The following is a 72,089-nucleotide window of genomic DNA, read 5'->3' as shown; positions in this document are numbered from 1 at the left end:
CAGAAATTTCTCCACTGTGTTCCCAGAATGTGTTTTCCTTGCCTTTGTACGGTTGACACAAAATATGTCATTATTTCAGAAAGCAGTACATTCCCTTGTGAGACTTCTCAGATGCATATATAACCTCCCCTTCTTTAGCCTACACTCACTGGCCCTGACTCTTCTGGGACCACAGAGAACAAGTCTACATGCTTCTCACCTTGAACTTCTCCATGTAGCAGAAGCCACTTTCTATGCTCAACCCCCTACCACCTGCCTACATGCTCCCATGATCTTATTTCATCCAATGTGGACATTTCCTTCATTATTCACTTTATCAATGGATCTCATATAAAGGCGACCAGTGAACACCAAAGTCCCAGGGATTTATAAACATAAACAGCACATGCATCCTCCCAGCATAACAAATCTGGTTCTTTGTCTGCTGATTTACCTGTATTTAAAAAAAATCCTTTGTGATTCTGATGAGCACTTTATTTAGAATGAACCACTGATTTGTATAACATACATTAGAGACACAGATATGCTTATTTTCCTCTGACCTTATTTATTTGGGTTGATGTGCCTGCCTGTTGATTATTGATGCCCAGACAAGGTGATTTCTCTTTCTCCTTATCTGTACTAGTGACTGAATCGCAAAGCTGTTGTGCAGATTGAGCACTTAAGATGGCACCTGGCATATGAGAAGCTTTCAATTAACACACCCTCTTACTCTCTAGCACTGAGTGATCATTGGGGATTCTTTCTGAAAAGAGAGCGTGTGTAAGACAGCTTTACCCTTGTATTTCTACTGATCGTCAAAGGGACCACATCCAAGGGCTCTCTGTTCCTTCTTCGGATGCCACATTTTTAACTATTTGAAGAAAGAAATCAATCCCCTCCTTTCCCCAAGACACTGCTGTTGTTTCAAAAAGGAAGTCAATCTGTGGGAACAAGGAGGGTAGAAGCATACATTTATTGAGCTCCTGCCATGTGTCAGATACTGTACCATTTTAAAAATCTTTCTAGTGTATTTATTTTTTCATTTAGTTCTCACCACAACCAAATGAAGTAACTGCTGCAACAGCTCAGAAAAAAAAAAAAAAAAAAAAAAGACCCAAAGAGAAGTGAATGTGGAGGATATGGCTACAGGTCTGCCTGCCTCTACTGTCTCCGATCTTCCTTTCCCAAAGTGACAGCAATCTACAGGAGAGAAGCATCCTCATGGGCAGTGTCCCATTCATCACAGACACATGCACTGAGCGACAGCATGTGCGAGGCCATTTAAAAACTCATTTCAACCGAGGAGAAGCCTAATGGGTATGGAAGAGGTCAATTCAGGCGAACAGATGAGGCAAGCATTGCCTAGGATATTTTAAGATGATAATTAATCACCCTTAATATTGCAACCATCTAAATACTGCAGGCATTTGCTCTCAATCCTTATCTAATTCTGATTACTTCTCATAAAGAGATCCATTTTGAAAATGACCATTTTCTTAATGTAGTGGAAATACATTTTCAATTTTCTATCTGCGTAAAACATATCCCCAATGACTCTGAGATTTAACTTAGTAAGTTGCTGAATGGGGCAACAGTGATGAATGGGTTGAAAAACTAAAACGGTCCCCTTATCATCCCCTTCCTTTTGCTTTAATTACTAGAATTATTCATGAGATACCTGCACACATAAAAAAAAAATAAAATGTGCAAATTCACTCCAGGCCAGAAAGAAGTGAAGAAAGGTAAACATGGAATAGGACAGTGGCTTGAAAGCCTCTCCTATGCCCACAGATTCCACTGAGGCCCTAAAAGCAGCTCTGAGAGGCAGGAATGTGTGCTTCTAGTTGTCTGTCCTCAGAGCCTTTATCCACATCCTCTCCTGTCGAAACCCTACTAATCCTTCCATCCTCAGGTCCAACGCCGCCTCCTCCAAGAAGCTTGCTCAGATACTCAGCCTGATGTGGTCTCATGGCCTTCTAGAAGCACACACAGAATGCTTTGGACTGTGGTTGTCTGTGTTGCATTCTCTCCTTACTAGTTCTGCTCATAGGCATTATTGTTGTTCCTCTCCCTATGTTGTCCTTAGGATAATTCACTTTGGTCCCCCTCAGTCTAGGAAGGTAAAATTGCTCTTTCAGGCATAGTAGAATTGATTTATTTGTATCTGTCTTTCAAAGCCAGTCTGCAGATTGTTACATGATCAGTCCTCCTAAAACTCAAACCAAAGAGTCACCACACAAAACCCAGTAAGGTCAACAACAACAACAACCAATAAGCACATGTGATCAGAAATCTTCACTAGATGTCCAGGACAACAGAATCAAATGCCAATACAGGGGTCAGGAAGTAATTATTTGTGGCTCTGTGGGTCTTATGGTGTCAGTTACAAGGACTTGGTTCTGCTGCTGCAACATGACAGGGGCCAGCGGTCACCCATAATCAGTGGGTGTGGCTGGATTCCAACAAAACTTTCTTCACAAAAGCAGGGAGTGGATAGAATTTCACCCACAGACTGTAGTTTTAAAATACCTGCTTTTTGTTTAGTCCACTGAAGTTTAAGCATTTTGGAGCCATGGAGCTTTCTCTCCCAATAAAATCTTAAATGCTCTTCAGCACATCCACGGGATAAATGATGCATCCAATGAAGCATCCTTTTGTCAGTTTCAAGTTACCCATCTCCAAAATGCAGTCTTTCCTGTGCCTTCTCCTTGCAGAGCCAGCACCTTCCTCTTTACATGCAAAGAAGGCCATTTCTGAAAGTCTTTCCTGATTCTCTTCAATCCATTTAAGGGTGTTTTTTTCTTTCTCCTCTAGTGTCTCATTCTGACTTCTCCCAATTCTCAGCAAGCAGTTATGTGTACATTTCTCTCTATTCTGTTGCCTACCACCCAGTTTTAGCCTCCAGACGAGATGTCCATGACTACCTTTGGTAGACTATAGTATTTCTTAAATTCAAATTTAATTTCATTATTCCTCCTGTAAGCATAGCTGAAGAATCCCTGCCGCCCTTTCACAAAAACGTGTGTATATATTACTTGGAGGGAAGAGAGAGTGTCCAACATATAGGGGCTAACTTTGGTCACTGGGCAGCCTCAGGAAAGTTCTTGAAGTTCTCATTTCTTTATGATGTTCCACCATATAAACAAGCACACCTAGTACACTGCAGGCACGGAGTAATATGTGCTCTATGAACCATTAAATGCTGCTTTTATTATAAGACTGCCAGGCATATGAAATGGAACCACTTACATAAAGCACTAGGCCTACAGGAAAGCAAATAATACATTTTTTTTTAAAATTTTTATTTATTTATGATAGCCACAGAGAGAGAGAGAGGGGCAGAGACACAGACAGAGGGAGAAGCAGGCTCCATGCACCAGGGGCCCGACGTGGGACTCGATCCCGGGTCTCCAGGATTGCGCCCTGGGCCGAAGGCAGGCGCCAAACCGCTGCGCCACCCAGGGATCCCAAGCAAATAATACATTAAAAAAAAACTAGTAGTTGTTATTAATCATGTGATCTTCCCACCTGCAATACGTCTTGCTGTCCTCTAACTATCAGATCACTTTGTGTCTTGGTGCTTATCACTTCATATTTGGCATTACAATTTTTGAATGAATAACTTCATGATCCCTCAAAGCTTGAAGGCACTTGAAAGTAGAATCTCTATGTTGACATCACCCAGCACAACCCCGGGCACAGATGGAGAGGTCAATAAATGTGTTTTGTAGGAATAGATCAGCCAGTGAACCTGTGATCACTTAAATCCATCAGGCAAGAGACTGTTAGGACTCCTTACTTGAGTGACTGGGGAGGGGAGCTTTTCAGGGCCTGAATGGAGCCTCTGAGCACAAGTGTGTGATGTCATATGTGTGGTTACTCCGGGGTGTGCACGCTATGGGGATGGAAACTCTGCAACTGGACAATTAGGTGAAGTTAGGCACCTGCAAATGCAAGCAGTTCAAAGGTGATTTCACATGTACCATCACACCTGGACTTAGGCGTGTGAAGAATACTCTTAGATTGTTGAATTAAGTAATCCTTGAAATATTAACTAGCACACAGGAGACCTTGAGTATTAGATAGATCCCTGGAATAGGAATTCCAACAACTGGACCCCGGTCAAATACTAACCAATGGTGTATCAAATTAATTGGATGATGTTGGATTAACTAAATATCAATTCAGCTATATTACTCACTGGCTGTTTGACTATATAAAATTTGGTTACCACTCCAGCCTTAAGATTTATAACATGGGTCAAATATTACCTATTTTGTCCATTTGTTGAAACTGAAGAAAAAGGAAAGAACAAACACCAAACTCTAAAATCGCCTCAGTGTCTCACTAACACATCGATAATCTTGCTATTTCTCTCCCAACATTGCTTCTTTACCTGTTGGCACTCAGCTTAGCCCTCCTAAATTTAGAGGTCTGCAGATAGCTGTCATGGAGGGTTGATGATCCTGTACGATGGTCTACAATCATGTGGTGTATTAAAGACAAGTGTCATTATGAGAAATTTTCAGAAAAGAGCAAGGCCCCAGTTTAGCGGGCCAGAGATGGAAGATCATACGGGCTGGTGTGATATAGCCCCAGGTACCACAGCCCAGTAAGGAAGCAGAGGCCCAGAGAAATGACAAGCAACGTCATCTCAGTGCTGGGTGTGATGCCAGGTATGTAAGTTTTTTTTTTTTTTTTTTTTGTGTGTGTGTGTTTTAATGAATAGGAGAAAAATGGAAGAAATGAATAATTGAATCCCCCAAGAAATGAATAATTGAATCCCCCACACAAAGAGGAAATGCAAGAGCACAAGAATGAGTGTGGGCCTGCATTTTGCTGTAGACAGAATGTCAGTTTGGGAGTGAGGAGACTTGATAGGAATGTCCTTCTGCTACCATCAATCTGATCAAACTTGGCTGAGGAGAACCTCAGTGAATGTAACTAGAGAAATACACCAGGAAATATCTGCTACAGAGTTCGACCACAGTGAACCAAAACAAATTTTGACTAGATGCTGTGTAAAGCACAGTTTGTAAATTGTTAACTTCCTCAAATAGTAGGTTTTATTTGTAAATAACAGAGGAGAGAGTCCATTTCTACAACAGCATTCTCTAGATTCTTTTCTTCTTTTGACTATAACATTGAGTGTATCAGGAAGGAGACTTTGGATGAGGCTGAGTTGTGACAGCTGTCCTCAATGGCGAGAGTGTCCGGAGAGCTGGCCACTCTTGAGGGTTGGCACTGGGTTTATTTAACTATCATCTCAATGCTGGGCATGATGCCAGCACATACCAGGTGCTTTTTCTTCTTTTTTTAATGAATAAGGGAGAAAATGAATAATTAAATTCTCCTGCACGTAAAAGAAAATACAGGAGCAGAGGCATGAGTTTGGTCCTACACAAAGAAGTGCTCACTCTCTCTTACACCCTCAGACCTTCACATGTGCTGCGCTCAGATGGTCTGTGGAAGGAAGGGGCTTCAGACCACCTCAACCAGGCTGTCGGCATCCAAGGAAGACTTGGTTCCACATCCCAGATCAATGGGCCCTTCTCTGCTTTCCTCTCACAGAAAATGTCATGAGCCAAGCTCAGTCATTCAAAGCCCTCTGCTCTATTCACTCCTCACCTGCTCCATCTCTAGGCATTAGCCTTGAGCATCAGCTCTGAGAGCCACATCGAAGAGAGATTAATCTAATGAGACTGACAGGGAAAGAGAAGATAATATGCAGATCTTGGAATAAAATACAGTGAGAAGCCTGTTCCTAGAAGGAGTAATGTATCTGAACACTTGATAGGTAGGTGCCTTTCTCTTCTGACAGAAGCAACCAATAGCCTTGCCAAAGAGGAAACCTCCCTCCAATGGTCTTGATACCAGGCTGGAACATGAGATGAGAAAGGGAGGATGGTTATCTGCCTTTTCCTGCCTTCATTTGTGAGCCCCTCTTCATTCCCCTTGATTCCCATGCCCTGTCTCTTCACTCTCCTGTGTGCACCTAGCCCTAGCCCAACAGCCTAGACCTGCAACTGGCTCCTTTCTCTTCCTTCTACATCTCTTCTTCCTGGGCAATTCCATCCCTGAGATCCTCATATCTGTCACTGAGCCCAAATGACTCCTCCTCCTGAACTCCAGACATCTCCATGAAAGATAGGGGTGAAAGGAGAGGGTACCAAGTCCAGGAACTTAACAGTAACATACCCAAAAAGAGAAACCAGTGGAGCTTTAGCTGAAGATTGCTAACATTAAGTTGAAACCAGAGGGATGGGCAATAAGGTAAAGAGATGATATGCAGTGCAGGAAAGCAGAAGTGGTTTGGAATGTAGACCACAGACGTCAAGAGTGCACAGGGCCTTCCTCTTTCAAAAAATTCCCCTTCATGTCATGCATGCAAATTCTTCTGTTAATGAGCCTCTCAGTGCTTACTGCTTGGTAGATAGTGAGCTTCAGGAATCCGGGGACATTGTTAAGTAGTCATTTCTCATCTAAGTGGTCAGTACAATGCTAAACACATACAACGATTGATACACAGAATGTTTAAAACAAACATGCATTATCAAGCAATCACAAAGACAGTCATACAGCTTGGAAAATATCCCAGCTCTATTTTTTAGGTGCTCTGGTAGCACTTTGTATGAAAAAATCTTTTTGTCAAAAACACAGCAGTATTTTAGAGGAGGATCCGGTTAGCCTAGTTATTGTCAGCAACAAAACCTTCAGAATCTAGGGTTGACCCAGAACCTTTTGCCAAACCATGCCTCTGATGCCAAACCTAAAGGTGCTGATCAGAGAAGTGCTTCTAGATGCATATAACCTTTCTGTGGCATGTAGGGAATTGCTCTAGAATTTTTCAGCCAGTTCCTATATTTTGAATGTTATTAATGATACCAAGAGTCTATTTCTAGAATGTCTTATGTTATTTATAAAGTCTATAATTTCACCAATGACTACTTACATCTCCTTTTATTATGCTAATTGGCAAAACATCTGGTATTGACCAGAGTTAAAGATAACTGAAACCCCTAGCTGTCATCTATGGAGTGTATATTTTTTATTAAGACAAGTAATAGCTTCTACAGTTTAAACTATCACCTACTAATATCATAACACCCATGCCAAATGATTCTAAAGATGACTGATATATCAATACCTCTTATCCTATCCTTTCTTGGGGCTTTTGGAACTCTTTCTTTGGGCACTTTATTTTTCTGTGCAGCTGACTAAAGATATATACATATGGTAGTCATCATTTTCATCTGTAAAGATTTTAAAATATAGATGTTCTGGATTTCCTCCCTAAGATGAGAAATAACAATGTAGACATTTAGAAGTATAGTACTGAGTTTTCTTTCCTAGGGCAGTGATGGGGGGAAAAAGATGCTAAAGGTTCTAGACCCAATCCCAATGTGTAGGGGAGGTAGGGGTGGGGCTCCTACAATTCAACTCCATCCTGACTGTCTATCTGGAGACAGCATCAGATCCCATGGTTAAGGGTCTGTCCTAAAGGACTGCTTCCTAGCCTCTTCAGGTATCATCAAAAGTCTAGGTTGTCACCTGTGTTTCTGACCAACTGGCTTTAGATTGGGGATTCCAGTAACCCTTTCTTGGATTTCATTAATTTGCTGGACTGCCTTATAGACAAACATTTTACTTACTAGATATTTGTTATAAAAGGATGTAATTGAGGAACAGACAGACCAAAGAGAGGCACAAGGCCAGGCATGGGGGAAAAAACCTCTGTCCTGACAGATAGGTATAAAAGTGATTGGTGCTTTGGAGTGGAAGAGAAGGATTCAGTTTAGTGGAAAAACTAGAACTTTTAGGTGACACTTGTCAGTGGGCACAGTGATGTGGACAAGAAGGCAGAGGGAGAAGAAATGCATCAAGGTAGTTAAGGAAGTCAGAAGGGGGTGTTTGTAACCTCACCTCCATTTGTATTAAGATGCATTCTGATGGAAACGTCAATTTTTTAAAAAAATATTTACTTATGTATTTTAGAGAGAGAGAGTGAGAGAAAGAGAGAGAGACAGTTCTAGTGGGGGGAGGGGCAGAGGGAGAGAATCTTAAGCAGGCTCCACTCACAGCATGGAGCCTGACGTGGGGCTGGATCTCATGACCCTGAGATCATGACCTGAGCCAAAATCAAGTCAGATGCTTAACCACCTGAGTCACCCAGATACCCCAGAAATATCAATTTTTAAGAAAATAAAAGTGGAGTTGCCCTGCTTACAATAGCAGTGGAGGTCCCAAGCTGTGCTTGTTTGACCCCTACCCCATAATTCCTTCCTTCTGCCCTAGGGATGGCTGAGGAGCCTCCAAGGCATCCCACAGCTCTTGAGAATCTCATTGTAAAGCCTTCACTTTAGAGTTAGTTGTATCAACAAGACGGTGCAGTTCCTTGAAAGCAAGAGAAGCCCATGTCACTGCCCAGAAGTCCTCCAGCCCAATGACTGCCTTTCTAACAAGGACAGAGAGCAGCAATATTGATCACAGTCAGCTGTGCTAACGATGTTTGAGCACCTACTGTATGCTCCAAACTGGCTAGACCTTGACACGTATTGTTCCATTTAATCCTTTCCACAGGCTTATAATAAAGACTTTGTTAGCATTTCCAGCATAGACACCCGAAAACAAGCTCAGAAAGAATTAGTCACTTGTTGGAGTTTGTACCCATGATGTGCCTGGAGCCATGGAGATGGCCACCAGTGCCTCCCTTTCTGGACAGTCTGCCTCTTACTCTCATGTGCAAGACTTCATCACTTAACTCCTTGCCAACCCCCTACCCACCCCAGGTCCCTGAGCTGTTGCTCACAAAGGTGGCCTGCACTAGGGTAGACAGCTAAGATGGGAAAGGCTAAATGTGTTCTTAACCTTTGCTGTTTGACCCTGGGAAAAGTACATAAGCTCTCTGAGTTCCCAACTTCATCTCTTTCTCAGGGTGATAACCCCCTCCAACTGACTGCTGGGAGCATTAAATGGGTGGCTCCTGCAGCTCACTGCAGCCTATCTCAGCAGATAAGAGACCCCCACCCTCTGCTTCTCTGCCTGGGTGCCTCTCTCCAGGCTCAGCCCATTAAAATGTGCTCAGCAAGCAGCTCATTTGGAGGCCGCCACCTCAAATCAGATAATAAGCTGCACAACACTGTCTCCATCACCACCTGTGCTTCGCGGAAATCACATTCCGTTCAATTAAGTTAAGTGGACTCTGAAGTAGAGTCACATGGTTCTGCCATTTGCCTGATTTGGACAGAAAGACAGGAGGGGGTGGGAGGATTGGTATGTGCATCCTGCCCTGCCAGTGTCCTGATACGAGGACATCAACAGGATGCCGTTTCAGAGAGGAGACAGTGCGCCCTCCTGCAGCCTTCACGTCCAAGGCCTTGTGCTCCTTCTAGGCACCAGCCCTGATTACAAACATTTGGAAAACTGGGGTTATGACAAGAGCCACCCAAGGTGACCCTGCGGGGCCACAGCATTCTGCAGGAGTGTCACTGTGTAAGGTTTCTCCTGGAAGGCAGGTCTGCCTGGGAAATCCCCCTGCAGCATCCAGGGCGGTCTGTGTTAGACGTCTTTGTCACCGAACATGGATTATGTCCTTTTGGGGGGGCATGGAACTCAGCTGCCCTGTGGAGACATAAACTGCTCCCCAGGACCTCCTCCAGCATTTGCACTGGACGATCTGAGGTTGCCATGCTCCTCTGGATATCAGTATTCTGTCTCACAAAATGGGCACCACGGTTGTAAATCTTCACCTTGCAGTAGGTGATGGTCAACTTACATAGCATGTGTTAAACCAGTTTGCAAACTGGGAAGCAGTCATGCATTCTTTTCTAAAATATGAGGCTTGAATCAGTAAAGAGTATATTCATGTCCCATTGCTGCTGTAGCAGATTGTCATCAACTGAGTGGCTCAAGGCAACATAGACTTATTATCTTAGAAGTTGGAAGGTCAGGAGTCGAAAATTGGTGAAGGTCACATTGGGCTATAACCAAGGTCACATAGGGCTATAATCACTTGCATTCCTTTCTGGAGGTGCTGGGGAATAATCTGTTTTATCACCTCTGTCAGCTTTTAGAAGCTGCCTGCATTCCTTGACTTCTAGCCTGATTCTTTGTCTTCAAAACCAGCAACACGCAGCCAATCCTTCTCATGCTGTCATCTCTCTGGTTCCCTATTGCCTGCTTTCCTCTCCCACTTAGAAGGAGACTTGGGATTACATTTGGCTACCCAGATGATCTCAAAGTCAGCTGATTGGTGACCTTAACCCATCTGCAATCTTTGCTTTGTAAATTAACATATTCATATGCTTTGGGAAGGAAAACACGTATGTCTTTTTATTTTTTTTTATTTTTTTTAACACCTAGAACTTTATATTTTTTTCTATTTTCTATTCATTTTTTTTAATTTATTTTTTATTGGTGTTCAATTTACCAACATACAGAATAACCCCCAGTACCCGTCACTCCCACCCCCCGCCCTCCTCCCCTTCTATCACCCCTAGTTCGTTTCCCAGAGTTAGCAGTCTTTACGTTCTGTCTCCCTTTCTGATATTTCCCACACATTTCTTCTCCCTTCCCTTATATTCCCTTTCACTATTATTTATATTCCCCAAATGAATGAGAACATATAATGTTTGTCCTTCTCCGATTGACTTACTTCACTCAGCATAATACCCTCCAGTTCCATCCACGTTGAAGCAAATGGTGGGTATTTGTCATTTCTAATAGCTGAGGAATATTCCATTGTACATATGTCTTTATAGGGGGTCTTAGACTTCCCCTAACAAGGGGTTGCTGAGCTGGGGTGGATAAAAGAGGTGATAAACAATAGACAGAACTGCTTCAATTCTTAAGAAACTTACACTCAATTGAATCCTGGTTCACTATTTCTCACTGTGTGGCCTTGGGCAGGTGACTTAACCTCACTGGGCCTTTGGTGTCTCTCATCTGTTCAATGTGGGTAATATCAATAATGACTATTTCCTGGGATTGTGGCTGAGTTTAAATAAGTTAATGCACAGAGAGTGTTGAGTACTGAGAACAGTAGGCCCATAGTAGATAGTGGGTAGCCATCATTAATGTGATAGAAGGGATCTGCTGAATGAATGAATATAGAAAGAAACAAGAGGAGTCTTACCTGAGACAGACTCTGGATATCATATAAACAAATTTCAAACTACATTCTACTGGGGAACAAGAGGTAGAGTCTGTTTGGGCAGGATGTGGAAAGGAGTCTCTGAGAAGAGGATGTAGATGGGGCTTGCAATCCCTGTGCACACACTTCTGAGGATGTCATGAGCATTGTCTCAGGTAATCTACATGGTAACCCATCTGACCAATAAGAACCCTGAAGTTCAGAGGAGTTAAGGATGTCTGAAGTCATGAATCTGTACTGAATTCAAGCCTGCAACCCAGCTTTGTCAGAGTCAAGAGTTCCTGGCACCCAATCATTACTCTGGAGAAATTCAATAGGGTCACCATGCTAGTTAATTTTACAGGTTGACGTGGATAAGCTATGGTGTCTAGTCATGTGGTTAAACACAGGTCTGGATGTTGTTGTGAAGGTATTTTTTTGGATGCAATTGACCTTTACATCAATAGACTTTGAGTCTACTGTCTAAGTCAGGTTACCCTTCATCCACAATGTGGGTGGTCTTCATTTAATCCCTTGACAGCCTCAAGAGCAGAGGCCCAAATTTCCTGAAGAGGAATTCTCAAGAATAGACATAGACAACACAGACACCCTGCCTGAGTTTCCAAACTGTTGCCCTGTGAAATCTGGACTCAAGACCACGACATCACCACCTCCTTGGATCTCCAGGCTGCCAGATTTCAGACTTGTCAGCCCTCACATTGTTATCTTTGTCAGTTTCCCCTATTTTCTCTCTCTCTCTCTCTCTCTCTCTCTCTCTCTCTCTCTCACCATGGGCAGAGCAGTCATCATATTCTATGTATAAATATACCAAGGCAGAATCATATGATTCAGAGAAGCTTAAATAAGTGAAGGAGAATCCACCGCATTCGCATGGTTTGGTGTGAAGTGAATTGGACTATAGCGGAAATGCTGGCTGTTAACTAATGCTTTCAGTTGGTTAACATCCTCTGCCTTTGGGCAAACCACCCAGCCTCTGGAGGCCCCAGCACCACGCAATCCATTTACCCTAGCTCACTTTACAAAGCAATTGACCTGGCTGTTGAGAGACCGATCATGTTTGCTCTGGCAAGAAATAGCATACAAACTCAGGGTGCTTTAGGTTGTGGGGCTACCCTTGATGCAACAAAACTTTGTCAACAAAAGTGTCTGTGGATACTGAAGTTTGGTGCTGGAAGGTTATCAGTGATCCTCACCATCCCTATCCTTTCCATTATGAATATGAGCAACTGTGACCAGACCAGGGTCACCAAGAGTGGGGAGTGAGTCAGAGCAGATTCCGCTCACATTTCCAGTGCATGCCCTCAGGAGTTCAGCTGTGATAAATGATGCCCCTTCTCCCACCTGACAAGAAGAGTAACATTTTATGTCAGGGCTCAAGACTGGAAGTTTTCCAGAAAGGGCGATCAGGGGCCTTTTTAACAGAAGCAGGACATTCACAGGAAATGCCAAATGCTGACTAGTCTCCACGCAGAGCCCTGACCAGAGCCTTCCAAATGTCAGCAGCTCAGGGAAAGACAATATCCAGCTGTGTGAATTCAAGACCCACCTCCCCCAAATAGTAATTATGCAAAAGTATCTCTCAGTGAAAATGGAATGCAAAGCTGATTTTCTTTCTTTTTTTGTTGAATTCCTCTTTGCCACAGATGCTTACTGTGTTTTTCAGGGTCTGGCTCCTTGGACACTGTAGCATCAGGGTACTGGCCATTATAAGCCCCTGTGGATCTTTGGGCTCCAGTACAGTTTACAGGGTGCTGATGCTGGTTGGTTGGTTTAGGAACTGCTCCAGGATATGCCCAACTTTGGGACTTGATGGTAAGATACAGTTTCCCTCAGTCAGGCTTAGGAGAATCTAAGATGTCGATAGATGATTCAGATATGGAGACAGTGGTACAAGGGACATTCGGCTGTATCTGAGCTCCACTTCCCTTTGTTAGCTGCCTGGTCTGAGTTGGAGTTTCTCCTTTACATGAGAAGCCGACCTCTACTGCCAAGAGCTTCGTGCATATCTGTAGAATGCCCAGGGCACGTTCAGCATCCGTTAAGGACTTCTTAGCTGTGAAATTAACATTCCTCTCTACGATCTGTTTTGAAGTCCTCATGAGAGAGAGAAGTTCCTGAGACAAGTCCTGCTAGCTGACCAGGTTGGGTTGTCTGAACCTATTATCTTGCCTTATGGCAGGAGCATTTTGACCATTAAGACCCACAATATGGTAGGATCACGGTAGTAACATGACTAAGATCTACTGACAGTGTGTCTCAGGTTACTTTGAAACACAAACATGCATCAGGTATGCAAGGGCCTATGTGATGTGTATTTAGTTACTGGTTAGTTTATATTCAACATAGGTAGTGACCATGTGCCATGGGGTTTTCCTCCCTTTCCTTCCTTCCTTCCTTCCTTCCTTCCTTCCTTCCTTCCTTCCTTCCTTCCTTCCTTCCTCCTTCCTTCCTTCTCTCTCTCTCTCTTCCTTCCTCCCTCCCTCCCTCCTCCTTTCCTTTCCTTTCCTTTCCTTTCCTTTCCTTTCCTTTCCTTTCCTTTCCTTTCCTTTCCTTTCCTTTCCTTTCCTTTCCTTCCCTTCCCTTCCTTCCCTTCCCTTCCCTTCCCTTCCCTTCCCTTCCCTTCCCTTCCCTTCCCTTCCCTTCCCTTCCCTTCCCTTCCCTTCCCTTCCCTTCCCTTCCTTTCCTTTCCTTTCCTTTCCTTTCCTTTCCTTTCCTTTCCTTTCCTTTCCTTTTTTCTTTCCTTACCTTCCCTTTTCTTTTTTCCTTTTTTGTATTTTGCTAAGCTGTTTCATATGTATAACACAGACTGAGAGACTCCTCCTGTTCCAGAAAAGTTTAGGTAAATGTGAGCAACTTACCTGTCAGGGCACCTTCATTTGGGATAAAAACAAAACAAAACAACAGCTGCTAAATGATCCTTCAGACACATAACCTCGAACCATAGTTGTCAGAAGAAAAAACTGGAAGGTTGATTTCTACTTTTTAAAAATGGTTTGAAGGAAACATTTTTTAAGGTTTTCTTTTTCAAGACAAATATGATCTGATTTGGGATCTTTGCTATAATTCCTCCAAAAATAGGCTGAGATAAAATATTGGAAGTAGTTTTTCCATGTCAAAATCAAGTGATTTAAAAAATAAATAAGTAGTTGAAACCAATTTATACTAAATGCAAATATTAAATCTCCAAGATATGTCTCGTTCATTAGAAGTCAGATAATCAATGTGAAATGCTGCCTAATAAAGTGTTGGAGTTTCTTTCATTCATTAGCTGGATGACTTTGGGAAACTTGTTTAATCTTTCTGAGCCATTTTCTTTAACTGTGATATAAGGGTTGTTCACACCTCCCAGAGGGCTCTGTGAAGATTAAATACCACTCCTCATGTGACTGTGCTTGGTGCTGTGCCTGGAGTGCCATATGCCAGCCTGATAACCCCATGCCACTAGCTGTGCCTTCCTGATGTGGATCCTTGTGATGCAGCAATATCCCATGATCCTTTCTTCTAGATCCCAGTACCTCTTTCATCTCTGAAAGTTCATGATTTTAAGTCAGAGCAAGCCTGTGGACAATCAGAGGGTAGGTCTGGTGCACTGTCTATCGTGATGGGTGTGCATATCCATGCACTTCTAGAATAGTGTCCAATGGGACTTTCCTTTCTTCAATGATGTAAAGATTCTATGTCTGCACTATCCAGTTTGCTAGCAGCTGACCACATGTGGGTAGGATGACCAAAGGACTGAGTTTGAGATTTCATTTAATTGTAATTAATTCAATTATAAAAAAGACACAGTGTCTAGGGACTTCCTGTTGTATTACTCAACTGCAAAACCCGCCCCAGAGTCATCCTAGATCTGTATAATTCTCTTACAGCTGATCACTCCCTGATCTAACATTTTATTCTACAAAAGGGTCAGAATGATGACAAGCATATAGAAGACACCAACTTGATATTTATTAGGAAGAAGGAGATGAGGAAAGAGAATAGAAAAGCAATTTGAAAGGGTAATAATAGCCTTAATCTAGAGCTTTCTGAAGGGTTTATAGTGTTGATGATACAGATGCTGATCTTACTGATGTAGAGTTCCAGCCACTAACTCTCTGCTATTCCTGTTACCAGTATCATGTAAGTGTTTACTAATGTTTTTTATCCATCAGTCATTGCTTTAAGAATTCAATCATGTGTTACCACAAATTGCCTCTTCAATGGTGCTATCAGGTAGGTATTCTTTCTGTCTTGGCTTTTCAAGCATCTAAGAGGAGCACAGAGGTCCTGCCTCTGTCTGGCGTAGGCATCCATGGTCCATCAGTGACAGCTGTCCATTCTTTATCAGAAACAAGTTAAGGATGAAAATCTCCCTGCTTTCTGTGGTCACTAATTCTATGTTTGAGTGTCACTGGCAGGTTCCTTCTTTGTAGCAAAATATGCCTTCTTCTTATTCCATCCAGAATCTTGCCCTCAAAGCAAAGCAGAACATGGTAGACCTGAATGGAAAAGTCACCCAGTGGCTTGGGCAGATAAAAGACCACACTTTTGGAGCAGAGGTTAAGTTTTCATAGAATTGTGGACTCCAGCTTCATCATGGCCAGGGTGACAGGCCTTTTGAAGGTTTCCAAATGGTCCCCTGCCTCTAAATACTGTATTAAACCCCACAGGAGGCAGTGAGCACCTAAACATTCCCAGGTCAGGAAGAGGGCAGCAAGTCCCTCCTCAAACTCCCCAATTTCTTTACATGTTGCCTTCTCTGAGCACTCCCTGTCCATCCCACCTCCACTGTCACTGCCCCGGCAGGGTGACTCCAACCATTTATTCATTTGCACTTCTTCCTTTGACTATTGTGTCCAGCACCATTAACTCTAGCACCTGGAATAGTGCATAGCTCAGAGCAAGTTCTACATATTTGTTAAATAAACAAGTCAAGAGCAATGGTTCTGCTTTGTAAATACTTGTCTGTAGGTCTGTCTCCCACCCAAGCATGAAAGCACCTGCATTCAGGGCTGTGGTGAATGGCTGGCTGGTAATGTATGTGCATGTGGGGGCGGGGAATGCAGACCTTCATGTATTCAGAGTGTGCTGAGCATGATGCTGGGCACTTTATTTGAGCAGTTCTCATTAATTTTTCCACAAACCTGTGGGGAGATATTTTAAAGGGAAGAACACCGTGACCCAGAGAGCTTTTATAGTTTGTCCACCTTAGTCACTGCACTTTGGGATAGCCATAGCAATAGGCAAATCTAGTTCTCAAAATCCTGCCTTGCCTCTGCTCCACATATATCCCCAAACCCACCCAAGCATTATCTTGTTTCTCTTTCTAACGTAAACTTATTTCTACTTACTTTTTCTACTTACTTTTAGTGTTTTCAGGTTGGGAAAATGTGTGATGTTCTGTATTTCTGTAGCTGGACATTTTAATTTCTTATCTCTTTTATCACTTACACAAAGCAGTTTATTTGCTCTCAGAAATCTACAAAGTGAGAGGAAGGACAAGTGGTTCATAGGGTGATTGAGGCCTTAGCACGTCTAGTTGGAGCAGTACCTATCATAGACAGTAAGGTTCAGAAAGAAGGAGGGAGGGAAAGAAGGAAGAAAAGCATATGTAGGTGAAAGACAGATTTTGGTGTGGGAAGATCTGGTCGCTCACAATGTGTGAGCTTGGAAGTGACCTCACTCTCTGGGCCACCTTTTCCTGCATCTGTGCAGTGGGGAGTACGACACTCATTTGTAAGACTTGTTTTTAGAATAATCTAAAATCAAGGATAACCATAGCTCAATCACTAGAAGGCACATTACAAGGGTTCCTGTGTTCCTCTTCACTCTGTAACATTTTGTCATTTGAAGGGGTTCTCCTTGGGTTGAATATTAAGTAATATCCACAGTGGGGTGGGAGCCACAGCACATTGAATCTGTCCATTACACTGATGCCCACTGAAGTCTCCAGGATGAAACAGTTGCAAATTATTACTCCAGATGCTCTGTTGGCTGGATTTGACCTGATAGGTAAGGACGGATAATGATGATGATATTTTTCTTAAAAAATAATAAAAGCAAGACATGTTTATGGTGGGAATTTGGAAAATAAAAATAGTAAGAATGCCAAGAAGATATCAACAATGGTTTCATGATTCAGAGAAGTCATCCTCACATTCCAGTGTGTTCCCTACAGATGCATTTTCTTTGCATCTCTATCTACCCGGACATACTAATCATGTATGACTGGTTGTACATCTAGATTTTAAGTTCCTTGAGGGCAAAGCTCTTCACAAAGAGTTTTGTTGTTTGACTTTATCTTTGATCCCTAAAGTAATGCCTGGCACATGAAGCAGGTTCTCAAAACATGAACATTTATTGGATGAATGGTGATTTACATGACTAGAATTGTATTTTCTATAAATCTGAACATTTTACACTTTCACTTTAGAGTGTTTTTATACAGCATTCAACATTCTTTGACACACTATGTAAATAAGTGCATAACACTAAACCTTTGGACCTGCTGTGGTGTATGCAACTGATTCTCAATGTAGAAGACTTTACATATCTTAAATATTTAAAAAATTACAAGTGATACTGTCATAAATATCTTCATACAGAAATATAGAGAGATAATTGAGGCACAGCGTTCAGGACCTTCGGAGACATAAAAATCATATTAGACTATTTCTTTCAGGATGACTCCTTAATATAGATACATCTCAGTTTGTTTTGAGGCTGTTGATGTACATTGTGAAATTGCATCTAGAAGGATTCGATATTTTCCAGTTCTACCAGTAGCATCTGAGAGTAGTCCTCTCAACCTTTGTTCATTACCAATATATATTTTCATTTTTGCTAGTTTGTGGTTGACACATGGTACCAAACTGTTATGTTAATAAGCATTTCAGTAAGGCAAGGCTATTTATTTTCGTTAAAATTATTCGATTGTGTCAAGATGCTTTGTGAAAAGGCAAGCCAGCACTGGCATCCAGAGCTTACATATGCCTTCAGAAGAAAGACTAACACAACTGGAAAGTAAAACAGTAAACCCTCAGGCTTGCAGTCACAGAGCCAAAGTGGCAGAGGATGTGTGGCCGTGAGGAGCAGAGTATTATTTATTAATAGCCCATAACACAGATAAACCAAATTAATCATCTCTGCTAAAAACACAAATTTCATTAGATATCTTTGATGTATAGTCAATACTAAGTAAATATTTGTTGGGTTAATTTAATAAATATGCTAGGTACTTGGACAAATAATATTTGTCTTATTTATCTCCTAGCTAAATTGAGGCTTCTTGTCGTGGTAGGTGCACTATAAGAGATACTTAGAATTCTAAGTCTTAGATGGTACTGTTAAAAAAAATAGTGCACCGTAATAAGAGGGATATGGCTAAGAATGCCTGAAAAAAACGCATGAAAGTTGGGCCTCCAAGCAGGGGGGTGTTTTACTAGGTAGTACAGAGTTTTTAAATAATGGACTTGTAAATGTTTGCTCAGTTTTTGCATAGCCAGTGCAAGCCATGCTTACCCATACATCGCCCCAGCCAACTAACCACACTGGGAAGGGCAGCTTTAAATAATAGAGCTAGACACTAGGATTTATGAAGCCAGTATTCTGTGGAATTGCATAAAATGCTTAAGCATACAATTTCCCAGATCCACTTTTGCATTTTGAATTCTGTTGTATTCCTATTGCTATTTTGTCAATAAAGTTTCTCCAGTGGATGCACTTTTATTTTCCCCAGGTCACTGCTCTATAACATTGAATAAAACCCGTGCCAGAATTAATCTCTGCGGAGCTTAATCTCGGCCGTTTGTGCTTTTAATTATTCCACTTGCCATTTTATTTTGCTGAGCCTACATGGTAGGAGAAAAGGAAAAAATTGATGAACAGCAGAATGAAGCATAAACTCATAGTCATATGTACACATTTTGCACAAGCTCCCATACAGATGTGCACAAAAGTCTCACATTATAGTTGATCTATATATCCAAATTATTCAGTCTCATGTTAGTCCTTCCTGGATTGGAAACTGGTGCAAACCTAACTGTGATTGAGAAAAATATGACCATCCTAAACCTTTCCAGACCCCTTCTTTCAGCACCTTCGTCTGTTCCACGTGGCTACTTTTAATCTGTTCCATGCCATTTATATGTCCTAAATTATCTCTACTAGAAATACACCTCTTTCTCTCCCTGGCATCACATGCTTTTTCTACGAGTACCCTTAGAAAACTTGACCCTCCAAGTCTTAGAATGAGCTGTCAACATTCTCCATGACTCTTGCTCATTTCTCTGGATGGATATCAGTAACCTGAACCAGGGAGATGCAATTCAGTGATTGGACTGGAAAAATTTTGATTTTTCCTCAGAAATTCAGAACTGGGATATTAAAACAGATTTAATTAATCATAGGCTCCAGACTAGATGAAAAGATTCATGTAATTCAATGCTGCAGGCTAAATTGGGGTTTCCAAGATGGACTACATGCAAAAAAAAAAAAAAAAAAAAAAAAAAGGAAATTTGTTTGCAGAGAGAAAAAATATATAGATGAGGAAAGATGCAAAATTAAGAGAGCATAAGTATACTGGTCTTCTGTTGTTGCTGTAACAAATTACCACACATTTAGCAGCTTAACAGAGCATAGCATTATTATCTCACGGTTCAGTCAGAAGTTGGACGTGGGTCTCACTAGGCTAAAATTAAGGTCTGTATTCCTTTCTGGAGGCTCTGGGGACCATCCACGTTCAAGCTCATTCAGGCTGTTGGCAGAATTTAGGTCCCTGAGAATGTAGGACTGACATCCCTGTGTACTTGCTGCCTATCAGCAGCAAGGAGAGGTCCCAGCTTCTCAAGGTCACCCAACTTCTCTGGCTTGTTGCCTTCTTCCTCCATCCCCGGAGGCAGCAATGGTGGTGATTCAAGTCCTTGTCACTGCAAATCTCACCTCACTGCCGCCTTGCTTCTCCTCTGTTTTCTCTTACTGCTGTATCTCTCTCATGCCAGCCCCCACATTCCCTGTTTTTGAGGTTTCATGCAATTAGATTGGCTTCACCAAATGATCCAGGGCCATCTTCTGGTCCCTGCCCTCAGTAATTGATGCAGAGTCCCTTTCCAGCAGGACTTAGGTGGGTGTTTGATTGAGTCACCAGGATTTGGGGTGCTGGAGGAACATGTGTAGAGCCTGCTGCCACAGGGAGAGACAGACAGAGGGTGGACGCAGGGAGCCAGATGCTTGGAGGAGTAGACTGCATACCTGATACCACTTGAACCTCTGGTTCAAATCCTTCCTGAGGCTTCAAACCATCTCTTTCCCTGAGTTTCCATGAGCTGTCCCTACATCCTTGCATCAGCACCCCTGTTTGCTTACCCTGGCTCAACAGGGTTCTGTTAACAAAAAGAAAAATAAACAATGCCCTCCATCTAAGACTTTTTGTCACAGTGAAAAGTTCTAGACATTAAATAACAATATAGTGTTTAAGAAAGTGTACGCAGGGTTCATTCTATACGGATTCAACCAAGCTTCCTATTCTCTACAAGTTTAAGTTCTCAGAGCCTCAGTTTTCTTATCTGCACAAGTGAGATTATGTAGAAGTTAACTCATTGACTGCTGGTAAGGATTAAGCAGAGAATGTGAGCAAAAATGATCTCTGCCAGCAACATATAATAAAAGCAGATGTGAAGAAGTGACCCATTCAAACTTTTATGTTCATTTTTAAGTTTTCTTCACCCTTAGTTAGTAAGGAATACAATAGGCAAACTCAGTTTCTCTAGATTCTCCAAATATGCACCAAAACTCTCATGTATTTTTTTTCTTTTTTTTCTCTGTCCTTTCAAAGCCATCCAGACTTCATCCAGATTTTACCCTTCTCCCCCCAGTAGTATTTACTGGGCTTGGGTCTACTAAGCAAAATGTGGCTTGTCTTACTATGCTGTGTGCCAGTCTCAGCCTATTGATAACCAGTGTTGTGGCTGGACCAGCCCTTTTTGTTTTGATTGTGATTGTAAGATATCACCAGTGATAACAGCCAAGAAACTTTAAAAAGACCCAGCAATTGTACTGCTGGGGATTTACCACAAAGATACAGATGCAGTGAAATGCCAGGACACCTGTACCCCGATGTTTCTAGCAGCAATGTCCACAATAGCCAAACTGTGGAAGGAGCCTCGGTGTCCATCAAAAGATGAATGGATAAAGATGATGTGGTCTATGTATGCAATGGAAAATTACTCAGCCATCAGAAACGACGAATACCCACCATTTGCTTTGACGTGGATAGAACTAGAGGGTATTATGCTGAGTGAGGTAAGTCAATTGGAGAAGGACAAACATTATATGATCTCATTCATTTGGGGAATATAAAAAATAGTGAAAGGGAAAAAGGGGAAAGGAGAGAAAATGAGTGGAAAATATCAGTGAGGGTGACAAAACATGAGAGACTCCTTTCTGGGAAACGAACAAGGGGTGGTGGAAGGGGAGGAGGGCAGTGGTTGTGGTGACTGGGTGATGGGCACTGAGGGGGCATTTGATGGGAAGAGCACTGGGTGTTATACTATATGTTGGCAAATTGAACTCCAATAAAAAATATACAATAAAAGGAAAAGAAAGAAAAGAAAAGAGCAAAAACAAAAACAAAAAACGTTGTTACTTACAAGTCCTGAAAATTTCATAGCACACTTAGAGCCACACAGTGAGTTTAGAGAGAGAAAGAGAGTGGGAAAGCCTGAAGTTCTGTATTTATTGGGGTAGATGGTGGGGGCCTAGAGATTTATGGGCTCAATCTCTCTCTCTTTTTTTTTAAATTTATTCAGAGGCAGAGAGAGAGAGGCAGGCAGAGAGGCAGAGACACAAGCAGAGGGAGAAGCAGGCTCCATGCAGGGAGCCCAATGTGGGACTCCATCCCGGGTCTCCAGGATCACACCCAAGGCTGCAGGCGGCGCTAAAACGCTGCGCCACCGGGGCTGCCCTATGGGCTCAATCTCAATTGGTGAATTAAAAATAGGAGACTAGGAATTTAAAATATGAGAGTCTAAAGTGTGGGGAGAGAAAAGTACAAGTAGTCCAAAAGGTCAATTATCCAGATGAACTAAGGTATCTAAAACAAAGGGGCCTGGATGGGGAGGGGAGGATTGGCTCTTCATCTAGTCTTGTGGCTGGAAATGTATTTATTGGAGATAGCCATCTCTGCAGTGGGTGCCTTGGCAATCAAAGCTTAAGACATATACTTCCGTTATGAAAGAAAAAACAACTCTCAGAGCCTATACTACATTTTATAATCCTATTAACATTATGAGTAATACTTTTACTTTAAAGAAAACGGAGAATTATGAGTTTTGAGCACTAGGATCACATATTTTTTTTTCCTTAAAATATTCATTTGTTTAGTGTAGAGAGCAGCTTTGAGAATCCATACTAGATAGGAGCCAGGAGACCAGCTGGATAAACAGAGGGATGGAACAAATGTCTACAGGTGTGGACACGGATGGGGCAAGAGCCAGAAGTTCCTTTCTGATGGAGGCTATTTTGCCTGGGACGGCTGTGGCAAGGTTGTCAGGTGAAAATAAATGAAACATTTAAGGTGTCACCAGACTGCAGAGTTTGAAGTAGTCCTTGTGGGAACAGCGGGATGATTGGGAATCATATAAGAACTTATGGGCAGTGCTGAATCACAGACAGCATGGGATTTGCTGTGATAGAATCATAGTTAGCAAACTCTCAGGGCTGTAAGGATGAAATGGATGATGGTATTCAGAAAACTAAATGCAGTGATTTTAATAATAGTCATTAATAGTTAACAATGCCTGAGAGCCAGCTTAGTGCTGGTATTGGATAAATTCTCTTGTAAGTAATACCAGCCATCCAAAAGAATGAAATCTTGCCAACACGGATGGAACTAGAGGGTATTATGCTAAGTGAGATAAGTTAGAGAAAGACAAATACCATATGATTTCAACTCAAAATTTAAGAAAAAAACAGATGAGCATAGGGAAAGGGAAAGAAAAAAAAAAGTAAGATAAAAATTGAGAAGGAGGCAAACCATAAGAGATGCTGAACTCTAGGAAACACACTGATTGTCACTGGAGGGGAGGTGGGCAGGGGGATGGGGTAACTGGGGGATGTGCATGAAGGAGGGCATGTGATGTAATGAGCACTGGGTGGCCTAAGCACCTGATGAGCCACTAAATTCTACCTCTAAAAACAAACAAATAAAAGTAACACCACAAAGCAAGAAGGAAAGCCAATAGTCAACCTTTTAAACAAGTAAACAGAGAAACAGAGAGGTTAATGAACCAACCTCCAACCACATCAATGTAAATGGAGGATGCAGAATTTGAACACAGGTCACCTGAGGTCAGAACTGAAAATCTTAGTAGCTGTCTATCTGGGAGAAGGCCCGAGGGAGAAACATAGGCAGGGAGGGAGCTCTCCTAAGAGTAATTGCTCTAGCCTTTAATCTGTTATTTTTTTTTTTTATTTTTTATTTTTTTTATTTTTATTTTTTGTGGTAAGAGGAAAGCAGAAGAGAAATAGAGTGGTGAGAAAACTCTTTGCCATGACCACCACTGGTATGTTTTATGAATACTTCTCTTTGATGGTATAGGTGGTTTCCACCTGGAGATGATTCAGTTCTCTCAGTGGAAAACTACATTCCTACACACACAGCTGTTGCAGTGAGCCTGCAGAGCTGATGGAGTGTTGCACATGGAACATTTTCTCATCGCCTGTGGTCTCACACCCGTCATTAAATTAAGACTTCCAAAAGAGAGAGGCTATCAAGTTTATACCAACAGATGAATTGAGATTGTACTTAGAGTTTACAAGAGCTAGGAAAGCTGGTTCAGAAGCTGGTTATATGTGTGTTCTTGTAACTGGAGCTAATAAAATTGACATAAATCAAGACTAATGGGTGTTCTCTAGTGAGCACTTCCACAGATTAAATTAATGCTTAAGCAATATTTATAGTCATTTATAAAAGCCTTTGAAGATGAAAACCATTCTAACTTTTAAGTTTTATTGTTATGTAAATGAGGAAGATCAATCTCTTACAAACTCTTTAAGATAACTTAAAAATGAAGAGGTGGCACAATTATTTTAAAATTCTTCAAATTGGATCAATGATATGATTCTCTTTATTGTGTTATTTCATGATGTTCGGGGTTTTTTCATCAAATATTTAAACTTCACGAAATGCAAACAAAATATTCCTTTTACTGTCCCATCCTTCTTTCTCTTTGTATGCATATATAGAGAGAAGAATATATAGATACCAATAATATGGATAAGTCAAGGAACACTTATTAACATAAATATCTTCTTATATATTTGATTCTTGTGTAGTTCATTTATCTACCTATTTGTCCAAATATCCAACTCCTACATTCCATTTCTTTTTTTTTAATAAATTAATTTTTTATTGGTGTTCAATTTACCAACATACAGAATAACACCGAGTGCTCATCCTGTCAAGCGTCCCCCTAGGTGCCCGTCACGTAGTCACCCCCACCCCCCGCCCTCCTCCCCTTCTACCACCTCTAGTTCATTTCCCAGAGTTAGGAGTCTTTATGTTCTGTCTCCCTTCTGATATTTCCCACACATTTCTTCTCCCTTCCCTTATATTCCCTTTCACTATTATTTATATTCCCCAAATAAATGAGAACATACACTGTTTGTCCTTCTCCGATTGACTTACTTCACTCAGCATAATACCCTCCAGTTCCATCCACGTCGAAGCAAATGGTGGGTATTTGTCGTTTCTCCTGGCTGAGGAATATTCCATTGTATACATAAACCACATCTCCTTTATCCATTCATCTTTCGATGGACACCGAGGCTCCTTCCACAGTTTGGCTATTGTGGACATTGCTGCTAGAAACATCGGGGTACAGGTGTCCCGGCGTTTCATTGCATCTGAATCTTTGGGGTAAATCCCCAGCACTGCAATTGCTGGGTCGTAGGGCAGGTCTATTTTTAACTCTTTGAGGAACCCCCACACAGTTTTCCAGAGTGGCTGCACCAGTTCACATTCCCACCAACAGTGTAAGAGGGTTCCCTTTTCTCCGCATCCTCTCCAACATTTGTTGTTTTCTGCCTTGTTAATTTTCCCCATTCTCAGTGGTGTGAGGTGGTATCTCGTTGTGGTTTTGATTTGTATTTCCCTGATGGCAAGTGATGCAGAGCATTTTCTCAAGTGCATGTTGGCCATGTCTATGTCTTCCTCTGTGAGATTTCTCTTCATGTCTTTTGCCCATTTCATGATTGGATTGTTTGTTTCTTTGGTGTTGAGTTTAATAAGTTCTTTATAGATCTTGGAAACTAGCCCTTTATCTGATATGTCATTTGCAAATATCTTCTCCCATTCTGTAGGTTGTCTTTGAGTTTTGTTGACTGTGTCCTTTGCTGTGCAAAAGCTTCTCATCTTGATGAAGTCCCAATAGTTCATTTTTGCTTTTGTTTCTTTTGTCTTCGTGGATGTATCTTGCAAGAAGTTACTGTGGCCGAGTTCAAAAAGGATGTTGCCTGTGTTCTCCTCTAGGATTTTGATGGAATCTTGTCTCACATTTAGATCTTTCATCCATTTTGAGTTTATCTTTGTGTATGGTGCAAGGGAGTGGTCTAGTTGCATTCTTCTGGGTGTGGATATCCAATTTTCCCAGCACCATTTATTGAAGAGACTGTCTTTCTTCCAATGGATAGTCTTTCCTCCTTTATTGAATATTAGTTGACCATAAAGTTCAGGGTCCACTTCTGGGTTCTCTATTCTGTTCCATTGATCTATGTGTCTGTTTTTGTGCCAGTACCACACTGTCTTGATGACCACAGCTTTGTAGTACAACCTGAAAGCTGGCATTGTGATGCCCCCAGCTATGGTTTTCTTTTTTAAAATTCCCCTGGCTATTCGGGGTCTTTTCTGATTCCACACAAATCTTAAAATAATTTGTTCTAACTCTCTGAAGAAAGTCCATGGTATTTTGATAGGGATTGCATTAAATGTGTAAATTGACCTGGTTGTAACATTGACATTTTCACAATATTAATTCTGCCAATCCATGAGCATGGAATATTTTTCCATCTCTTTGTGTCTTCCTCAATTTCTTTCAGAAGTGTTCTATAGTTTTTAGGGTATAGGTCTTTTACCTCTTTGGATAGGTTTATTCCTAGGTATCTTATGCTTGTGGGTGCAATTGTAAATGGGATTGACTCCTTAATTTCTCTTTTTTCAGTCTCATTGTTAGTGTATATAAATGCCATTGATTTCTGGGCACGCTACCTGCCATGCTACCAAATTGCTGTATGAGTTCTAGCAATCTTGGGGTGGAGGCTTCTGGGTTTTCTTTTTTTATTTTTTTATTTATTTATCATAGTCACAGAGAGAGAGAGAGGTGCAGAGACACAGGCAGAGGGAGAAGCAGGCTCCATGCACCGGGAGCCCGATGTGGGATTTGATCCTGGGTCTCCAGGATCGTGCCCTGGGCCAAAAGCAGGCGCCAAACCGCTGCACCACCCAGGGATCCCGCTTTTGGGTTTTCTATGTAGAGTATCATGTCATCGGCGAAGAGGGAGAGTTTGACTTCTTTGCCAATTTGAATCCCTTTAATGTCTTTTTGTTGTCTGATTGCTGAGGCTAGGACTTCCAATACTTTGTTGAATAGCAGTGGTGAGAGTGGACATCCCTGTGTTTTCCTGATCTTAGGAGAAAGGCTCCCAGTGCTTCCCCATTGAGAATGATATTTGCTGTGGGCTTTTCGTAGATGGCTTTTAAGTTGTCGAGGAAAGTTCCCTCTATCCCTACACTCTGAAGAGTTTTGATCAGGAATGGATGCTGTATTTTGTCAAATGCTTTCTCTGCATCTAATGAGAGGATCATATGGTTCTTGGTTTTTCTCTTGCTGATATGATGAATCACATTGATTGTTTTACGAGTGTTGAACCAGCCTTGTGTCCCGGGGATAAATCCTACTTGGTCATGGTGAGTAATTTTCTTAATGTGTTGCTGGATCCTATTGGCTAGTATCTCGTTGAGAATTTTTGCATCCATGTTCATCAGGAATATTGGTCTGTAATTCTCCTTTTTGGTGGGGTCTGTGTCTGGTTTTGGAATTAAGGTGATGCTGGCCTCATAGAACGAATTTGGAAGTACTCCATCTCTTTCTATCTTTCCAAACAGCTTTAGTAGTATAGGTATGGTTTCTTCTTTAAACGTTTGATAGAATTCCCCTGGGAAGCCATCTGGCCCTGGACTCTTGTGTCTTGGGAGGTTTTTGATGACTGCTTCAATTTCCTCCCTGGTTATTGGCCTGTTCAGGTTTTCTATTTCTTCCTGTTCCAGTTTTGGTAGTTTGTGGCTTTCCAGGAATGCATCCATTTCTTCTAGATTGCCTAATTTATTGACATATAGCTGTTCATAATATGTTTTTAAAATCGTTTGTATTTCCTTGGTGTTGGTAGTGATCTCTCCTTTCTCATTCATGATTTTATTAATTTGAGTCTTCTCTCTCTTCTTTTTAATAAGGTTGGCTAATGGTTTATCTATCTTATTAATTCTTTCAAAGAACCAACTCCTGGTTCTGTCGATCTGTTCCACAGTTCTTCTGGTCTCGATTTTGTTGAGTTCTGCTCAAATTTTAATTAACTCTCTTCTTCTGCTGGGCGTAGGGTCCATCTGCTGTTTTTTTTTCTCTAGCTCCTTTATGTGTCAAGTTAGCTTTTGTATTCTTTCTTTTGAGTTCTTTCCAGTTTTTGAATGGATGCTTGTATTGCGATGTATTTCCCCCTTAGGACTGCTTTTGCTGCATCCCAAAGATTTTGAACGGTTGTATCTTCATTCTCATTAGTTTCCATGAATCTTTTTAATTCTTCCTTAATTTCCTGGTTGACCCTTTCATCTTTTAGCAGGATGGTCCTTAACCTCCACGTGTTTGAGGTCCTTCCAAACTTCTTGTTGTGATTTAGTTCTAATTTCAAGGCATTATGGTCTGAGAATATGCAGGGGATGATCCCAATCTTTTGGTATCAGTTCAGACCCGATTTGTGACCCAGTATGTGGTCTATTCTGGAGAAAGTTCCATGTGCACTTGAGAAGAATGTGTATTCAGTTGAGTTTGGATGTAAAGTTCTGTAGGTATCTGTGAAATCCATCTGGTCCAGTGTATCATTTAAAGCTCTCATTTCTTTGGAGATGTTGTGCTTAGAAGACCTATCGAGGGTAGAAAGAGCTAGATTGAAGTCACCAAGTATAAGTGTATTATTATCTAAGTATTTCTTCACTTTCATTATTAATTGGTTTAAATATTTGGCAGCTCCCACATTCGGGGCATATATATTGAGGATTGTTAAGTCCTCTTGTTGGATAGATCCTTTAAGTATGATATAGTGTCCCTCTTCATCTCTCACTACAGTCTTTGGGGTAAATTTTAGTTTATCTGATATAAGGATGGCTACCCCTGCTTTCTTTTGAGGACTGTTTGAATGGTAAATGGTTCTCCAATCTTTTATTTTCAGGCTGTAGGTGTCCTTCTGTCTAAAATGAATCTCTTGTAGACAGCAAATAGATGGGTCCTGCTTTTTTATCCAGTCTGAAACCCTGCGCCTTTTGATGGGGTCATTAAGCCCGTTCACATTCAGAGTTACTATTGAAAGATATGAGTTTAGTGTCATCATGATATCTATTCAGTCCTTGTTTTTGTGGATTGTTCCACTGAACTTCTTCTTAAAGGGGAATTTTAAGAGTCCCCCTTAAAATTTCTTGCAGAGCTGGTTTGGAGGTCACATATTCTTTCAGTTCCTGCCTGTCTTGGAAGCTCTTTATCTCTCCTTCCATTTTGAATGAGAGCCTTGCTGGATAAAGTATTCTTGGTTGCATGTTCTTCTCATTTAGGACCCTGAATATATCCTGCCAGCCCTTTCTGGCCTGCCAGGTCTCTGTGGAGAGGTCTGCTGTTACCCTAATATTCCTCCCCATAAAAGTCAGGGATTTCTTGTCTCTTGCTGCTAAGGATCTTCTCCTTATCTTTGGAATTTGCAAGCTTCACTATTAAATGTCGAGGTGTTGAATGGTTTTTATTGATTTTAGGGGGGGGATCTCTATATTTCCTGGATCTGAATGCCTGTTTCCCTTCCCAGATTAGGAAAGTTTTCAGCTAGGATTTGTTCAAATACATATTCTGGCCCTCTGGCCCTTTCAGCACCCTGGGGAACCCCAATTACACGTAGGTTTTTCTTCCTCAGGCCATCGTTTATTTCCCTTAATCTGTCTTCATGGTCTTTTAATTGTCTGTCTCTTTTTTCCTCAGTTTCCCTCTTTGCCATCAACTTGTCTTCTATGTCACTCACTCGTTCTTCCATCTCATTAACCCTCGTCGTTAGGACTTCTAGTTTGGATTGCATCTCATTCAATTGATTTTTAATTTCTGCCTGATTGGATCTAAATTCTGCAGTCATGAAATCTCTTGAGTCCTTTATGCTTTTTTCTAGAGCCACCAGTAGCTGTATAATAGTGCTTCTGAATTGGCTTTCTGACATTGAATTGTAATCCAGATTTTGTAACTCTGTGGGAGAGAGGACTGTTTCTGATTCTTTCTTTTGAGGTGAGGTTTTCCTTCTAGTCATTTTGCTCAGTGCAGAGTGGCCAAAAACAAGTTGTATTGGGAAAAGGAGAAAGAGAGAGAGAAGGAAAGAAAAGAGAAAAAGAAAAAAGAAAAAAGGAAGAAAAAAAGAAAAAAAGAGATGAAAAAGGGAAAGAAAAGTAAAGAAAGGGGGAAAAAAGTGTGGGGGAATCAATCAGAAATAAAAAAAAAAAGAACATGGGGAGTATCTTCTGATTGTGTATACTTTAAGTCCCTTGACTTCCCCTGGAACTTGTCCGTCTAGCTGGTCTTCTGGGGGAGGGGCCTGTTGTGTTGAGTTTCAGGTGTTAGCACTTGGGGGAGCTGCTCTGCCCCCTGCCTGGTGCAGGGCTCAGTGGGGGTTGTTTATCCCTTGAGGCCCCAGGAGGAACAACCCCAGTGGCTGCGGCAGCCCTGGAGCCCTGGAGTCAGCTACTGCAGTAACTATGGAGCTCTCCCTCTGCAGGGGCCTGGATGCGCTGGGAGCGGGGCTGCTGTTCTGCTCAGCTCGGGGCAGGAGCGGCCTTGCTGTCCTTGGCCCTCCCGGCCTCTGCCTGTCCCAGGGGGAGGCCGGATCCTGGGGTGTGTCCCGGCGCTCTGGGCTCCCGGTCTGCGCTGTTGGATTCGTGCTCCCTTCCGCGCAGCCCCCTTGGCGGATCCGCCACCCGAGCCCCTCCGAGCTGCTCCAGGTCCCGCCATGGCGCTGCAGCCCTTAGGGAGCTCGGCGCACTCTCCTGGGCGCAGGTGTCTGTTAGTGTCCCGGGGAGCCCGAGGGCATCCCCGCCCTCCTGGGTCCTGCTCCAACTCCCTGCGAGCCCCTTTCTGCCAGGGAAGGTTGGTGCAGCTCCTGCTTCTCCCGGACGGGGCTCTCCTGTCCTGGGGACACTCGCCCCGGCCTCAGCCTGGCTCCTCGCGGGCCCCTCCCCCTCAGAGGCCTTTTGTTTCTTTCTTTTTCCCCGTCTTCCTACCTGATAGAAGCACGAACTCTTCCCACTGTAGCGTTTCAGCTGTTCTCTCTTTAAACCTCAGGCCGAATTTGTAGATTTTCAGGATGATTTGAAGGTTATCTAGGTAATTTGGTGGGGACAGGTGACTTGGGGACCCTACTCTTCCGCCATCCTGCCCCTCCTCCTCTACATTCCATTTCTTATCTAACTCCTAGTTAATCTGTCACATCCATTGCAGGAATCACTTTTCCAAGAAAATCTCTTGGATTCTTGTGAGGTGTGAAGAGGAAACCTATTTTTACATTAATATTCACATTTGTATTCAAAATGTTTATGTACCTGGGAAAATCCCCGGTATGCTGCCCCAGGCACAGCCCCCAGCAGTGTCTTGCACACAGCAGATGTTTGTAGTTTTTGTGCTATTACCAGGGCGCTGAAATTAACTGATAGAGTGGTCAACGAAGTGAGCCCACAAATGTCAAAATTATAATTAAAATCCCAGTGTTCTGTCTTTAAATCCTCTAGCATGAAGCAAAAATGTCAACTTTATTGCTCAGTGTACTTTATTAATTAGCTAGCAAATATTTATGTAATGTCTGCTGTGGATTTGGGTACTGTTCTTTGTGGGGAGAGTATGAAATAAGGTCACTAAGCTACTGCTCTTCATGGAGCTTAAATTCTCAACTCAACTAAGTTTGTTTTGGTGTGTTAATGGACAAGAAAGAATATTATGCATTTGAGAATGATTTTCAAAGTTGAAGAAAGAGGGAAGCCCGGGTGGCTCAGCGGTTTAGTGCCGCCTTCAGCCCAGGGAGTGATCCCGGAGACCCAGGATCGAGTCCCACTTCCGGCTCCCTGCATGGAGCCTGCTTCTCCCTCTGCCTGTGTCTTTGCCTCTCTCTCCCTCTCTGTGACTCTCATGAATAAATAAATAAAATCCAAAAACAAACAAACAAACAAAAACAAAGTTGAAGAAAGAAACAGAAGTTCCTGCTCAAAACTTACTTCCTACTCGGTAAATTTATACCATCAATTTCAGGTACAACCCATTCCATCCTACTATCTAAGAGATGCTTTTTAAAGCTCAAAGCAGTTCCTTCTTATAATTAGGAGCTTGTTTGTATTAAATATGGATTCCTTATGTCTTTTTAGGACCTACTTTTATGTTCCACTGCAAATGCTGTTTTTTTTTTTTTTCCTCCAAAAGAATATTAGTTAATGAATGTCCTTTTAGGATTAGATTCTCTGGTTTAATCACAGACAATCCTTGACTTAATGATGGTTCAATTAGATTTTCATACTTCACGATGCTACCCTAGTGATCTGCATTCAGTAGAATCCATACTAGAAATTTGGAACGTGGATCGTTTTACAGGGTAGGGATCCAGGGTGTGCTACTCTCACAATCCTCTCAGATGATGTCATAGGGTGGCAGCACTCAGTCAGCCAGCGATCACGAAGGGCAACAACTGACACACTGATGACCATTCTGTACCCATATAGACTTTCCATGTGTCACTTTCAGCACAGTATTCAATAAATTACATGAGGTAGTCAACACTTTATTGTAAAATACGCTTTGTGTTAGATGATGCTGCCCAACTTTAGGCTCAAGTAAGTGTTCTCAATGCATCTGAGGTAAGCTAATATAAGGTGTGATGATGTTCGGTAGGTTTGGTGTATTACATGCATTTTGACTTACAATATTTCCAATTTACCATCGGTTTATTGGGACAAAACTTCATCATAAGTCAAGGAAGATCTGTATTATTCTTCCAAGATCCTGGATCTGTAAATTAATCTATTTGTTTTTATTTTTTTATTATAGCATGATACTACTAAAGTACTTAAACTCTATCAGATTATCAGGAGATAAATGTTAATAATACATTGATTGAGGGGCACCTGGGTTGCTCAGTTGGTTAAACATCTGCCTTCCAGCTCAGGTCATGATCTCAGGGTCCTGGGATCGAGCCCCACATTAGGCTCCATGCTCAGCAGGGAGTCAGCCTCTCCCTCCTGCTCTCCATCTGCCTCTCTCCCAGCTTGATCTCTTTCTGTCTCTCAAATAAATAAATAAAATCTTTAAAAATAATAATACATTGATATAGCCATATATTTTACAGAGCACTTTCACTTTCTTTATCTCACTTGATGGCATTGCTTGAAACTTATATTTTCATGGGTTGTAATTTAGACACTTTTAGAAATTCTATAAGTATGGGATCCCTGGGTGGCGCAGCGGTTTAGCGCCTGCCTTTGGCCCAGGGCGCGATCCTGGAGACCCAGGATCGAATCCCACTTCGGGCTCCCAGTGCATGGAGCCTGCTTCTCCCTCTGCCTGTGTCTCTGCCTCTCTCTCTCTTTCTGTGACTATCATAAATAAATTAAAAAAAAAAAAAAGAAATTCTATAAGTAAAATTAAAATCATTTAATACCAAGATATTCAAGAAAAGGGCTCATGTATACTATATAAATATAAAACACAAATCAGTGAAGAAAACAAAAATACAAAATTAATTCTACCAGATAGATAATTTATAAATTGGATTTGCACCCAATCAGAATGCTATTTGGAAAGATAGTCAAAACTTAACAACAATCAAAGGAAGTAAAATTTACAGCAATGGACATTTCAAAACCTAAAACTAACCTAGTTCAAAAATTTGATTGTGCTATTAATTATTAATGAGTGTAATGTAACATCAAACAAATGTGCTGAATAAAAGCAAGGATGAATGACCCGAGAAAAATTGCCCTCAGGATTGTAACACTTGATAACAGAAGTGTGGTAAGAAGATGTGAAATAGGAAATGCAGTGTAAGATAATAATGGAAATATACATAACTTTTATCTATATTTCTTCCAGTTTAACCTAAGGGAATATTATAGACGCATGAAACGGTGCATGTATTAACATGCTGGAGGGAAAGCAAAATTTTACTTCTGCCCTCTCAGTCTTTTTCTGCTATCCCAGAGAGTTCAAGGGACATGAGACATTTCTAGGAGTTGTGCATGGCACAGGAGTCCTCTTAAGGAATGAAGACCCAAAGAAATGGTGCAACTTATGGCTTTTCTATCAGGTTGAACAAAGGCCATTGTGAGAAATCAACTAACCTCTGTGGGGAGTCCTAAGGGAGATAAGAATTATTTCAACAAGGTCTGTTTGTAGAATTCTCTTGGTCTCAACTTCTCATCCTTGATGACAGAAGTGTGACTTTCCTTCTAGTGTAGGGAGAGTATCATTTATGAGCGTTTTCATCTCCTATTTCCTGGAAGAATAAGGAGATTAGAATGCTCTTTTCAGATCTGTTGTTTTTCAAGTGCCTTTAGCTCAAAATAGTCCATATGCAGACGTGGCATATTCTGGGATGACATATTCTGTTACCCTTCAATACTTACCACAGCACTATCTATACACAGGAAAAAGAAAACAGTGTGAGATTATAGTATTATATGGGTTGTTTTGATACATTATCCCAGTAAAATATTATAAAAACATTAGAAAATCATAATTACACAAGATAATGAAGGAATGCTATGAACAACTCCATGCCCACAAAATTGATGAATTAGACAAAATGAGCTAATACCTTGAAAGACATGAACTACCCAAACTTAAACAAAAAGAAAAACTTCTGAATCACCTGTGCCTATTAAATTGGACAAAGAATTAAAAAATTTAAGGAAGAAATGATACCAGCTCTCATCAAACTATTCCAGAAAACAAAGGTAGAAGAAACACTTCTTAATTCATTTTATGTGAACGTAATTATCTGAATACTAAGTACTACAACCAGATAAGGACTTTACAAAGGAAGAAAATTATAGACCAATATCTCTCATGGATATAAATGAAAAGATCCTCAACAAAATATTAGCAATATTGATCCAACAAAGTTTTAGGACTCACACCACCCTATTTCAAGAATTATTACAAATTCACAGTATTCAAGACAATGTAGTATTGGTAGAAGAATGGATGCATAGATCAATGGAACAAAATAAAGAACTCAGAAGTACATCTACTGAATATTAGTGATAACACAGCCCAAATATAGCCCACTAAAATTCAGCAAAGGCACAAAGGCAACTCGATGGAAAAGGATCGGCTCTTCAGCAAAGACACTAGACCAACTGGACACCCATTTACAAACAGAAAGAAAAAACAAACCAAGACCTTGCATCTTATGTAAGAGTTAACTTAAATGCATCTCAAAGATAAAATGAAACTATTCAGTGTGCCAACTTATATCTAGAGACTGCCATGACTGTGTAGACAGAACTACAGAAAGAATGGTGCTTAGCTAGGGATAATAGTTAACTATCCAGAATAATTGTTTTATTCTTTTCCAAATTTGTGCATCTTGCAGATTTTCTGTAATGAGTGTCTATTATTTTTATAAGGGGAGAATTACACGAGACCTTTAAAGGCATAGAGTAAAATCCATTAATTGAAACCAGAATGAAGACTGTTGACACAGCCAGTTTACTGCTGCCTGAGGGAACAGAGGGTCAATGTCCTGTCAGCCCCGCTGGTGTGAGTCTTCATCTCTTCTATGGCTCTTTGGCAAGACATGGCTGCCAGAGGATGCCAGTGAACATGGTGCTCTGAGGAGCTGCACATCCTTCACTTTCATAAAAGCAATGATAAGATAAGGGGAAAAATAGTCAGAATTCACCTTTTTTTTTTGTACTTTGGAAATGAATCAAAGGCTTTCACCCCCGCCCCCCCAAGGACCCTCTGTTCCACAACATCAAAAAGGCTGGGTCTTGGAACGGTGAGCTTTGTGGCATCTTAACATACTTCAGTCCTATCTTGCATAATCTCATTCAGGACAGTCAGAAAGGTACCCTTGAATTCCTTGTGCTGTAGGGAGGACAACAGGTCTCACTCACAAAGAATGGCAGTTTATCATTTATTCTCAGGGTCTGGTGGCTCTTTGTTAGACTGGCTCCAATGAATTGTCATTATTTTGACTAACTTAATACTAGCTTCCTGCTCAAGGTTCTGGGAAGTGGAAGGGGACATTTGTGGAAGTGGAAGACACAGGCATTGTCTTGGCTGCCATTGCCTGGAGGACAAATCCCAGCTGCTGCAACAATGGAACTAAAATGTTTGGGAGGAAAGGCTAGGGAATTAGGTGTCTCTAAAGACTTTGAGAAACTCTACCACATTCCAGAAATCTAGGAAGTCAGCTCCTGCTCAGCAAAGACCTGAGAAGACCAGAGACTAAAATCTCCTGATAGTGTTGAGGCTCTGTGGAAGCTGAACCTGATAGCTCAAGTGTTGCAGGAGGTTAGGGAGAGACCTCAGGTTGACTACAGAGTTGCTGTTGGCAATGGGAGTCTCCCCTGTCCTTGGAACATACACTCTGCCCCCATCCTATTCACACAGTGGGGGCCATTTCTAAGGGCGCAGCCCTGAGAGAGCCTCATGGAAGTGATTGTTTCCTCTGAGGCCTCTCTGTAATCTCAGAAGATCCCGTGGCCAGGAGGGATACACCTGGTCCTGCAGCTAAGACCAGCCTCCTAAGTAAGTCCCCCTGCTTCTCCCATCTATCTCCTCTCCTAGAGTGCCTGCCCTTTCCTTCTTCACTCCCTGTCCTCCCTGCACGGCACAGCTGGTTGGGATTTCCCAGAAAGCTACCAAGAATCCTTGGGACAACATTGGGCAGTCAGTTAGTGGTTGGGTCCTAGGACCTGGGCCCTGGGAAAGGGGCATCCTGGGGACCCCAGCTTGGTCACAGCTCTGTGGGAAGAGTGGTGGCTAGTGTGTTTGGCACTTGGGGACATAGAGCATGCCCTGGCAGCCCTGGGCCTAACAAGTTGCAAAGCAAGGGTGTGGCACATAGAGTGGGAGTGGGGGGGAGTGTTAGGGGGGTGGGAGGTAGAGGTAGGGGGCTGGGGTGAACCTGCTGTGGGGCAAGCTCATGGGCCACCAGCACCCAAGCAGAGGTTGGGACTGGGGGCTGGTGGGCATGTGGAGGAAGAGCCACTGCCCTGCTGGCTCCACGGCTGGCAGACCAGGCAGGAGAGAAGGACAGGCAGGTGGGGACCTTGGCTGCCCTTTGGCAAAACCAAGAGAGTGCAGGCTGCCTGGCTTATGGCCCAGACACTGTGACACGGTCTGATGGCAGTGCTATGGGGTGGAATCCCAGGGAAAGTAAGAGAAGAGGAGGAGGGCATACTGGGTTGGGGAATAAAGCGAGCAAAGCACCTCTACCACTGAACCTCTAATACAAAGGAAAGCAGCCAGTGGGATCGCCTCCCCACTTCTGGAAATGTTTATCATGAGAGAATCTACATCTGCTGAGCTAATTGATTAAACTGGCAAATTCAGGGATTATCCAGGCATGGTTGGCAGAGATGGGATCGGGGTGATGGCATTTTCCTGACTGGGCAGGAGGCAGAGAAAATGAGCGATGTCGCCCCACACCCTGCCCTTTGGCAGTGCCTGCAGGAAGCACAGTTTTAAAATAATCCACTGTCTTACTAAATGGATTATTCTAGCCTGTGGGGGAAGCTGAGGCCAATGAGGCAGACCTCCTTGAGCTCATGGAACCCTGGAAATCTAGAGAGGAGTTACAGCAAATCCTTAGCAATTTGGGAATAAGACAGGCCATCTATGCCCCTGTTTTTTAGGTCCCTGATTGGGCCACATTCACTTCAGGAATGAAAGCTAAGATGATCCTTTTTTGCCCCCAGTACCAGATATGGAACGTGAATAAGTATGTTAAGCACAGTTGTCAGGCAAAACATTTATGATGTTGGGCAATCCACTGCTGATCTGGGGAAGCTGACAAATCCAAGGTATGAACTATGGGAAAGACCAGAGAGAGAGCTGGAGTTTGAAAACTTAAAAGGCTATTCCAATCTGTGGTAAAGAAGGTGGTAAAAGTGACCTGGAAGCAAATGCAGTTTGTTCTCACTGATGTGGGGAATCCCACTAGAAAAGTTAGACCAGCCACCCCATGCTGTGTGTGTTGGTCAGCCTGTGGAGGGCCTTAAAGCCTGAGCAGGGTTCAGATCTGCCCCACATGCAAGTTTTTTTAATTTAAATTCTAGTTAGCTAACATATAGTGTAATATTGGTTTCAGGAGTAGAATTTAGTGATTCATCACTTACATACAACACCCAGTGCTCAACACAACAAGTGCCCTCCTTAATACCCATCACTCATGGAGCCCGTCCCCCCACCCATCTCCCTCCATCATCCCTCAGTTTGTTCTCTATCATTGAGTCTCTTATGATGTGTTTCCCTCTCTCCTTCTCTTTTTTCTTTCACACATTTCATCCGTTTTATATCCTAAATTCCACATACGAATGAAATCATATGGTATTTGTCTTTCTCTAACTTATTTCACTTAGCATAAAACACTCTAGCTCTAACCACGTCATTGCAAATGGCAAGATTTCATACTTTTTGATGGCTGAGCAATATTCATCAGTTGATGGACATTTGGACTCTTTTTATAGTTTGGCTATTGTTGATAATACTGCTAAAAACATTGAGGTGCATGTGCCCTTTGAATCTGTATATTTGTATCCTTTAAATACCTAGTAGTGCAATTGCTGGATTGTAGGGTAGTTCTCTTTGTAACTTTTTGAGAAAACTCCATACTGTTTTCCAGAGTGGCTGCACCAGTTTGCATTCCCAAGTTATGGTCCCTTTGACACTGCAAATTGTGTACCCCCTCAACCCCAACCAAGAATGGGAGGATTTTATCCCCCCAATACCAGAGAGCATACTGGGCGATGATATCCTACAAGGTAAGACTTTGTAAGCCTCTATTGGTGAATTCTGTCTTTGGTTAGAGTAATCAGACCAATGCTGAGTGGGAATACCAATTGATAACAAAAATGTCTACAATTCCTACAAGGGGTGGTGACTTCTCAGTGGTACAAACTGCTTGGGAAACAGGGAATAAGAGGAACTATTCAAGAACTGCACCCAAGGGGTACTGCATACCATGTCATGGTGCTTTTAACAGTCCTATGTGAAGTAAAGAAAAGTAAACCTAAAAGATGTGTAGGATGCCATCAAATGTCAACACTCATGGAGTAAGTTCCAGAAGAGACAAAATGGATGAGAAAAAAAAATATTTGAAGATACAATTGGTAAACCTTTCTCAAATTAGATGAAAACATTAGTCTACTTATACAATAAGCTGAACAAATTCCAAGTAGGATAAATTTAAAGAGATTCACAGCAAACCACATAATAATTAAATTCCACATAATGAATGTAAAGACAAAGACCTTTGAAAACAGCAAGAAAGAAGCAACTCATAAGGAACAAGGAATCTTCAAAAAGATGAACAAGCAGGTTCTCATCAGAAATCACAAGGGCTGGAAGGGAGTTGGAAGACTTACTCAAATCGCTGAAAGAAAAATTGCTGACAGCCAAAGAATTCTGTATTTGGCAAAACTGTCTTCAAAATAGGAGAAATTCAGAAATTCTCAGAGAAAAAGTGAGATTTTGTTGCTATCAGATCTGCCCTACAACAAATGCTAGAGGGAGTTTTGCAGCCTGGAAAGAAAAGACACTAAGCAGTAACTCAAACCCACATGAAAAAAATAACAGTGAGAAATATAACTATGTAGGCAAATATTGAGGAAAAAACGATACAAATGTATTTTTTAAATCCTCTCAAAACTTCAAGATTTCAACTCTTTGTGCTCATTTTATTTCCAATTCATTACAAGTTCCAACTATTATGGATCCTCATGTTAATCCTAAAGAGCCCTCCTATGAATCCTGTGTTCCAGGTAATTTAAATGATCCATTTCCTTTATAAAAATTTGACAGTCGTGTTTCTCATTGTTCATGACTCTGCTATAGCTAGGGCGAATCTAATAGGCTCATTTGGGAAGTATTACTGCATTGTTAGCTCAAGGATAAAGCTGAGGTCCTTGGTACTTCCCAATTTTATCTGGATATTTAGGAATATCTCCAGTGGTTTTATGTGTGGATGTGATGCTAGAAAGTGGATTAGAAAATAAATACTTTAGGTGATTTTTTATTAAAGTATAATTGGCATGCAATATCCTGTTAGTTTCAGGTGTACATCAGAATGATTTCATATTTTATGTTATAAAATGATCCCTGTGATAAATCTACTTAACATCTGTCATCAGGGATGCCTGGGTGGCACAGTGGTTAAGCATCTGCCTTTGGCTTAGGGTGTGATCCCAGTCCCGGGATCGAGTCCCACATCGGGCTCCCTGTGAGGGTCCTGCTTCTCCCTCTGCCTGTGTCTTTGCCTCTCTTTGTGTGTCTCTCATGAATAAATAAATAAAATCTTTAAATAAATCTGTCATCGTATAAAGTTATTACAGTATTATTGACCATATATCCTACACTGTGCATTACATCATCATGACTTATTTATAATTGGAAATTTGTATCCCTTTATCCCCTTCACCTGTTTCACCCATCCCACAACCCTTCCACAACCTTCTGGTAAATGAGTTTATTTTCTGTATCTATATATCTGCTTCTGTTTTGTTTTTTCATTTGTCTTGTTTATTTAGATTCCACATATACGTGAAATCATACAATATTTGTCTTACTTTCTCTGACTTATTTCACTTAGTATAGTAACCTCTAGGCCCATCCATGTTGTTGCAAATAGCAAGATTTCATTATTTTCATAGCTGAAAAATTTCCTTTTATGTCTCTTCTTTATCCATTCATATATTGATGGACACTTAGGTTGTTTCCATATTTTGGCTATTATAAAAAGTTCTACAACAAAACAGGAATGCATATATCTCTTTGAATTTGTGCTTCCATTTTCTTTGGATAAATACTTAGAAGGAGAATTGCTGGATTTTATGGTATTCTATTTTTAAATTTTTTGAAGAACCTCCATACTAGCTGTACCAGTTTGCAATCCCACCACCAACAGTACACAGGGTACATTTTTCCTCTCGTCCTCACCAACTATTATTTTTTTTTTGTCTTTTGGATAATAGTCAGTTTGACAGGTATAAGGTAACATCTCCTTGTAGTTTTGATTTATATTTCTCTGATGATTAGTGCTGCTGAGCATTTTTTCAGGTGCCTGTTGATCATTTGTACATCTTTTTTGGAAAAATGTTTATTCAAGTTATCTGTCCATTTTTGTTTGTTTGTTTGGAGGGGGTGCAGAGGGAGAATCTTAAACAGACTCCACACCCAGCGTGGAGCACACTGCATGGCTCAGTTTCACAACCCTGAGATCATGACCCTAGCTGAAATCAAGAGTCAGACACTTAACTAACTGAGCCACCAAGGCAATAGATAACTGGCTTTTGATTTGTGGTGCCAATTAGGTTTATACATAGTAACTTTTGCATACTGAAGTCTATATTAAGTTGATTATCACTTAAGTTTGAACCCACTCTTTACTCTTCTCCTTTCGATATTTTAAGTATATGTTTTTATACTTCAAATCCTTTTATTTTGTGCATCCTTTGACTGATTTTTACAGACACACTTGATTGTACTGCTTTTTACCTTCCTACTGTTTTTAATCCTTCTTATGGTCTTTCTTTCCATTCAAAAATCTCCCGTTAAGGGCAGCCCCCGTGGCACAGTGGTTTAGTGCCTCCTGCAGCCCAGGGTGTGATCCTGGGGACCCGGGATCGAGTCCCATGTTGGGCTCCCTACGTGGAGCCTGCTTCTCCCTCTGCCTGTGTCTCTTCCTCTGTGTGTGTGTGTGTATGTGTGTGTGTCTAGTAATAAATAATAAAATATTTTTTTAAAAAAATCCCCCTTTAAAATATCTTGTAGGGCTTGTTTAGTGGTCATGAATTACTTTAACTTATCTGGGAAACTGTGTCTCCTTGTAGCATGAATGATAGCCCTGCTAAGTGGAAATTTTTTGGTTGCAGACTTTTTTCTTTCAGGACTATGAACATATCATGCCATTCTCTTGTGGCCTGTAAAGTTTCTGCTGAAAAATCCACTGATAGCTTTAAAGGGTTTCCCTTGTATGTAACTGTTTTATTTTTCTGCTTTTCAAATTCTCTCTTTATCACCACTTTTTCCATTTTATTACTATGTGTCTAGGTGTGGAACAATTTGGGCTTGAGTTGGTATCTGCCAGAGATGCAGTAGCACCAAACTTCAGGAAGATTTCCCTATGTTGTTCCCTGGGAAGCTTTGGTTGGTAAATGGAGCCTGCAGGAAGGCCAGATGTCTGCCCCTCGTCCACTGCTGGGGCCCTAGTCAGATTTAGTGTCAAAACTTGGAGCACAGCTTTGAATAGGATCCAGCTAAGGGTATATGAGAAGGGGCAGATCTGCAGGAGAACACGGGGGCAGGATGTGCAGTAGCAGTAAGGTTTGTACAGGTCTGCTCTTTGAGGAGACATAGATCCAAGGGCTGGCTCTAGGGGGTGTGTCCTCAGGGGAATATAGAGACATGTTGTTACTAAGTTAGGTGGTGAGTATTGGCACTGTGCTGGTTCCCACAGGTGTCCATGTATTTAGGCTGGTGGGGAGGGGAGGGGAAATGGTGTCTACCAGCTCTTTTTTTCTTAGAGAATTCTCCAAAATATTCCTGCCCCTCCAGCACAGGCTCTGAGATTATTAAATATATCTCCTTTCCATATGTCCCACGTGTTTTTCAAGCCGTTTTTCTCTGCTGTATCTCAGTAGGGCTGTTGGTTCTGTGTCTCTTTAATGGTGGGCCTCAGTTTCCTATCACCTTCCACCTTTCCCAGAGCTGAGCCTCCTGATTTTTATTTTTTTATTTATTTTTTATTTATTTTTTATTTTTTTATGATAGTCACAGAGAGAGAGAGAGAGAGAGAGAGAGAGAGAGGCAAAGACATAGGCAGAGGGAGAGGCAGGCTCCATGCACCGGGAGCCTGATGTGGGATTTGATCCTGGGTTGCCAGGATCGCACCCTGGGCCAAAGGCAGTCACCAAACCGCTGCGCCACCCAGGGATCCCTATTTTTATTTTTTAAAATTCCAGGTGGTAAGCCCTATTGATTGTGAGAACTCATGAAATTAGGTCCCTCTGGTTTTTAAACCTGAATGTTATAGGAATTTGTTTTCCCTATGCAGGTCTCCTTGTGCCTGGGGGGCCTGGTGTGGGATCTGTTTCTCTCCCTTCTTTGCAACTGTAGCATCTCTCCCTCCCATAGATGGTTGCACTGGTCAGTTTAGCTTCCTACCCTCTTCTATATGGATTTGTCTCTACATTTTACTCTGGAGAGTTTGTTCTTCCCGTCTTTGGGTCATTTTCTGGGTTGTTTATACTGATGTGGGTGTTATCTAGTTGTATCCATGAGATAAGGTGAGCTTAGGTGAGTGTAGATCTACTCTATCATCTTCCCCAGAGGTCTTCTCTGCCCATTTTTAAAATTAAGTTGTTTATTGTTTTGGTATTAAGCTGTGTAAGTTCTTTATATATGTAGGATATTAAACCTTTACCAGATGTATGATTTGCAATTATCTTCTGCCATTTAGTAGGTTTCCTTTTTATTTTGTTGATAGTTTCCTTCACTTTAAAAAAGGTTTTTAATGTAATATAAACCAACCTGTTTATTTTAGTTTTTGTTGCCCGTACCTGAAGAGCCCTGTCTGAAAAAAATGTCGCTAAGATAGATGTCAAGGAGATAACTGCTTATGTTTTCTTCTAGGAATTTTATTATTTCAGATCTTACATTCAAGTCTTTGATCTATTTTGAATTTATTTTTGTATGAGGTGTAAAATAGTGGTTGAGTTTCCTTCTTTTACCTATTTTAGGTGAATTTTTAGTCAATCATTGAGAACTTCTTCTAATCCCTGCCACACTGACACATAAAATGTGCAGGCTAATAATTGGGAAATCTCCATTTACAGTAGGATATTGACAGGCTGGATTACAGGCTGAGAAAGGTTAATAGAGTGGAGTGTGTTTAGAAACTATCTCTCAAGAGGAACAGAAGAGACTGATAACATGAATCTTAGAAAAGAAGTGATTAAAATAGTGCTTTTCAAAAATGCTTTTAAATTACTAGAAGACTTTGATTTTGTGACAATTAAAATCCTAAGTCACAAAGCTGATAAAAAGGAGAGCTGCTGTGGTTGAAACAAGGTCAAAACCTTGAGACCAGTCTCTGAAACTTAATTCAGCCCTTTTATCTTGGAATCCTTCCTGGAGTTACAGAAAAGCACTTTTCTAAGAAGATAGTCTGGGTGCTGTACTATGTGATACTTCAAATTTCATCATAAGGAATAAATAAAAATAAATTATATTGACATAAAAGAGAGCCTCAATATTATCTTTAATATGGGCAACTGGCTTATAATAGAACACATGGCTTTATGTCTGATGATTGTTTTGATAATAATAATTATTTTTACCAATTATTGGCTGATTACCATGGTTATGAATCAGGAGTTAAAACCAGAATTTTAACATTCCCACATGCTAATTGTTTTACTTTGAGCAAATAACTTAAGCTATCTATGATTGAATTTCCTCATCTGTAAAATGGGCATATAATATGTCTTTCTCATAAGTTTTATGTTAAATGTTTAAATAATCTGTGATGCAGTTAGAATGGTGTCTGGTACCTAGGTGCTATTAATTATGTGCTTGATGTATATACATATATAACAAGTCAATGCCCAAACAAATCTATGAAAAAAAATTTACAGATGTGTAAACATTAATTATTTATAAAATTAAAACAACAGAGGTTTAATGACAAAGGAGAGTTTGTTTAGAACATCCCTGTTTTAGCTAAGGAAGAGAAGTTCAACATTGTATCTGATAATGAATTCATGATTAAAAAAAAAGATTTTTAATTTATTCATTTGAGAGAGAGACAGACAGACAGACAGACAAAAGGGAAGAGAAGAGAGAAGGGGACAAGCAGACTCTGTGCTGAGCACAGAGCCTGATGTGGGGTCTAATCCAGGACCCAAAGGTCATGACCTGAGCCTGATCAAGACTCAGACACTTAACTGACTGAGCCAGCCAGGCACCCTGATTTTGTGATATTTTTAAACTCAACGTGCTGTATTCATCTCAATCACTTCAGAACAAATAAGCTCAAATGAACATCTAGCATTAGATTCCTGATATATCTGGATTTGTTTCTAATATACAAACTTCTAAGGGGATCTGTTGTGGTGAGTTCTGAATACTGGCACTAGCCCTAATATTAGGCTGATTGACAAAAAATGTGCAAGGGTCTGAGTAGAAAGGAGTAATTAAACTACCAAAACTAGAGAGGATGCAGAACAAACCAGAAGATGTTCCTGGGTCCATGGTAGCAGTCAGATAAATCATTTAAGTTATAGCAACAACCTGGTGTAATTAGTGAAATAGGAAGTGAGTTTAGGGTTGAAACACCTAGTGTCAGCTTTAGTGACTCTTCTGTCTTCCTTCTCCTGATGGTAACAGAGCCAGGGTGTGGCTGACAAGGCAATAAGCTGGGGGTCCTGGTAGACATTTTCCTGGGAGTCTGCTCAACCTAAATCTCATACTAACATGACAAGGAATTTGCAGTAAAGTTGAAATGATTCATCATTAATGGGTAAATTCCCCTGAGACATTGCAACTCGGGATGTTAATCCATTAGAAAGATTCCAGTATTCTCAAGGATGTTATTTCTTTTTCAGAGGCCATTTTGAAAAGTTTCTCTAAACAAATAGTTTCTCTGTCATAGGACTTCTTTGCCTGCATCTTCTCCTCACATAAAATATTGATATAAAAGAGAGCAAAAATGCTAGGTATTATATTTTCTTCATAATATTTTTTTCTGCCGAATGGCTTCAGAGTAGGAATCTCTGATTGCACAGCTTCATTATGGGAACTGGTACTTCCCCCTCTCCCCCAGCTGGGATGAAAAAGCAGAAAGTCCTTATACTAGGCTTCTAGGATCCTCCTGCTTTTGAGTGTCAGGACAAACTAGGCCATCTGGTTTTCACAGTACTGTCTTTCGTGCCTCCATTCAAACAGATGGATTCTTGGATTAATACAAGAAATGGACCAGCTGATGGCTCTATTTATCAAATATAAAGTGTAAAGGGTTGGAAATAAGTGTAACAGTATTTCTGACTCAATTATTATCACCTTCAAGAACATAAAAGCTGTCAGATGGTTTAAAAGAAATAGAGAAGAACCTTAATTCTGTATCAAAAAGAATTACCCCTTTGAAGGGGTAAAACAATTATTCTGACTTCTTTTTAAAATGTTATGGTAAGAAGAATAAAAATGAGGTATTGATTAGCAAAAACGACACAAAAGACACGATGTCTATAAAGGAGAATGTACCCAGGAGAATGGCAAAAGAGAAAGTGTTTATTCATTGATTTATTGCTTGATGGAATGATTAGTTAGTTCATATATTTGTTCTCTCAGCAAATGGTTATTGAGTACGTAGCCCTGGGATTTCCCATAGTGCCTTTTTTTGCACTTGTCTCCTACCATTGATATTTGTGTTTCCTATGCTCTAACTGTACTGAACTAATTACAGTTCTTAGAAGTCACTGTGCCATGTTATGTTCCCAAATAGTTAAGTTTGTATTAATTTGAAATACTCACTTTCCTGCCAAGGACTTTCCTATCATTTTTAAAAGACCTTATTCAAATTTTACATCTGTGACATCACCTAAGACCTCTTAAGGCAGTTTGCATACCTGTTGCCATGTCCCTACAACCTACAACTTTGCAAATGCCATGATTCTAGAGACCTTAGGAGGAATGTCATGTGAGGTACCAAAGTGTGCCAACCTCATTCTCATACGTTGACATTTGAAGAAGAGAGAAAAATCCGTGGTGAAAAACTAATCCTGAAGAGGAAAAATGAGGAAATAGGAAATCACTTCAAAATTTCATTTAGTGTCCTCTGTGATTTGTAGGTGGAGATTGCCTCCATCAGAAAGAGAACTGGAATGCCCAATAGTACATGTGGTGAAAGTTTGGAGAAAAGGAACTGCTGAGTTAAGATGAACACTCTAGGGCCTGGTAGGAGGGGACGCTGGTAGAAGGCAGAGCTGAGTGTGAAGCATGTGAGCTAATAAAGCTGCTAACTATCTGCATCATGAGCAGGTGATTCACAGCCACTCTACCTTTCAAGGCCATTAATGCCCCGTTTAGAATATCCAGGAGATGGATTACTGTACTAACTACTTTGCACACTGGATTTACAAGGAGGATTTACTGGAATATTTCCTCCTCCAATAAATCACAGTATGAATATTGATTGTGGTGCCCTCTACTTATCTAAAAGTTTTATGTGAATTATAAAAAAAAAAAGCAGCGACTCTTTCAGTGGAAGGATTTGAAGGGGACGGATCTTGTCGAGAAAACAAATCTATGGATGTGTTCTAAAATATGCCAGGCCAATGTTATACAGTGAGGGATGAGTATATAACACAGCACAGCCAATTGGGACCAATTTATTAGATGCTATACAAGTGCTAAACTGCCTTAAATCAATAGTTTGCAAGGCAGCAGAAGGTTGGGCGTAATAAGTCATCATCTTAATGAAATATAGATTATTCCAAAACTATTAAACAAGCAGTTGGTGTCAGGAAAATTGTTCACTTTTTCAGAGCTAAACAAAACCATCTATTTCAGAAGAGGGAAATCAATAGACGTCTGCAGGCTGGCATGGAGCTTGAATATATAAATAAACGTATAGCTCAAATTATTCATTGGCATCTAGTTGGATTATACTATCTTCATCATTACTTAATTTCTAAAAAAATAATTTTATTGAATTATACTGAATTAGAGAATAAAAGCAAATATTTCTCTTTCACTTCTGTTCATTTTCCTTCCCCTATTGTTTCTCCTCTCTCTCTTTGCTGCCATTTAGAGTATCTATTATCTGATAATAGATAATGTCCTGGGTGATTGGTGGGGGTTAATTTAGTTAGTGTTTAAAACAGTTTTGAGAAATAGGTATTACTACTTGGTGCCACTGTGTAGGTAATAGGTGTTCAGAATAATTTTTATAACTTCCCAATGTTGAACATTCAGTCATATAGAATTGAGCATGTAATGTAGGCATTTGAATGGACTCTGCTTTACATCTGGACACCTCGAGGACTTTCAAATCAATCTCTCCATATGGACACCAGATGGACACATGCTGCCCACATTCCCATTTGCAGACACCCACCTCATCTAGGTGGCTACAGGGCTCAGTCCTATCCCAAGACAATCATCTTCCAAACAGGCATTTTCCAAGATGGCCCATCATCAAAGTAACCTTGGGCCAAGGTCAATAATACAGAATCCCTAGATCATGCTGAAATTGCAAGTGAGATATCTAAGAGGAAATCTGGAAACTTTTCTTTCTCTCCATTAAGATTTCAAGTTTGGGAAACATCCCAATCACATATATTTTAAGCTCCTTGCTGAGATTCTTGGGTTCTGAAGTCTGCCATTAAAGTCCATATCCTCTAATAAAGGAATAAGGAAACACTGCAGTGTTTTCTCTGTTAATATGATCTTTCTTCCCTCTCCATTTCATTTTTTGTTTTCTTCCTCTACCATGTTCCATTAGCATCATCAGTATATCCCTGACCCTCATCTTTTATTATAGATATTTTAGTAGATTTTCATACATTCATTCACTTAGCATTCAATGAATGTTTATTGAATGCCTATGTGTGAAAGGAGTGGTGCTATTTAATGATCCTGACATTTTAACATAGACTTTAAGATGATGGCATGGGAGTATTCACTTATTTAAATTAGTGAAAGATCCAAGGCCACCTGGGTGGCTTAGTCTGTTAAGGGTCTGTCTTCAGCTCAGGTCATGATCTTGGGGTCCTTGTATGGAGCCCTGAGTTGGGCACCCTGCTTAGTGGGGAGTCTGCTTCTCCCTCTCCCCCTGACTCTCCTCTCGGCTTGTGCTCTTGCTCTCCCGCAAATAAATAAATAAATAAACATATAAATAAATAATCTTTAAAAAATGAATTAATTAATCAATTAAGGGGAAGATCCAGAACTTGATTTAAGTTATTATGATTGGGATTTTGCATCTTTCCAAGGGGTTTCCACGTGTGTCAGTTCACCTGAACCCTTAATAACTTCTAATATTGTCCTCTTAGGAGTGACTTCACTTATTCATTTATTTATTTTAATTATTTATTTTTATTTATTTATTTGACAGAGATAGAGAGCATAAGCAGGGTGAGCGGCAGAGGGAGAGGGAGAAGCAGGCTTCCAGGATGACCAGGAAGCCCAATAGGGCTTGATCCCATGACCCTGGGATCATGACCTCAACCAACTGAACCACACAAGCACCTCTATCATTTATTAAAAAACAACAACAACAACAACAACAACAAAACATTTTTAAGTGTCTTTTTTATACTAGTTTCCAGGGATAAAATGTTAAGTTTAAAAGAAACATAAACTCTAGCTTCCTGAAGTTTGGAGTGCTGGGGAAAGCAGTAACTGAAAAACAGCTATCCAAATAATATATGATTATAATTGATGATGAATGCTACAAAGATACAGAATGCTAAGAGAGAATGTAAGGTGAGGCAGGACCTTGTTGGGTTGGCACAATTTCCTTAAAGAAGTGATGCTGGAGGTGATTCTTGAGACCTGAAACCTGGATGAAATAGAGAATCTCACCAAGGACTCAGAGCAGCAGCAGCTTGTGCAAAGCCCCTGAGGCAGCAGGATGCATTGCATTTTGAAGGAAAATAAAATAGAGCTACTGTGGCTGAGCAGAAAGGGAGAAGGGGGAACATAGGGCTATAAAGGAAGAGAGTGCAAGTTATGCTAGAGTTTCCATGTTGTGTGAGCATTTTGGTGTTTACCCTTAGAGAAAGGGACATACAAGCATATTGAACAAGAGACTGATATAACCAGCCAAGTTGAAAGGTAGGAGGCTTGCTCTCCACTCTAAGACACCTCCTCCTCTAGGAGGAAATGTGACCTCTTGTAACCGTCAGAGTCCTGTCTGCTTGACTTCACACCCGCACCCACCTACTCACTGCTGGCCTCCACTGACATCACACTCATGGGTGGCATTACTGGGAAAAGTTCAAAAAAAGTATTAGCTCCATGCGCTGTTCTGTGAAACGTACACCCATATCTGGTGAGACCTACCAGGATATGGGCAGGTGGCTATCATCCAACACAATCATTAGAAGTTTTGACTTTGGAAGGAGGGTGATTGATTCCTTTTGGTCCCATCATAAACTAACCAGACTTGAAGTCATGTCAGGCTTATACTGAGAAAAGGTAGGAGGGAAATCATAAAAGCAGGCAAAGAGGAGAATCTTAACAGCATCATGGCAGATGTGTGCAGAGGAAATGTAGGACAAGCGTGATAGCATACACCAGAGGACCTGGTGGTGGAGGTGAGGCTGTGTCAGGGGAGATGGCTGCAAATTCATCTGAAGTGACTGTTAGAAACAAGGGTGGAGAGATTTGTTTGGCCTTCAAACAGAGCTTCCTCCAATCAGATAGCACAATTGGGAGGCTATCATAATGCAACTGGAGGTAATGCATGTGATTTGTAAATGCTGGGAATCACTGCTGCTCCCAGCAGCGCACGATGGATTGCATAATAATCTTGTACAAATCCACACCAAATGTTATAAAGTAGGAACTCCAAACGCATTCATCTTTCCTGGCAAACCGATGCTCAATTTTTTATTAAATAATGAGTGGTAAAATGCAATTTGCTTCTGTTTTTACTCTGAATACCAGAATGCTCTCAAATAAAGTTAATGCGTTTTAGTCATTTCCCATGTACTAGAGTTTTTGAATAATTGATTTCCTTGCCCCAGCTACCATTATTTAAACAATAGATTTTAGCCTTTATATTCTTCTCTTTTCCTTCAAAAATGCGTGCAATTTTTAATGCGTGCTATTCCAGATTCTGTTATGCATGATGGTGTAATGTGTACCAAAAAAACCCCCAAAAAACAAAACAAAACAAAACAAAAAACCAAACAATGAATGAGCTTCTATTTTTTTTTTTATCTATCAATGCATTTGTCTGTATGTGTGTTGGATAGAATTTGTTAGAAATAAAGACCACATATTTAATGATCTAACTGGAGCCAATCTATGATGACTTGTTTTGAAACTGGGCTTTAATTTTTAGGGAAAGCTAGTATTCAGTCATGGTAACTTTTTAGCTGTGTGCCTTCAGGCAAGCTGCTTCACCTCTATGTGCTTTCAATCTCTTTGCAAACAGGGACAGCAGTAACTCTTGCTTTCACCACCGGGAGGATGAGCAATATGGTGATGCCCATGAGGCTGTCTGCAAGAGTTACTCCTTTTCCTTTTTAATAATTTCACCCATATGAAAGTGGTTAATGATTCTAACAAAGATAAAAGCTGGCAAGATTTAAATTTCATTCCTACCAAATGGTGCTGGTGAACATAGAGGAATAAAATGCTAATGAAATCTCCTCTAATTTCTCAAGGCTGCTAAATTCAGCTGGAAATAGCAAAGCACCAGGATTCTTCACAGACGCTTTCAATACTTCAGCTGGCACTCCTTTCTGGAAATACCACCCAACCCAGCTTCTGTATGGTAGCTTCATGCTTAGGGCTCTGGGCCCAGCTGGATCTCTAAATACTGAGAAAGGAAGAATGCAATTGTTAGCATTCAGCATTCAGTGAATATCATAATCTCGAAAACTCCCTGCCTAGGAGGACTTACACTCTGGACAATAAATGTAGGAAGACATTTTGGCACTTAGAAAAAAATAGCCAAAAATAAATCTTTCCAAGCCCAGTTGGTTTAGAAAATGAAGTAAGCAAGGATTCGAGGAGATCCTTTTCCTTCTTTTCTGGGCGTGTTTTCATTATAATCCTTGTCATCATGAACACTGTTTCGGGAGGACCATCTGAATCTCTGTAAGTGAAAACAGTGTTCCTGGGCCCACACGTTGCTGTAAGGAAATGTAGAGGAACTGAATGTCAATACGCAGTTTTCAGATAATGAGTTTATGCCCTGTCTTTGTGCACAGCATTCCCTCTACCGGAATATTTTTACCATCTGTCCTTCAAATCCCAGCTCATCTGTCACTTCTTCTAAGAGGTTACCCAGACCCCTTCTCTGTATGCAGGCCATTGATTCCTTGCCTGGGGTCACTTGACCCCCTACATTTGAACCATCACCCTCTGTGGAGTGCAGTGCTCAGTGATATGCTAGCATTGTGTCACTTAATCCTGAGAATTAATGTGCTATTATCTCCGTGATGGAGGTGTTGAAACCCAAGTGACTTTGGGTTATTTGCTTAAGGTTATATACCCAGCCAATACCTGGATCTGAATTTGAATCCAGGTATAATTGGCCCCATTAATGGGGTCTCTAACCTACCCTACCTCACTAACTTTGATCAAAAGTCTTAACCCAATCTTGAAGGGGTGTAGAGATTACTCACACCTGCTATTCTCCATGGTATTTAGACCGACACAATGGTGGATCACATAAGAGCACTCCAGATGTAGATTCTTGACTTGCAGAAGGATGGGCCTGCATTCAGTTTCAAGTCCTGTCCCATGGCTTAGTAGCTTTAGCTAATTCAATTAAACTTTAAGCTGCAGTTTCCTGACGTGGAAAAAGAAAAACTTAATGCTTCACACACACAAATTATTACTTTATGATTTTGTGAAAGTTAATTGAGATACTGATATAAAGTGATTGATCTAGTACCTGTTCTACAGTGTTGGTACATGATAGCTATAAAGATAATAGGAGTCTTTATCATTATCATCTTAATTATATTTCAAAACTAGAGAGGAGAGTGAATTAAAAAAATATCTGAGCCCAGATATTTTGAAATGGTCTGGGCACTTAGATCCCCCTCTTCTTAAATGTTCTTCTCTGTAACATTCATATTAATGTACTCATTCATTCAACACATATTCTTAAATAGCTACTATATGTTGGGTGCTATCCTAGTGCTGGGCTTGTCATTCTTTAAGTTGTGGGTTAACTCATTCTACAGGGAAGCAGCTCCTGCTCACCTTATCTAAAATACCTCAGAGAATTCTCTACTCAGTTCTCTCCTTAGTCCGTTGTTTGCTTCCTTCATATGTACTTGTATTAAATTTGTTTTTCTGTTTACTTGTTTACTGTTCTTCCCCATGGAGAACAGGAAACAAGACTTAGAGCACAGTGCTCAGTTCATTAGAGTTATCCAGTCGATATTAAAGAATGAATGGCATAAGCTAAAGAGAAATCTATAAACTGCCAAGTAAAAGGAGCCACATCAATTAACCCAAACTAGAAGGCGTACATGATATGTATATGAAGAGAGAGAAAGAGAAATATTACATAGATAAAAGCCAGGAAAATCAGGTAAAGGACAAATGAAGTAGAAAACTGAAAATATATAACAAATCTCCTACAAAATTCCGAGGGAGTAAACAAAATACAGACCAGTTATTTCTAAATTATTTAGAAACAAAAATCAGACAAGGAAAGGAACATGAATTAATTGGTGACTGAGGGACACAAACAAGGTAGTATGGAGTAGAATAATCCCAACTTTATAAAATATTGCTCTCTTTCATCATACTCACACATGTGCCTCCATATTGGTGTGGACTTACTGAAAGGCGCTAACCATGCTGGCGCCTAGTGCTTCTGATGGTTACCTTCAGGTAGTGAGCCTGGCAGTGATATTTTGTTGCCTTTGTTCTTATGCATGTAAACTTTTTTATAATCATGCATCATTTTTATGAAACTTACTTTTCTTTAACATAAAAATAGACAATGACTAGATTCTAACAGTGATTGATTTTTGGAGATGTAGACAAGGACTAGTGTCATATTATTCTCTGTAATTTTACGTGTATTTTTCAATTGAAATTGAATTTTTTTTCAATGAAAACTATAGAGCAAATGCTGAATGATCTGAGGCAATCATACAAAACAGTTCCTGTGGTCCTCTGGTGGTATTTATATGCCAGCACAGTGGGACAGTTTTGGGAAATGTGTAGGTCAAGTTTGAAGAATTGGAGCAAAGTTATACACCTTGTGCACTGATTCATTCGCGGGTTTATGACAGCATTATGAATGTATCTGTTTATATGTCTGTTCTACTAGAATATGAGGCCCTCAGGGCAGGATATTTGTCAAATAAGAAATAACTTTACTTTCTACAGAGGCTGACACATTATAAGTGCTTAGTAGCAGTTTCTTGAAAGAAAGTGCATTGACTTGGCTCTAACCAGCTGCGAAGGCTTAGCCTTGCCAGGGGACTTCACTTTGTCCCTCTTGAAAGGAACATTTCCTGTTATTTTCCCCATCAGCAATATAACGCAATCTGCCCTGTGCTGAGACTCAGGTCTTCAGATGATGAAAATCCTTAGACACTTGACTCAGGTAAGACACTTGGGTTTCCTCCAAATAGAAGGAGGGCTTCAGAAGCTCATCATATGCTCCATTTAATTACTTGCCAATTCACAGCGTTGAGTTTCTCATGGTGTTAATGGAGCCCCCAAGAAAGCTGAGAGAATGGCATAAAATGTGCTGGTATTTTAATGGGGTTGGGGGTGGTGAGTGTTAGATACAATTTAATCTATAGGAACTAATAGCTTTTGAAATAATGATGCCTCTTGACTATTGATTTGAAAGCTACTCAAAGTAATTGAACATTTATTCCAACTCAGAGAAGTGTTGCTTTTATTTTTGTGTTCTTGATTTAAGGCTGTAGCAATTGGTTCACACTTTGAGACACCATAGGGCATGCAATTATGGCTTAATTCAGTTACCATTAAAAAAATTTAAATACATGCAAGCTTAAAACGATGAACATGCATCATGCTGGAGGTATATGTATTTAAATTAAAATTACATATATCTTAAGGTATTGCTATATGTATTCACATATATGAACGTATTAAATATTTTAATTTTTAAAACTGAGAAAAATATAAATGAAAATTTTAATATTTTCTTCTGGCATCCAGCAGACCAATTTGGGCATCCATAGAGTGATAGTACTCTACAGTAGGGATTACTCACTCATGAATGGCTTGAATCATACTATCTGGGTTAATCCTGAGTCCCCCAGAATCAGCTGGTTCTGAGACACAGGGGAAATTTTGTCTTTTCTTTGCTTCATTTGTCCTTTATAAAATGGTCTTCCCTGGCAACCACAGGCAGGTGTCTCCCTGTCACTTCTCTCTACTATGAAATTTTGTACATGCCTCTATTCAGCCTCTTTTATATTTCCTTGTGGAGGCTGTCTATCTCCCACACAGAATTGCTCCGAGAGCTCCGTTCTTTGCTTTTAACCCAGTCTGATGAGGCTCCAGGAAGTTCCAGGAAGGTCAAAGGAAGATGGCACTGTTTATTTTATTTGCTTTGTCTTGTTTCTTTTTATTCAAAAAATATTTGTTGGGATCCCTGGGTGGCGCAGCGGTTTGGCGCCTGCCTTTGGCCCAGGGCGCGATCCTGGAGACCCGGAATCGAATCCCACGTCGGGCTCCCGGTGCACGGAGCCTGCTTCTCCCTCTGCCTGTGTCTCTGAGCCTCTCTCTCTCTCTCTCTGTGACTATCATGAATAAATAAATAAAATCTTAAAAAAAAAATATTTGTTGAGTTCTTCCTATGTACAAATGACTGCCTTATAGGAAGTACTCAACAAATATTAGTTGCTATATTATGTATGATGGCCTCTTGATAGGAAGGTAACATCCTACAAACAGCAGTCTTTTGAGTGTGTTCTATGTGTATCCCATTGTTTTTGTTATTCTGCTGGCATCTAAGGATTAGTCCTTGCAAGGGTTCTAAAATGGAGACCATTCTGTTAAAATACCCATCTTAAGATTACTTATGTTTGAGTTAGGCATACATTGTCCTACATTTTCAAGTTTTCAATTAACAAGTGTACTAAATGGTGCCACGATATAATCTCCTAATATTTATTTGCTTTCTTCTTTGTAACATGACCCCTCAATTATCTTAGTAGTAGGACTCCTGCACATACTGCTAGAGGGACACACATTTTCTAACACAGCAAAACCCTACCTATACAGATGATTGCCAAAAGGTATACAAATTAAAAATCATACAATGAAAGAATAGGTTCTGAGGCTCTGCTCAAACAAAGACCATGCAAAGATACACAGAAGTGGTATGACTCATAGAATCTTGGGCAGCCCAGGTGGCTCAGCAGTTTAGTGCTGCCTTCGGCCCAGGGCCTGATCTGGAGACCTGGGATCGAGTCCCACGTGGGGCTCCTGCATGAGGCCAGCTTCTCCCTCTGCCTGTGTCTCTGCCCCCTCTCTGTGTCTTTAATGAATAAATAGATGAAATTAAAAAAAAATCTTAACATATTAAGATTCAAGGTGTGGTGGTTTTATTTTTTTTAATTTTTTATTTTTTAAAGATTTTATTTATTTATTCATGAGAGACACACACAGAGAAAAGCAGAAACACAGGCAGAGGGAGAAGCAGGCTCCAGGCAGGGAGCCCGATGTGGGACTTGATCCCAGGACCCCAGGATGATGCCCTGGACTCAAGGCAGGTGCTAAACCACTAAGCCACCCATGTGTCCTGGTGTGGTGGTTTTAAAATGCACCTCTAAATTCTCTGATGGTTTGCCTATAAAAAGTGAAGGGTATTTCCTTTACTCATGAATATGGGCTGGTCTTTGTGACTCTTAATAACGAATAAAATGGGCGAAAGCAATGCAGTGTGACTTCCAAGGCTAGATTAGAAAGGGGATATATTTTCTACTTGTCTCTCCCTGTCTTTCTTACTCTCCTTTGCCATGTGGTTTAGAGCTCCAAGCTGCCATGTTAAAAGGCCACCTGTCCTGAAACCACCATGCTAGAGAACCCACTTGAAGAGCCAGTCTGGAGGAGTCTCATCTCTTCTAGAGCTACTCCTGCCCAGCTGAAGCTTACCCCTGCCAATCCTTGTTTAAACTGTAGTTTCATGAGAGAAAATGAATGTCGCTATAGTTTTATGTGAGTAAATATCAAGGTGGCTTGTTATGCCAATAAATAGAAGGGATTTTCAGGGAAGCAGGGCAATATATGCTGAAAAGCACAAAGAATTTCAAAGTCCCATAATTAGGCTTTTTCCCCAAAATTGTTTGGCTCCACCTACCTTCTGGATTTTAGACATTGGCTCATTGGTGGACCCAGAAGTTCTGTCCCACCATCTTCTAGCTCTACTATCTTTTTCAGCATCCATTTTGGTAAGGATCGGGCTTCAGGAGGAGCTCCACTGTGCTGGAAAGAGCCACCGGTATCAGCTCCGGTGCCTGGTGTGATCTGATGGGATCTGTAGAATCTCTGGCTTCTTCTGGCAATAGGTCAGCCAGGAGAGAGTCCTAGTTTTCACAGGATTTAGTAGATATGAAAATTCAGAAGGAGGGATGTTAACCATACTAGCTAACATTATTTTTGCTGCTTGGCATGTATTAATTCATTCTCTGGTAATCTTAATTGAATTTCTTTTATTATTTTACTACTTGAAACATAGGGTTTATTATATGTGGGCTCTTCTCTGATCTATGAATTTTAGCTGTAAAGAAAAATGGTAGAGATATCTTAGGTGAGAGAAGAGATGAAAAAACCCCAAAGCATGGGTCCTCAAAATCTCCTTCTAAGGCTTGTGGGTAAATGTTTAATGTTAGAAAAACCCATAGGTTACATGAAGACTAAATGGTAGCCTACACATTTTTTCCTTGTTATGTGTCTACTGCTTTGTCATGAGGGGTGGAGTCATTGTGTGGGGAATGGTTGATCCTGGGGGTGTATTGTGACAAGTTCCATTGGAGGAAAGTAGAAATATTTTTATACTCCTTAATCAGAATCTTCCCCTTGTGACTGGTCTTGTTCTAGTGAAGCAACAGAAGGCTGCCATTAATAACAATTCTTTAAAAATATTTATGTGTCTTTGTCTGGTTGTTCTAATTAGTTTTTACACTATATAAAAGTTCAAAAAAAGCCATAGCAGAGTGTGGGAGGGAGGGATTCCAGGATCTAATGGATGTTGTTCAGTAGCAGTGGGATACATTCAAAGCTTTGGATAAGTCTAGAAAGAGAAATAAATCTTTAAAGCAACCAAGAGTATGGCTTTGGGTGCTGAGGTTAAATGGAATCAAATTCATAGAGAGTCCATAAAATAGTGAGATTTTTACTTCATGTACATCTATGACAGCTTCCTCAAGTTCCAAATGGAATTTGGGCTTAAAACCTACCTAAAAATGAATCATCATTTGGGCTTTGACTTGCAGGTGTCTCAATGTGTTTGACTCACATGTGGAGCCAAGTTGGGCCAAAGAGCTGAAGTAGGCAGCATGCTTAGGTCATTGGCTGCTGCATCGCACAAATGCACCATGCCACCATCAAGATAGGCAGCCAACTTCATGGAGCTCTTCTGAAATGTAAGTCATTGTACATAAACCTGCAGAAATTGCTTCTACCAGCAAACAGTGGTATAGTAGGAGGAAGATCAGGGGTTACTTAATGACCATCCTTACCTTCATTGGCATTCCAAACTGAAATTTGTTCCAAAAAGTAACCAGCAAATCAATACCAAACAACCAGCAAGCAACAAACATGGTAGTACTTTCCATCCAGTGGAGATCAGAAGCTCAAAGCTACAGGTGGCTGTTCCCCACACAGAGGCCAGACCCAGACTGGTTCTGACCAAGTAGCAGTGAGAGAAAGGATGAAGTGTTCAGAAAATGAGAGAAACCAACAGACAGCTGAGTGATTTGATTGCAGCTCAGGGGCAATATTCTTTATGTAATAATATTCTGGTCTGTTAAATTTAATAAATCTCCTTTTGATATAGTGCCAGGCACTTGCTGTGGTGAGAGAGCCAATCCACATGGCCTCAAAGGAAGAGTTTATCTTTGAAGAGGGTTCTCAAATGGCAAAGAACCTCGACACTCATGACTCCCACTAAATGGTCCATCAGATGCTTGTCCCACTTCAGTTGTTTTATTCTCTCCCAAACCAATTCAAGTCCCCTTCCTTCCAAGTACCACTCAGGGGTGCTAGCTCTGCATTTCGGAAAGCAAATATATGTATTTCCTCACCCCAAAGCCCTTCAATATTTCCATTTGTTTATATAATAGATTTATGGTGCATCTACCATTTGCAGGACACTTCGGGACTCTGGAGACTTAATAATTTAAAAGAAGATGGAAAGCTCTGCCCCCAGGGAGTGCATGGTCCAGTCAAAAATATAGTGCATGAAATTAGAAAAAAATATAATAGGATTCTCAGTTATGAAATAATGCATTATGGAATTATTATGTTAACAAGTAGTTTAACTTTTCTAAGTCAACAGTCTTCCATTCTTTAACCATCTCTATCTGAGGATTCTGAATATATGTATTGTGTATCTAATATATATATATATATATATATATATATATATATATATATATATGAGATAAAAAGAGCAAGTATATGTGAAAGCACCACAGTTGTATTGGTAACAACCACTCCTGTTTTTAGATGTACTCTAATAAGAGCCATGATGGAAATAGGAATGTTTCTTAGTGGGACTTCATAACAAGAGCACCCAGTTCATATTAAGGGTGGAAAGGGAAGGCTTCCTGGAAGAGGGGAATGGAGACTTAGTGTTAGGCACACAATTTCACTAACAATAGCAGTTGGGGTGTTAAGAAGGTATATGAAGCAGAAATAGTGCCTGTCACAGCCACTCTTCTACCTTTGGTGGAACTGCACAGACCATACAAAACTAACACTTATGTGCAATTTAAATAAAAAACAAAGACAAAACAAAAAAATGTGGGCCAGATCAAATCCAGGTGACACAGGGATCTGGACCTGGAGAAGGAGGCCCAGAGGTTCAGAGGGAAGCCTGGGGGTGAGGAAGCTGGCAGGGCTCAGGACAGCCTGCTGTATCTCCACTAGAATTCAAGGGATGGGTTTTCACCCACACATGCTCTTCAGGGAGATCAGCCCCTCCCCTGGTACATGCGGACCCAGGAATACTTCTCTGATATGGTGAGTTTGGGCCCCGCTTCCCAAGTGATATGCCGTGACTATCCTCTAAGAGTTGACTTTCCCTTTAGCTTAGAAGTTGGCAAAGTGGCTCCTTGGTTCCTTACCTACTAGTTTTTTTTCGGAAACTTGACTTTTGCTGTGTGAAAAGAAACATCAAAGACAGGTGGTGATATTCAGCTCATTCAGTACCCTCTTCAATCCCTGCTGGCACTCAAGAAGCCTCATCTGTGAACTTGCAGTGAACACGGGCACACTTGATTTATGGATGCCTGCATCCTGAGGAAGACAGGAGTCCTTTCGTGAGTCCCTACCTCCTCTAAATGGGAGACGCTGGCACTGCATGACATGGGTGCTCAAGGAAGATGACACCTGCTCCCACTCCAAACTGTCCTTTTCTTCAACATTTGAATTCTCCATGACTTGGCTCTCTGCTATACTGAGAGCATCACAAAACATATTCTGGCACTTTCTCACCAGTGGCAATTTCGTTGGATGTCTTAAGCTAGGTCCCCAGCCCAGGCTGACTATAGAGGAAGACCAGCATTGGGAGGGAGCAGTGGCTCTCATACTATCCACCAAAGACTGCACATCTGTGCCCTCTCCATTTGGATATGATACTTCCTTGCTTCAGGAAATGATTTGATTCCCCGCAGCAAGCCCAGATCCTGGCTCCATGGCCAATGCCCGTCCCTGCCTACTTCCCATGAACTGTTTTGTCTGCAGGAAAGCCAGGTGCTTTGTCATTTCAGTTTTCTTAGCCGATCCTTCTTCCAGTCCATCTTTGCCTTTATTTGCAGATCACTGCTGGCTCTCACGGTGATTATGGCAGGGAAACGCCAGAGATATTCGCAGGCCCGACCTTGGGGTCCTAGACTAGTTTTGAGTTGCCATCCTAAGTTTCCAATAGTACATGAAAAGGACAAACTCAGAGGAAATGAGTACTTAATTCTCTTCCTGCTTTCAGTATTTGACACCCAAATCTCTCCGAAGATTATAGCCTGGTGAGCTACGCATGACCGCAAATGAACTTCCAGGACTTGTTCTGTTTCCTGATTCAAAGCCTCGAGAAAGACCACTCAGCCGATTTCACTGTATGTCACACCTGAAGAAATGATGAGAGTATGTCTCGCACACCTGTCACTTGGTGCACTGTAGGTTTTAAAGGATGTGACATAGAGAAGAGAGGTTGGACACACTTTTTAGCACAGTCTGTAATGATCGTGACAAATGGCTGGCCTGATAGAGCAGCGGGAAGCCTTAGTTTGTACTGGCTAAGCTCATGTACTGCTGGCAGATGTAGAAGCTATACTATTTTGGTAGGGGTATCAGGCATAGGAAATTGAACACAAGGAAGAGCTCTTATGATAGGCAACTGACTCTCTATATGTTTATTTTTTTTTTTTTTTTTTTTTTTTTTAATTTTTATTTATTTATGATAGTCACACAGAGAGAGAGAGAGAGAGAGGCAGAGACATAGGCAGAAGGAGAAGCAGGCTCCATGCACCGGGAGCCCGACGTGGGATTCGATCCCGGGTCTCCAGGATCGCGCCCTGGGCCAAAGGCAGGCGCCAAACCGCTGCGCCACCCAGGGATCCCTCTCTATATGTTTATTTAAAAAAGTCCTCGGTTGCCTATTTCATGGAGGAGAAATAAGGTCAATGTTAAGATAGGTGTGCTCACATTTGTGTGCTGGGACAGTCTCTCAAAGTCATGGATTGATGATGACAATTGGGTTGGCATGCAGGCACATTGGTCATTGATCAAAAAGACATAGGAGAGGTAGAGATAAAACCTACATGAGGAGCAGCCCATGTTTGTCGGGAAAGTGAGCCTGACCATCTTTTCTAAGATGACAGAGCCAGGGAAGGATAAGAGAAAGGAGGGATACCTGAGGCTTCTATTTCCCTCTTAAGCTGTATTATGAAAGATTTAACACAGGAATGGAGAGATGGTCTGAGCATTGAGGAGTAAAATATTAAATATATCTCTTGTCCTGGATTCTTACCCCCAAATACATTAATCACTGACATAACTGTACCACTGCTCTAAGAAGACGGTGTCCCTGCCTCCTGGCTCAGGAATCCCTGGTGCTATTTCCTGCCACCCTGGAGCTGCCTCAGGTTGCCTTGGTAGCCTGGAAGCATATCTAGAGGAGGTGACATGTGTGCCTCTGGCAGGAACTAGCCTCACAATAGCCTCAGGCTTACAACTATCAGGACCCAGAAACAGGTTACTTAGAATCCAGTGGGGAAAAAGGATGAGGCTCTTCTTAGCAGTCAGGAAGATTAAGGCCAGTTTCTAACAAAAGACCACAAAAAACTCTGTTTACTTGGCATTATTTAAACTTTTCTAATCTCCCATAAGAATATCATTTTTTTTTACTGTGGTTATGTTTGCAATCTGTTACAGACCTAGAGGAAGGATGGAAGGGGATGGTACATTCCTCTGTACCTGGGATGGCTTTCCATCTCTCCTCCCCTAATGATAATGGTGGCTGCCCTTTATGGAGCCATACCTTGCATATAGATTGCCGGTACTTCTCATAAAACCTTGCCAAGTATTGCCATCATGGAAATGAAGGAACTTCAGGTTAAATCCAATGATAAACACGTAAATGTTTACAAATGGCCATTGATTATTGAATCTATACCATTAATAATATATTGTGCTAGAAGCCTTGCATGCATTCTTAGTTTCTCCTTCACAGTTAACCTACAAAGTAGGTTCAATTACTTCTATTTTACAGGTGTCAAACAGAAATCCATAAAGGTAGAGTAACTAAGGTTTTATACAATTAGCAATTAAGTCCAGGATACAAATACATGTTCTTCTGGCTGCAAAATCCATTTTCTGACCATCGAGGCAATGCAATATTTAGAAAACATTCTACATAACTCCTGTCATTACTAAATAAATCTGATATTTCAGGCTTCTAATAACCGACTGAGTTCATATTAGTACTATAAATACTCTAGAGAAAAAGAGTACATTTGCTTAAATTCAAAATGATATATAAATTGATGCCCCAAATATTGGTAAAAATAATTTAGGGGCTTTTGAGGGGCACAGCCAATTAATTGTCTGACTCTTGGCTTTGGCTCAAGTCATGATCTTCCAGTCATGAGATCAAATCCCTCTTTGGGCTCCAAGCTCAACGAGGAATTGATAAAGTTTCATTAACCCTCTCCCTCTGTTCCTCCCCATGCATTCTCACTCGCACTATCTGTCTCTCTCTCTCGCTAAAATAAATAGATAATTCTTAAAAAAATCATCATAATAAGGTGAGACTAATTCATAATACTCTGTAGGTGGTTTGTTTGTTGTTAATACATGTATTTGTGTTAGTTGGAGTCCCCACAGGACACATGGAAAAGAGTGACTGAAGAAGGAGCCTTTCTAAGGCTGTGGCAAGGTTAAAGCCACCTAGTATGAAGCTTCCTTGGGCTAGGCTAGGCACAAGAAGCCAATGACCCCTGGGCTTGATGTTTCAAGAGGAGGGAGTAGTCACTCAAACAGTAGCTGTAGGACAAGGCCCCTCGACAAGAGCTGAGGCAGAAGCAGGGGAGTGTAGGCATTCACAACTCATGGAAAGAATCAGAAACATGAACATGGGGACCTCTATCTCCTGCCATACTCAGGGTTCCTCATTGTTCTCACCTTTCCACCCCCAAGAGATCGTAATGCAAGTAAAGCTACTCAGGGCATAGGGAAGGGAGTAGGAGGGTATAAAATGGATCTAGGGGGATCAACACAGAATATTCAACACAATATCTACTTTCATGGTAGGTGGTTATAGCAGAGTAAAGGTTAGATATCCTTACTATTAACTCTAGAATCAGATTACATCTGCCTCAATCTGTTCACTGGTTGTAAACAGGAGACACTGACCTTAGCTCTGTTTTAGAAGAGATTCTCCCAGGATAGACCCTGAGTAAAGAATGTGGGTGCTGGTGATTTTTTATAAAAGAATTTCAGGTTGGGTTGTCAGATAAAATAGAGGATATGCAGTTAAGTTTGAATTTGAGACAAATAACAAAGAAGTTTTTGGTATAACTATATCTCAAATATCCTATCAGACATAGATATACAAAACACAAAACAAAACAAATTTTATTTTTCTAAGACAAGGAAAAAAAAAAAACAATAAGGGGATAGTTGAAACATGGAGGGGCATGGGAAGGAATCCAACAAGGCCGCACTTCCCTAAGTCCTAGACTCAGCTTGGTCAGGAAGGGAGTTCTGGAGTATGGGTTATACCTCAGAATCAATCTCTCATCCTTGCAAAGGGACTGGGTCCCTGCTGTCTCACATCTCACCAGTTGGTCATGGAGAATGAGCTCTGCGTGTGGCGCAGGGCAGTGGAAGATGTACAGTTCCATTCTCAGGCATTCTGGATCTTCCTAACAGCTGCCAGTGTGGCTGTAGTGTCCAAAGCATTCCTCGGAATGTCACACAGGCAATCAGTTAGTGTTGGTCACACAGAAATTGAGGGATGAATACACGGATCTGGTAAAAGAAATAGGAAGGGAAATGGCTAGGGCCATACAGTGTCTACTACAATATCTTAAGCAAAATGCAAATTTGTTAAAATGTTTCAGGGAATGCATAGTAAGACCTGGAAATGGAGGCCACCACCAGTTGTTTCTAGAGGCTATGCTTTTGGAATGTTGGCCATCCCTTTGGAATGGCCTGGACTAGCTGCCTCTGCCACTGTGGCTCTTAACTTGCAGAACCAGGTGAGGGCTCTGACTGCCCCCCCTAAGCTGCAGTCTGCCCTCCTTCCCTCTGAATGACTGCCCTCAAAAAGAGCATCAGGTGCTAATATCAAGCGATGGCTAGGGACAGGCAGCCAAACAATGACAAATGCTGGAAATCCATTCACACACATGCGGCAAGTAGGCATCATTTATTTCACACTATAAGTGACAAAAATCAGAGAAAGGAATAAATAATTTGAGTTTTTTTTAAATGAAATTTTCATTGAGCACCTACCATGTATTTTTCAGAATTATCTATTTCTATCTTTGTGATTATTGTCCACAGAGCATTTCAGATGAAAATCGTATCACACTTCTGTTCAGTCTTCTCCAAAGTCTTCTCACACTTGGAACACATGATAAACTCTACACGCTCTTGTCGCACCTCTCCCACCCTTATTTCTATGACATCCTTGCTTGTTCGGCTGCAGGTGTCCTGACTTTTTACTCTTGTTTGAACCTAAAGACCATTCCCACTTTACTCCTTGATATTTTCTCTGCCTGAAACATTCTTCCCCGGAATATCTACACGATTGTTATTTTATTGCTTCATTTAGGTATCTGTTCATCTCTCATCTCCACAGAGGCATCCTTCCCTAATTTCTCATTATGCACATTTTGCAAGAGCAGCTTCTAGCCCCATCATCTCTATCCCTATATCTTGGTTTATTTTTTCTCACAATTAGTATCATGCAGACTATAACATATAGTTATTTGCTTATGCTCTATTTCATTCCCTATCTCAAATATATATATATATTTATATATATTTATAAATATTATAAAAATATTTATATATATAAAATATATAAAATATATAAAATATATAAAATATATTTATATTTATATATATAATATATATTTACTATATATATATATATATAGTAACATTTCCAAGAGGGCGGTTGCTTAGTTTGTTGTGTTCAGTGCTGGTCCCCAGGCCCTAAAACAGAGTCTGGCACATAGAGGATGTTTGAAGTGTTAGTAGAAATGAGGAAGAGAAGAAAGGAGGGAGGAAGGAAGGAAGGAAGGAAGGAAGGAAGGAAGGAAGGAAGGAAGGAAGGAAGGAAATTCAAGATCAACAGATGCAGAGAGTGGTAATCAAGAACCTTGCACACATCTTCCTGTTCTTTTCCCTTTTTTTTTTTAGATTTTATTTATTTATTCATGAGACACACACAGAGAGAGAGAAAGAGAGAGAGAGAGAGAGAGAGAGAGGCAGAGACACAAGCAGAGGGAGAAGCAGGCTCCATGCAGGGAGCTTGACATGGGACTCCAGGATCACACCCTGGGCTGAAGGTGGCGTTAAACCGCCGAGCCACCCAGGCTGCCTTTCCTGTTCTTTTCTAAATGATTTCCTCACCTCCCTGCTTAAGCAAAAACGTGTCTGACTTCAGAAAAAGCTGCAGCCCTCAGAAGGGGAAGCGCCCCCTTACCTTATAGCCAAGTGTGCATGGGCATGTCCGTGTTATGATTATTGCTCTCTCTGGAAACACCTACTCTAGATTTCTGGGGGTCATACCATCCAGGCAGGTCCACCCTTACCTCTGCTTTTGTACATGTGATCTTGAACCCTGAGCCTCTATTTCGGGTTCACGGTCTTTCTCCCCTTATAAGACCCTGTTTTTATTCCATCAGTAGCAGTTTCTTAACTCAGCAACACAGTGTCAGCAGATTCTCAAACTTAAGATTCCATGGACTGATGGTGCTTTAATAGAGCAAGAAATAGAAACCTTAATTAAAGAGAATGCAGATACTACATCTGATTTACTAAGCAGCCTGGGCCCTGTAGAGGCAATTGTGACTACCAGTAAGATGTGTTATGAGCCATATAATATTGGCATCAAAGAGCAGAAGTCTAAAAATTTGGGGAGCAGGTAAAACATTAGATACTTTTAAAGTATTATTATAATTCTTAGGATATTAAATAGGCTATGAAAACCACCATTCAGAGATGGTTTGCTACATTGGGATGTAATATTAAAGAAAGAACTTGGATGTGTATTGCATGCGCTGAAGAATATTTTTCTAATTTTTTTCCTGTGAAATTAGATTGCTGAAAGTCATGAAAATAAGTGAAAAGTTGAATGATGTGTCACTCCCTTTCCTGACCATTGGTTTGCAGCTGTGATCACGCTTGAGGGAGGCCAGGCCATTCTTTTAGAAATGAGGGCTGCTCATAGTGGCATACGATAGGATTGTTCTTTCCCATTCCTATTGAAACTAGACACTGTAACATGACTTGACCAAAAAGAATAAAAAAGGAGTTCTATGAGTCACTTCAACAATGATGCTCTGCAAGTCAGTGGATAATTTGCTTCCTTCCCTTCATCTTGTTTGCTTCTCATGTTTTTTAGATGGGGTCTCCATCTTCTTGGGTCATAGTGACAATAATAAGATAAAGCACCTGTTGACCATGGTGTAACTAAAAACTTGGCTTTCTTAAGTCACTTGTTTGGGGGTTGTTACTGCAGCACAAACCTGCTTATTCTGACAGCTACAGAAATTGGCAGCCAAAATTGGGAGAAAGAATCATGGCAAATACTATGTTTGTGGGAGTTTTAGCATAGAACGATGGGATGATAAATGTGGCTGTTAGACCATGATTGGGAGAAAGGGATCAAACCTAAACAACCAAGTCCAGGAAAGAAAATGCTATAAAAATAAAGCAAGCCTTGAGGCATGGGATCAAATCCAGGAATTGACACTTATTTATGAGAATATGGAAGGTAATGAAAACCAGATATCTGTTTTGGCAAGTTCATGGGATTGCTTGCAAAATTCTCCTGGGTTGGAGAATGCACTAGGCTGTTATCTGCCTTGGTTAGTCTCATATTAGGTAGGAAATAAAGCAAACAAGACAACAATAGAAGAGTGATACTTAAATGCCTGTTGAGTGTTTTCTTTATTTCCAGTCCACAGGAGACCATAACTGCTAAGTGAAGTGACATGAATTTTAAATTATCAATTAGTCCTAGTGATCTGTATAGTGTAGGAATACTGCAGAGTCACACACAATAGTACTGGAGACACAGCATGATCCCACACCAGCCAAATAACACTGGAGACAGATGCACCAACATAGTGTTGGTAAAGACACTGCAGGTTCATTATGAGGATATAAATCTTGTACAGGAAAGCCATCATGGCATATTTTTAGAAAGCAGCACTTGATGGTAGTCAAGAGGATGACTTGGTGGAGGGAACAGATTGCTGAGTGGCTGAGTGTTGAACTACAACCCTACGACAGTCACTAAGCTGTTGAAATTCTTTGCTCTTTGGGTTCTTTTTCTTTAAGATTAGAAGAGTGCCCACCTGGAATATAGCATTTCCCAGTAAATGTTAACTATATGTACTGAAGTAAACTATTTTAAGGCCATGCATGGTAACAGGAACAGAAAACATGTTGGAGCCTGATCCATCTGTGGGAAGCACCAATGAGATAGTATCTATGCAGATAATAGAAGGAGGAAGTAATCAATACATTTGCTAGTTACTGTTTTTATAGATGGGAAGATTTCTGGTACTACGCCTACTGCCCCCATCTCAACAGCATGGCATCACTGGATGAGCAAACCTTCAGGCTCTTCTTGAAGAGCTCTGGAGTATGGATTATACCTCAGAATCAATCTCTCATCCTTGCAACGGGACTGGGTCCCTGCTCTCTCACATCTCACCAGTTGGTCATGGAGAATGAGCTCTGTGTGTGACGCAGGGCAGTGAGAGATGTACAGTTCCATTCTCAGGCATTCTGGATCTTCCTAACAGCTTCCAATGTGGCTCTAGTGTCCAAAGCATTCAAGGCTGCCATCTTGCACTCACCACCCACTTCTTCGCTCCTGCCCATTTCCCCCTGTAGTCCACTCCCAGGTTGTTTGGACAAGACTCAGGCTTCTGGCCCATCTGGACAATTTATGGTTGGAGCCATTGAACCAGTTCAGAATGCTCTCAAGCCATGGGGTTTGGAAGGCTTTTGCCATTTCCTCTTCTTCTTGAAAAAAAAAATCATAATAATGATCCTTATTTTATGTATTACTTAGTTCTAAACAATTAATTGAAAAGAAGACTGACATTCAGTTTTAAAACATTATTAAATTTGATAAAAGCTTCCAGTAGAATCTGGACTAGACTCTGTACTCACTGAGCAGAAACCTCACATCTCTTAATCCAGACACTGCTTCACTGCTTTACACATTAAATCCAAATAAAAACTGCAAGTGGTCACCAAGGAGGACAGAGCTGTGCACAAACACACGTGCTTTTCTATGTCTTTGCAATCTCTGTGCCATCACTGTTCACCATGAATCTGCCGCTCTAACGTGAAGACATGTGGTGGGCACCACAAGGGATGGGACCGTGGACTGCTCCCAAAGCAGGCTCGGATGATTCGAAACTTCATCAACTTATTCTTGAAGCAAATCTGTGTGCTGAGCCCAGGTGCGTGTCAGAGTCTGGTTCAATAGCTGAGCATCCCGAGGACTGACCTTTATATAGAATTACGTGTTTATTTAAAGAGAAGTCATGAGAATCTGCTCATTCGAAGCAAATATACATGCATGAGAACATGTGTGATGTGTGGTCCTGTGTTGTGTGCTTGGGATTCTAGCAGGTGTAGCAGTTCTATAAAACTCAAATGAAGAGTTTTTGTTCATTTGTTTCAGGGAAGAATATCTCATCATTGATGTTGTTAAGAATTTCTGTTCATGTGATTCTAAGGCAGGCATTTGGTCAGCCTCATTGTGTTTTGTTTTTTTCCTACATTTTCCAAGACAATAAAGCTCCTTATGGCCTACCTTCAGGACAAGCACCCCAGAGCCCAGCATTCAGAGCCAGTGTGTCGAGTTTCCTTTCTGCAGGGCCCTGGCCCCCATCTCAACTTCTTGCTGCTGGATGAAGAACCATGTTCACCTCTCAATGAAGCGCGGGCCTGATGAAGATGGACAAATGCCCAGAGACTCCAAAAATCTCCCTAGAATATTTGCAGTGGTTTCTACCTGTGTGGCCAGTGCTATCCAGGTCACTGAGAAGGGGCAGAGGTCGGAGGCCATGCTTTTCCATGTTCCTCCTGTTCTATTTCTGGCTCCTCATGCTTCTGAAATCTGCCTGTTGTGCAGTTAAGGACACACAGTTAAGTCTTCATGCACCCAGTGGAGATCTGTGCTGATTCATGTGTGTGGAGTGCGTTGGGTAGGGGGGTGAGGTGGGGGTAGAGAGAGGATCCCAATGCAGCAGAAACAGCCCTCAAACATGTACAGTGTCTTAAGCCTCTGTGACATCAGCATTATTGTGCCACTCTTCCCCCAACCCGGTGTGGATAAAGCAGAGAGAAATCTATGAGATGCATACATGTGTGCATTTTCTATATCTATGTGTGCATAGACACATGCATACATAAGGACTTAATGTGTTTGCTTTCTCTCCAAACAACTGATTATATAAAAAAGAATGATAAGAAAAAATTACAGAGAAAACAATGAGTTTAATCATGGCTTTGTTGTCACACATGCACGAAGCACAGCAGCTGTCAGAACTGTGATAAGAAGGTGACTTTGCTACCAAGACAGAAGTGTTGTCCTCCTCCTCCTTCTTCACCCCATACCTACCTTTCTCTGGTTGTTATTCAGCTTCAAAACCCCCAAATTCCATGCATAATTGACTGCAGTTTTAGAGGTTTCAAAGAAAAGCCTTCTGGACAAAATTTTTCATTAATTTATTTTTAGCCAGAGAGAAACAGGTGATAACCTTTAAAAATAAGTAAATGGAACAACTGAAAAAAACACACACATGCAAGGGAAATGAATTATTTTCCTTTTGTTACCATTTTCCTGAAAGTTTACCATTTTTTTCTGTGATTTTTTTTTTTTAGTCTTGTTAAACTTCCTGAAAAGACATTGTGCCATAAAATGCAAGAAGGGAATAAAGTCTCTCATTAGACTTGGCACCTGAGATAAGGTCTTAGGGGAGCTCAGGAGACAAAAGTACTGTCTACCTGAGACATGCTGTAAAAGACTAATAGTTTGAACCGTGGTTCAAAACATATCTTAGTAGAGACATTTTAATTAAATTCCTTAATATAACACTATCAAGAGCTAATATGTGCTGTGCCTCTTAAAACAAAATCAGACACATTTCCCATCCTAAGAGATCTTTTCATCTGGGAAAGCAGTAGGATGGGATGGATGGGTAGATGGTAGGAGGTTGAAGGATATTTACATGATTATTTCATTTAATTCTCACTGCATTCCCGTGATGGCCATGTCCTTGTTTTGTAGTTGGGAAACTGGTGTTCAGGAACATCAGTGAGGGAAGTAGGTGTAAACCACACAGCTGTTTGGTACCTCAGGTTGGATTCAACGAGCCATAAAAAGAGACACAAAAAATGTCGTGGGCTTCCAGAGGAAGGGCAGATACCATTTTCCTGTTGTGGGGATGGTAGGAATAGGAGCAATCCATGGAAGTTTGTTTAGACGGACCTCAAATACGGCAGTTTCTCAGGAAGCTGGGGAAGGGGTGTTTTGGGTGGGAAAGGTAGCATAAGGAGAACAGGGGAAGGAGGAGCATGGTGTCTGTGGAAGAAGTGACCTGAGAGCAGGGATGGGCTGTGTAGGGTCCATGGTGTGCAAGGGGATAGGAAGACCAGAGAATGGAGAAGTTGTTCTGGTTAAGATTATGTAGGACAAAAGTTACAGTCTGAAAAAGTTAGTTATTTCAGGTAATAACAAACCACTGGAGTTTATGAACTAAACAGTGGTGTGGTCAGTATTGGCTTGGAATATCAATCTGTCGCAATGCATAAAACGCTCTGATGTGAGAAATCCCTTACACAGCTCCATGGGAAATATAGTGGAGATGGAATGCTCTGGAAGCAGAAGACATGGGTTGCATTCTTTCTCCGGGAAACAAAAATAACTGATGTTTGTTGAGTACTTATCATATTCTTGCTTTTAATAGTCCTTCCAAAATTTTCCAAATCCCGTGGAACTGTAATCCTAGGAAATGCCTTCTTCCTGTCTGTTGAGGACAAATATAAAGTAATTTGCTGAACACACATTATTGGTTTTGCCATCAGAGCAGTGGAGGGTGACATGGTGCTTCAGCGGGAGGGGCTGGGTGTAGCAGAGGCTGCTGGCACTTCTCAATACCTGAGCTTACCCCTCCTTAGCACGTAGGGGAAATGATGTTTATCCACCCCTTGATGCTGACCTTGAAATGGGGTCAACTACTCGGTAAAGCAGCCGGCCAGGGTAACGTGAGAGTCATACCACAAGAACTGTTGAGCTTCTGTTTGCAAGGAAATGCATCACTGACCTCCACAGAAACACAAATAGATAAATAAAAATAAATAAAACAGTAAAACAAGCCCTGTCATATCAAACCACTGAGATCCACTGAGATTTTAATATGCTGGCAAACAGCTCCATGGTAGGCATTAGGATGGCCCTGTTGAGAATGATGGAGACACCGCATGCAGCAAGTGATAGTCCGTCCTAGTTAGAAGCCTGAATTCTGGATTAAAGCAGAGCTTTTCTTCTCAGCCCTAGGTCTGGAAACTGACAGCTATTAAGCTACTGCTATGTGTCAGGTGCTTTAAATGCTAAACATAATATTTGAAAGAGCAGATTATTAGATATTTTTGTTTAGATGGGGACAAAGGTTAAATATGTTTCCTGAGGACACAGAAATGGTAATGGGAGACACCAGGTTTCCATCCTCCAGTCCCAGGGATGTGTGAGC

The 72,089-nt window shown here is 40.9% G+C and overlaps 1 long non-coding RNA gene across 1 annotated transcript; it reads left to right on the top strand.

The window, feature by feature from the left end:
• The first annotated feature begins 32,102 nt into the window (after positions 1-32,102).
• LOC112662356 (uncharacterized) lies at positions 32,103-69,674 on the top strand. The gene is made up of 3 exons (XR_003138448.3): positions 32,103-32,273; positions 57,849-57,998; positions 69,125-69,674. It is a non-coding gene; the product is annotated as an uncharacterized LOC112662356 (long non-coding RNA).
• The last annotated feature ends 2,415 nt before the right edge of the window (positions 69,675-72,089 follow it).

Source organism: Canis lupus, chromosome 13 (assembly GCF_003254725.2).
Source record: "Canis lupus dingo isolate Sandy chromosome 13, ASM325472v2, whole genome shotgun sequence".
Taxonomy (NCBI): Eukaryota; Metazoa; Chordata; class Mammalia; order Carnivora; family Canidae; genus Canis; species Canis lupus.
Note: the sequence above shows the minus strand (reverse complement) of the source record. Positions and strands in the feature narration are given on the sequence as shown.